Genomic DNA, 72,089 nt, shown 5'->3' with positions numbered 1-72,089 from the left:
TGTTTATGTAGCCTACTCACCCGCCAGGACAAGAAGTGAAAGTTTAACATTTTCCGAGAGTCCTCGATAGTCCATTCTAGGTTAGCTGGCTCATTCAAACAGCTAGCACAGCCAGCTAGCCTGCTAGTTAGCTTGTCGGCTAACCTGCCAGTACGACCAGTTATGCGACCCTTTGGTTATTTAGGCACGTTCATCTTTTTCAGATATTTTTGGGTGAAGTCGGTTGCCAGAGCTGGGTCTTCGAATCGGTGTGTCGAGTTGTCCGGTAACGTTATCCTGAGAACTGCAGGATAAACAAGTCCATACTTCACTTCAGTGCAGGTTCTCAGCAGGCGTTTCACCTCACCAAAGCTAGCTCGCTTCTTAGCTACTGCCGTTATATAGTCTGCGAAGATGGAGATCCTTTTCCCATCAAGGAGCAGGGGAGACCTTTTCCCCGCTTGCTGCATCATATCGTTGCGAACGTGGAAGAAATGTACTCTGATGACAAACGGTCGTGGGGGTTCTTCTTCTCGGGGGCGGATTCGCAGGGTGCGGTGAGCTCGGTCCAGTAGCGGCTTCTCCTCCAGGCCGAGTAGCTTTTGGAGCAGCCCGGCTATGTATTCAGTTGGTCGTGGACCCTCTACTCCCTCTGGTACACCCAGCAGACGGATGTTGTTTCGCCGCATTCTGCTCTCCATATCCTCACATCGGTTGTCTAGGTATTCTACCCTAGTCACCAGGGAGCCGACGGTGGTTTCCAGCTCACGGATGCGGGTGCTGTTATCTGTGGCGCCGCGTTCCAACTCCAAGTTTGTTTTGTATTTTCTCAATAGACTCTTTTAGCTCGTCTTTGACTGCCAGCATCTCCGATCTGAGAGAGTTTGAAAGGGAGTCTATTTTAGCAAAGATATCGGTCTTAAGAGAGCCCATCATGGCTTGTAGTAGTCCAGCAGTTAGGATCCCGGTTTCGTCACCGGCCTCCGGGACGTCTGGTGATGGGCCTCCTTTTCGTGTATACAGCATTATAAGTTATATTTCCGCACTGATATCACAGATATTTCATCAATTTCGGGTTGAATGACTGTTCAAACACCAACTTAACACATGTGTGTTCAATTTGATAAGAGTATAATATGCAAGTTTAGTCACACACTCAGGAGCGGTGGGGAAGCGTGTCTTACATCCTCCTCCTCCCTACATTCAAATCTTAGTCCTAATTGCCAACTTATACTGGAGGCAGAAGGCTAATGTTAGAATAGGAAAGGAGAAATCAAGAGACTTCCCGGTGGAGAAGGGTGTAAGACAAGGATGCATCTTGTCCCCTGTACTCTTTAATATGTACAGTGAATCACTGATGAAAAAAGGTCTGAGAGGAGGGAAAGGAGTAAAACTTGGCGAAGAGAACATCACCAATATAAGATATGCGGATGACACTGCTATAGTCTGTAACTGTCAAGAAGATCTACAGGACATGATGAATAAGCTGAATGTCGAATGCAAAAACTATGGAATGTCGCTAAACACAAAGAAAACTAAAGTAATGATCATTGAAAAAACACCAGGAACTGTTTGTAAAATACAGGTGGATGGAGAAAAACTTGAACAAGTGAAGGAGTACATGTACCTTGGAAGCTGGATCAGTGAAGGTGGAAGAGCTAACATGGACATTAAGAGAAGAACCAGAATTGCAAAGGGCGCATTCTGGAACCATAAAGAATTATTGAGAAGAAACATAAGTTGGAAAACGAAGACCAGGATTTTGGAAACGTATGTTATGTCAGTCTTTTCATACGGAGCAGAAGCATGGACGCTGAATGAAGAGGCAAAGAGGATGATAGACTCTTTTGAAATGTGGACACTGAGGAAGATGCTGAAGATAACATGGAAGGATAAGATCAAGAATGAGGAGGTACTGAGAAGAGCGGATATGCAAGGAGGACAGCTGCTGGAGAGGTTGAAAAAGAGAAAGATGGAGTTGTGCGGGCATGTTCTGAGAGGATCCAGCGGGGAGATGTTCAAGAAGGTGGTGATGGGGAAGGTGGATGGAAAGAGAGGAAGTGGAAGACCAAGAAGAGGCTGGGTAGACGACGTCTGTGATTGGAGTGGAGTGAGAGGCGGAGTCACGGAGTTGGAGAGAAGAAGTGGGGACAGAATGGGTTGGAGAGTGATAGGCAACCTTCGGAACGAAGAAGCCACCTAATGATGATGATGATGTCTCCCCAGTTGTGCCATCATCTGCTCTCTGTGAAAGTTTTCTAAACTTTTTTATTGATAAAATCTCCGCTCTCAGACCAGTTCTCACTACAGCCTTCCCAGCCCCCCCCCCCCCTTCTCCGCTACACTCCCTGCCTGCTGTTTTTGAGCAGTTCGAGCCTGTCTCTCCCTCCTCTCTCTCTGACATAATCAATCAATCAATCAAGCACTTACGGCCCACAAACTGCCCCTCAGATAGCCTTCCCTCTCGCCTTCTAAAAGAAGTGCTCGATTCAGTCTTGCCCACTATTCTATTGCTGGTAAATTCCTCTCTCAGCTCTGGCTGTGTCCCAACCGCCTTTAAAGCCCAACCTCCAGGTTAAACCCTACTCTGCAATTATGGGTAGTTTACATCATTGGTATCTAATTTAATTATAATTTTCTTTCCATTTGACGCCGGAAATTTCACTCAGAAATGGTTAAAAAGGTCCATGCACGAATAACATGGACGAGCAAATCTAAAAGCTTATCAGACGCTAGCACGGCCGTGACGTCACTTCAGGAAACGTATGCCTTATGCCCGTCCGGGTCATAGTACTACTCGATATATGGCGCTGGCTAACGTTAGCATTATGTCTACTGTCGTGAACCATTTGAGATCGGGGCATGTAGAGGAGTTTGGGGAAATCATGTGCAGGTCCTCTTCTCAGACCTGTGTGGCAAAGCACTGCACACGCATCATGCAAGCTACACGTCGCTGCATGTTGATCAATGGTGGCCCACTCGGTGCATCACAGTGGGCTACTATTGTGCTAACAACAACTGCGGTGTCCGGCTTGTCGGCCGGCATGAGTGCTCGATTTGGGGTGGTTCTCTCCTCTTTGTGTGCCCCCGTTCTCGCGGGTGTCCTGCCGGGGAGTTTGTGGACGCGACAACAGCGGCGGCCGTAGGGTGTTTGAGCCTGTAGCGTTAGTTAGCTCATAGCTATCGTGTACCACTAGCGTTACGGCGGGCTCGAGCACCCTACGGCTGCCGCCGTTGTCGCGTCCATGGGCTCCCCGGCAGGGTACCCGTGGGGACGGGGGTGTACAGAGAGGAGAGAACCATTTTGTGTCGGGCGTTCTTGCCGGCCAGCGAGCCGGACGTCGGGATATGTTGTTAGCAGAATAGCTACCAAGCTAAGCTATGTTAGCTTCTAACGGTGTATACACAATATGTACAACGACACAATGATTTACATTATTACAAATATGGTAACGTGGTTGTGGCTTTTACAAATAGTGGTTAGCTTTAGAGATGGATGGCTATGATCACGGAGCAATAGTGTTAGGTGAAACAGATACATTTTCATTCGGCTAGTAGTAGCAAGGCTCTCTGCCTGCAGTGCCTGCCACTAGCTGTGTGTGACTCTCAGAGCCCCCTGGTGAGCCCCCTGGTGCCCTGCACCTGTTGTGACGACATAATTTCGATTACACGCGCACGTTATGAACCATTGATTAAAATATCCACGTGCGTGGTGATTGTGTTGGGCAGACAAAATGTTTGATAAAAACGCTAAAACTGGGTCAATTTCAATACTTTTTTTTTCCTTCTTCATGAAAGTCACCGTTGGCCTAGTCCACATTGTTCATTGAACAAAAATACAACATGAAGGTTGGCCTTTAAACATGCTGTGGTTCAACCCCTGATAAAAAAGAAAAACCTTGATCCCTCTATTTTATCAAACTTCAGGCCTATTTCCCAATTACCCTTCCTGTCAAAAGTCCTGGAGCGAGCAGTTTACCTCCAGTTAAAACTGTTTTTAGATGTTTATCAAATCCACGAAAAGTTTCAGTCTGGCTTTAAACTGCGCCATAGCACCGAAACAGCCCTCCTGAGAGTTCAAAATGATCTCATTTTAGCTGCCGATTCTGGAAATCCCGCCATTCTCGTGCTTTTAGACCTCACAGCCGCCTTCGACACTATAGACCACACTATCCTACTGTCGCTCCTGGAAAAACATGTTGGCATCACAGGCGTCGCCCTAAGCTGGTTTAAGTCCTACCAGACTGACCGGAGCTTCTCAGTCCAGCTTGGAGAATTCTTCTCTTCAGCGGCCCCAGGGGTCGATACTGGGCCCCATCCTCTTTTTATTATATATGTTGCCCTTAGGCTCAATCATTGCAAAGCATAACATGTCCTTCCATTGCTTTGCCGACGATGTGCAGATCTATTTACCCCTACAAGCAAAAGGCAAGGTCACATTACAACCACTGTTAGATTGCCTGGCTGATATAAAATTATGGATGAGTGCAAACTTTCTCAACTTAAACGAGCGCAAAACAGAGATAATTTTATTTAGTAATGATTCACCTGACCCTACAGCCATTGCCCTAGGCCCCCTGCGCTCAAATATCCGCTCCTCTGTCAGAAACCTCAGAGTAATCTTCGACAGAATTTTTTTATTTGATAAGCAGGTTAGTTCGGTGGTCAAAACTAGCTTTTTTCACCTCAGACTCCTAGCCAAGACCAAACCATACCTCTTCCAGAAGGATCTGGAGAGGGTGATCCATGCCTTTATCTCGACCCGGCTGGATTACTGCAATGCGTTGTATGTCGGCATTGACCAGTTGCTGCTCCGTCGCCTGCAACTGGTACAAAATGCGGCTGCCCGCCTGCTTTCCGGTACCAGGAAACGTGACCACATTACACCAGTTCTGGCTTCTCTCCACTGGCTCTCCGTCCGTTTCCGTATCGATTTAAAACTTTTACTGACTGTTTTTAAAGCACTACACGGGCTGGCTCCACTGTACCTAGCTGAGCTCCTGCATCACCACACCCCATCCAGAGCCCTAAGGTCTGCTGACCAGCTGCTGCTGGAGGTGCCTAGGACCAGGCTCAAAACCAGGGGAGATAGAGCCTTTGCTGCTGCTGCCCCTCGACTCTGGAACAGCCTCCCCCACATAAGATCTGCCCAGAGCCTAGAGGTTTTTAAATCCTTGCTCAAAACACACCTCTTCTCCCTGGCCTTTGACCAGAGCTAGCCCAGCATCTATACATGACGTCCGGTCACTCTGCACTTTTTATCTAATTTTCTTGTCTCTTTTATTGCACTTTGCCCTTGCTTTCTTATATGTACTGTACTCTACCTTTTTTGTAATTCTAGTGTATTTTTTTGCATTGTATGTGTTTTTACCATGTTGTGAAGCACTTTGGTTTGGCTGTTAGTCATTTGTAAATGTGCTATATAAATAAAACTGACTTGACTCGACTTTACTTAAATGGCTGCATAAAGAAAGCATTTGTTGACGCGCATGTTGATAAGAGTATTAAAACTTGGAACTTGAAAAAGATCTGCCTGTTCCACCCGTGGAATATTTTCGCCTAAAATATATATAGGTAAATGGAATATTGCTCCACTTCTACAAGGTCCATTTGCATATTCTTGGTATCTAGGGACATCTATGGACCTCAGGGAATGTATTCAGTGTCAGAAATATTGTGTCTATTACTAGGCTTGCTTAAATTGTGATGAAACAAAGGAGAATATGAATTATGATTTTTCTTTGCATCTTTGACAGTGAATAACACCATGCTAATAATGACCAAACATTAAAAACTACCACTGATCTCGTTCAGTATACCCTCTTGAGATCATGTGTAAAAAAAATCGAAGGAAATTAATAAAGGGAAGATGATTAAACCGAAGGTTCTGTAGATACAGTACTGAATTCTCCCATCCGGACCAATGCAATTTGAAATATTATTATAGAATATAGAATATGATGCTTATAAATTACCTTATTATAGCCAATTCGCACATTTATATATACATATATTATCTTTCAAATGCCCAAGTTCAATTTGGATTTAGTATCACCAGTACAGATAATGAAATCTACTGTAATCTACTGTACATTTTAATTTTCCCCACAGTGCAACCGTTTTGAAACTAATTTCAGATCTAATTGTTCCTACATGTTAACAATAGGGAAGAGACACTAACTGCGTTTAAAAAAAAATCTAAAACTTTACCTTTTGTGGCTTATTATCCAGAATAATAACAGTTATTGAAATAATTCATACAGAGCTCTGAACCTTGAACCCCATATAATCTTCCAGGAAGTGTAGTTCGGAAAAATTCCAACGCTGATCGACAGCTATGCATGTCCTCTACAAAATGGCCGGAAAAAGGCTACAATTCCCACGGTTCAAAATGTCCAAAATGGTCGCCCTCGTGACTAGACTTCACCAAATCGAAGTTAAATCTATCTAATGGCACTTTTAACCTATTGCTAACCTAACGTATTGATGATAATATACATTCTACATGCTTTTGTGAAGTGTTAGGTGATGTTAATACTTGAATACGTTTGATATTAAAATCGCAACTTTTATGCAACACTCTGAAAAATATTGATTTATGACCAGATGCCATTTCGGGACCGGTACCGGTCCCGTCGGGTGGAACAGGTTAGGTAGAAAAGAAAAAAAATAGATAAAAAATGCGAGTTAACTATGGACAATCATGCGCTTAATCGTGTTAAATATTTGTATCGATTGACAGCACTAATATATATATATTTATACAACGGCATGCAAATTTCTCGATTCTGATTGGCTGAAACAGTCCATTTACACGTCTTTATTGGCAACAATCCACGGTCCTGGGCTCCAGTGGCGAATCCTTGTGGAAGCCAACGGAAGCCATGCCTCCCTATAAATTCATATCAAATTATGAAATATGGAAAAAAAAAAAAAAAAAATTAAAATATAAATGTTTTTAATATAGTTTACATTCTTTTTCATCTGTGAATCTGTGTTTTTTTTTTTTTTTTTTTTTAAATGTCTCCCTCTTCTCCTTCTCACTCCCTCTAACACACTGTCAGACTGTGCTCACTACTGCAGCTAGTATAGGAGAGAGGCAGTGGGTAGGTCTCTTTCTCCAGGCTTCCAGCATTATAGAGTGAGTCCAAACTCCAAATCCGATCCTAGCCAATCAGATTCGAGCTGACTGCCACTGTGCCACACCCTAAAAGTTTAAAACGGAGCTGGGAGGAAGACATTCAGCATATTTTCCACCTGGAGGCGGGGCACTCAGAAGTTCACGTTTCCACCTGACTACCTAACGTGACATCCCAGTACAGTACTGAGGACCAGCAGAGCACACCACTGTGGATATTATGATTTAACAAATCTATCTGGCAAGAGGAGGACCACATTATTGACCAGGTAAGAACTGAGCAGCCTGACTAAGGACTAACTAACGTTATCAGGCAAGCTTGTATACCCTTTCATGACTGCAATGCAAGCCAGGGGCTGGAATACGCAGTAACTTATTCCTCCGTAGTAGCCAGGTTAATGTGCACCATCAAGCACTGCTTAAAAGCTAGCGGTGGGTCCAAAATATATCGGATATAAATGTCAAAGGTACCCAGCGTTCCATTAGGGTTTCACACACAGATGCGGCGGGGTTTGAAAGCTTGGCGTTGCTAATAAACATTTTAAATCATTTTTATAAACGAGTAAAACTGAGGCTGAAATGACTGCTTCCGCATTTTACAGTAGGAGCGCTCTGATGGCTGGGCGCGCGGCGCAACAGACACGTGAATTAATGAATGAATGAATGAATGAAAACTTTATTTAACAGATTGCAGAATGGGTACAATACAGTAATACACACAATTGTTAAGGGGATGCAGACCAGAGAAATACGTTTGTCTTGTCACGTTTGTCTAATAGACAGTCATATTCTCTCCCGGTGTTCTGCGGAATCCTACTCCCTCCTCGAAAACAACACCGGCCGTATGTATATTTCTCTCCCACCCACCCACCCCCTCCTAATGTACAGTCCCCTCCCCATCATATGTATATACTCTGTCAGGATCTAGGGGTAACAGTACTGTATATTTGATGTCATGATGTCTTGTATGTCATAAATGTCACTATGAATTGAAAATGGGGGACCCTGATGTAAACAAGACAAACGTCTTTCTCTAGATAGATAGATAGATACTTTATTAATCCCCTTGGGGAAATTCAGGGTATCTCGCAGCTCACATAGTATACAGACATTGACCATTCCCATACAGTAGTTACACGTTATGTCTGCATCATGAATTAAAATAAGTACATGATAAAATTCAATTAAATCATACCCATCAATATTAAAATTAAAATTAAAATAGTAGCGTGATTAGATAAAAGCAGGTGTATAAAAACAGGTGTAAAAACAGATGTAAAAACAGGTGTAAAAACAGGTGTAACTATAATACGCTGTTGTACAGTCTGATGGCTGTGGGGACAAAGGACCTCCTTATAGGACCTCTGGTCTGCATCCCCTTATACAATTGTGTGTATTGAGCCGTACTGTATTGTACCCATTCTGCAATCTGTTAAGAAAGTTTGACTGGCCGCCGAGCCATACTGTAGTGTACATGGTGACTACTTGACTAAAAAAAAAAAAAAATATTAATAAAAATATTTAATAAATTTGTTTTAATATTTTTTTTTGGCTTCCCCTGTTATTTTACCCACGCGACGCCACTGCTGGGCTCAGGACCCGCCCACAACCGAATCACATATCACTCCACCGGCTCACTCCGGGAGAATGTTGATAGCGCCAGAATGTTGATAGCGCCAGAATGTTGATAGCGCCATAACGACTAAATATGAAGCGATTCTGTCAAGGGGAATGTGTTAGTCCTTTAAACAATGTTGGATGATGTAATTGATGGGTCTTGATTCAATCTAGAACAAAAGAAAAATCGCGGATTGATTGATTTAAATTTCTACTTCCTTCCCACTGACTGCAGCGTTCACTCTCACACTGTCCGACGCTGGCGTACCCACAAACACACACACACACACACACGCACACACACCTGTCTGCAACAGCGGGGGAGTCAGACTGAGAGAGAAGCAGCGCTGTTTTAAGTGAGCATGGTCTATTGAATTGATTGATTGGTTGATTGATTGCTAATTTTATTACTGTACCCCTGGTTTCCAACTGGTTAAGTTTAGGCTAAAAGAAATAAATAAAAAAATAGGGCGAAGAAAACGTTTTTTTTCCTATAGGGCAAAGAAAACTTTTTAATTTGTTTTACCTACTTTATATAGAAGCATCTAAGAATGAAGTTCTATGGAAAGTAGGTCTGCATTCCCTTAACAATTGTGTGTATTGAGCCGTACTGTATTGTACCCATTCTGCATCTGGTAATAAAATGTTCAATCAATCATTCCAATAATACACAGTTGGATGTGTTAGTTGGTTGGATGCACTTCAAGCTGCTTCCACATGAGGCAACTTCTCTCAATCATTCCAATAATACACAGTTGGATGTGTTAGTTTGGTTGGATGCACTTCAAGCTGCTTCCACATGGAGGCAACTTGTCTTTTTTGTAGTTGTGGGAACTACTTTTTCTGGCGGATGGTTTTTTCAATAAATCTTCGATTAATGTGTGTTTATTGTATATAAATAAGGTTGGATGAATCTGGCAGTTGTATAAAAGCTTTACACCACTTGCAGTCGTGATTTGTGAACAATAAACCATGCCTAGGGGGGTCTAACGACCACCCCTAGGCATGGTTTATTGTTCACAAACCACTCCTGCGCGTGATGTAATGCTTAAATATAAAACGGAATAATTTCTCTTGTCATGGAATTAACACATTATGCATACTTTTCACAATAAATTAAATAAGAATTTGTTCTTACTTGCTTGCCTGGGTAAATAAAGGTTAAATAAATGTTTAAAAAAAAAAATATATATTAGGGCTGTCAAAATTAAAGCTTTAACTTTGGAGATTAGTTTAAATTATTTAAAGCATTAAAATAAATTAATCTAGATTAATCTATGGAGTGAAAAATCTTCAATTTTAGCGCCACGGCTATAAGAAAGAGGTCTAGCTGAGTCAATGTTGATGGTTTTGTTGAACATTTGTATTTCACAGGAGAGAAACTGTATTCAAAGAAACCTATTAAAATAGTCTTTGAATCGAAATATACTTTCTTTGTGTTGATTTTACATTAATTCCATGATTTTACTCAAGTAAATATCTGTTACAAGCTTCGGTCTTAAGTAGAAAAATGCTATTTTTTATCTAGATTAATTACATAAAATTGTGAGATTAATTAGTTCATTTTTTTTTATCTATTGACAGCACTAATATATATATATATATAATTTATTTTGAAAACCGATACCGATCATACATTTTAATGGCAATATCGGCCAATAATATCGGACATCCCTACAAATGAATGAATGAGTGACATAACATTGCCGGTCCCAGAGGCTAAACTAAAAAGCGATGGTTAGGATGATTGGCAGGATCACCATGTGTGACTGTATCTCCAGGTGTTGTCCCTGTATCATCATCACAGCCTTCCAGCCACTAGGAGCAGAAAGGAAGGATCAAGGGCCACAGAGAACAGTGGCTCCTGCCGGTCAACATAATGAGAGGGCGTCGTCTTCTGTCCATAGTGGAAATCATGGTGACCGAATAATGGTTTATTAACTTTAGTACAGGGGAGGAGAGAAGAGAAGAGTGGAGACGAGAAGAGAAAAGAAGGGAGAAGAGAAGAGGAGAGTGGAGGAGAGAAGAGGAGTGGAGAAGAGAGGAGAAGAGAAGGGAGGAGTGGAGAGGAGTGGAGAAGAGAAGGGAGGAGTGGAGAGGAGAGGAGTGGAGAAGAGAGGAGAGAAGTGTGGAGAGAAGAGGAGAGAGGTGTGGAGAGGAGAAGAGGAGAGAAGAGAGTAGAGGAGTGGAGGAGAGAATAGAGGAGTAGAGAGAAGAGGGTGAGGAGAGGAGAGGAGTGAAGAGGAGAACAGATAGATAGAAAACTTTAGTTGTTACTCTCAACGAGAAGTTCATTGGTTTTACACTCTTTTACAAAACCCTCCTGGGTCTGAATTTCTAACAAAATCATTTCTGAAGGTTCATTGAAAATGGCGGCTTCATTTTGATACCGTTCCACAAATAGAAATAAAATTCTATATCTGCAATACAATATGATGGAACCTGCAATCGAATTACAGGTTATTCGTAACCAAGTAGTAGACAATCACAAATCTGAAACAAATTCCATTTCGCCCACCTCTTCTATATAGGCTCTCTCAAGATCAAGTCTGCCAACACCGTACAGACATTCAAGACCTTGCTTAAAACCCACCTTTTCGCTCTGGATGATCACTGAGTTACTTTGTGTTGTGTGTCTGAGGTGTTCTTATGTTCTCTGTCTGTCCGTCCGTCTGCCTGGTTCCGTTTTCTTTGTCCTGTCTTATTCGTATTATTTTTTCCCGGGCTGCGCCCGGACCGATGTAAAAATTGGCTTGGGGGGGGGGGGGGGGGGGGGGGGGGAATTATAAATCAATGCAAATATCATATCATATCATAGGCTAGGTACTTAAATTAGTATATATGGGGATGTTTGATTGTAGTTTCAGATCATGGAATAAGGCCGCCTGTAGCTGTTCCTGTTTGATGAACGACCAACAAACTTATCCGAGACTTGATTCATTTAAAGAATCAGTAGTTCAGTCAGATCGCTGCAGAAAACAAATACAAGGAAAGTTAAACCACAAACTGAGCCTCGTACTTTACAAAAAATAACTTTAATTGTAGCAACATTATATTCTGAACACAAGAAAAGGAAATGTAAATAATGAAAGATCTATGATGATGACACCAGAGGCATAGTCACCGTCAGAATCTGTGTGAGAGAGAGAGGAGAGAGATAATGTAAACGGAGAGAGAGAGAGGGGAGGGAGGGACAGACAGACAGACAGACAGACAGACAGACAGACAGACAGACAGACAGACAGACAGACAGACAGACAGACAGACAGACAGACAGACAGACAGACAGACAGACAGACAGACAGACAGACATGGTAAATGTCACTTTAAAAAATAGAATCTTTAGAAACACTTTAAAAGAAGGAGGTACTGTATAGTTTAGATACATTAAGAGTTAACATTGTAAATTGTATATTGCATAGTAGTGTATATATGAACCAGTTTATCAGGAACCTAGCATGTCTTTTTTTTTTACCATGCATATATTGTGTCTTATCTATTTTATTCTCTATTTAATTTTTTCGTTGCCTATTTTATTCTATTTTATTATTGTATTTTGCACAATCAATGCGGGCATGACCACCCGCATTTCACTGTATGCCCTGGTATGTATGTGACAAATAAACCTCTTGATTCTTGATTCTTCTTCTTGATTCTAATTAAACAGTGTATTTATGTGAATATGTTGCTTCTACATGTTATCCATCTGTCTACTATGTGAACTCATCTTCTGTGTGTGTGTGTGTGTGTGTGTGTGTGTGTGTGTGTGTGTGTGTGTGTGTGTGTGTGTGTGTGTGTGTGTGTGTGTGTGTGTGTGTGCATGCTGTGTGTGTGTGCGTGTGTGTGTGTGTGTGTGTGTGTGTGCGTGTGTGTGTTACCTGTGTGTTAGTGTTGTACTGGGCCATGCTGTCCTCCTGGTGGACGAGGAAGGGATGGCAAATGTCCAGGTCGTAGAGACATGGACGGGCCGTCAGAACAAGGCGGTCCTCTCCTACATCCAGAACCAGGGAACGACACGACAACTGGAGTGGAGAGGAGAGGATAAAAGAGGAGAGGAGAAGAGAGGAGAGAGGAGAAGAGAGGAGAAGAGAAGAGAGAAAAGGAGAAGAGTGGAGAGGATAAAAGAGGAGAGGAGAAGAGAGTAGAGAGGAGAAGAGTGGGGAGGAGAGGAGAGGGGAAGAGAAAAGGAGAGGAGAAGAGAGGAGGAGAGAAGAGAGGAGTGGAGAGGAGAAGAGTGGAGAGAAGAGAGGAGAGGAGAGAACAGGTGAGGAGAGGAGAGGAGGGAGGAAGAGGAAGGAAGAGGAGTGGAGAGAAGAGGTGAGGAGAGAAGATGTGAGGTGAGGAGAGGAGTGGAGAGGAGAAGAGAGGAGAGAAGATGTGAGGTGAGGAGTGGAGAGGAGAAGAGAGGAGAGAAGAGGACAGGTGAGGAGTGGAGAGAAGAGGTGAGGTGAGGTGAAAAGAAGAGAGGAGGGAAGAGGAGAGAAGGTGAGGCGAGGGCCCTTTTCGGGCGGGGGGGGCCCCTTTTTATGCTTTTTGGGGGGTTTGGGTGATCAAATATTGAATATTGAACTATAATAATCAGTGCAGGAGCTCACTTATCCTTGAAAGACACTTTTATCACTGACTTAAAAGGCCCATACATCTCCATAAATGTTCAGGGGGGAGGGAATAAGTGCTTACCCTACAGACCCCAAGAAGTGCTGTATATTCTGTATTGTTTAATATAAATGCATTTTTTATTCCAATCCCGATTTGTATTTGAGATTCCCAAATCCCATCGGACTTGACTTCTTCGTGTCCCTCAATGAGTGTAATACCAGCATTCAACTGTATGCGCCACAGCGGTTTCTATCATCATCATCATCATCATCATCACCACGCTATGCATAAAATATATAGGTCCGCGGAGAGGCACGCTGAGGAGGCCGTGCAAACTGCAATGGAATATGGGGCATCTCTCTCTCTTTACCTAATATTTTTATTCTATCCCGACATTTTTCAGTTGGAAGGGCAGTCTATATGCGTAACAAAAAAAAAAAGATAAAAATCAAAAGGGGCACTTTTTTGATGAAGCTCAAAAAGGCAGGTGCTCAAGCACCCCTTGGCCTCTATGTGTGAACGTGCCTGACGGTAAGAGTGTGTGTGTGCGCTCTCGCGCATATCTATTGTTGACTATACTCGTGTGTCTGTGTCAATTGTTCCTCTATTAATCCCACATTGAGGTGTCAGCATGAGAGGGGGGGTACAGGCAGAAGAGGTACCAATACTGCAGTAACTATATGTATTTATACAATGGCATGCACATTTCTTGATTCTGATTGGCTGAAACAGTCAAGTTAGCCGTTGTTATTTCTCATAACACACGCTCGTGATCCCAGAACCCGCCCACAACCAAATTACAATCACTCCGCCATTCGAGTTTTTAGGAATGAAACCAAGATGGCGGACAATAATCTTTATGAATGGGTGTATTGATAGCGTCATAACGACTCATTCAAAAACTATTCTGTCACATGGAATGTGTTAGTTGCTTACACAATGTTGGATTATGTAATTGGATGGTCATGACTCATTGTGCAACAAAATATAAATCGCGCAAAGTGTGTTGTTAGATGCCATTCGTCAAAAGGACACTCATTTCACTGTTAATAAAATGTTCAAGCAATCAATCAATCAATCAATCCAATAACACACGCTCACTTCACTGTTAGACGGCATGCTTTGAAGCAGCTCGGAGGTGCAGTGTTTCAAAGCATGCCATCTAAGAATGAAGTGAGCGTGTGTTATTGGATTGATTGATTGATTGATTGAAAATTGTATTCATGTCTGCCTTGTTTCGAACTGGTTATGCTTAGGCCCTCTTTCGAAGTCGGTTATCCTTAGAGTTCATCTTTAGAGCAGGGCGATAGACCACCAGCCCTGATTCCAAACTCTAAGCATAACCGACTTCGAAAGAGGGCCTAATCATAACCAGTTCGAAACAAGGCGGACATTAATAAAATTTTCAATCAATTAATCAATCAATCCAATAACACACGCTCACTTCATTCTTAGATGGCATGCTTTAAAACAGCGCACCTCCGAGCTGCTTCTATAGAAAGTAATATAGGGAGGCAACTTCTCTTCTTTCTTTTTTTTACCTACTTTTTCTGCAGATGGTTTTGTGAATAAATCTCCATTATGCTTCAATTAATGTGTGTTTATTGTATAGCAATAAGGTTGGATGAATTCGGCAATTGTATAAAGATGTAGCACTGTCTATCTGTAATAACATTTTCAATCAATCAATCCAATAACACACGCTCACTTCATTCTTAGATGGCATGCTTTGAAACAGCGCACCTCCGAGCTGCTTCTACACACGAAGGCAACTTCTCTTCTTTTTTTGGACCTACTTTTTCTGCGGATGGTTGTCAATAAATCTTCAATTAATGTGTGTTTATTGTATAGCAATAAGGTTGGATGAATGCACTAATTGTATAAAATACATTATACCACTTGCAGTCGTGCGTTATGAGAATTAGATCATGCCTAGGGGGGTCTAACGACCACCCCTAGGCATGATCTAATTCTCATAGCGCACTCCTGCACGTGATGTAATGCTTAAATAATACTGTACATGTGTTTGTCTGTGTGTGTGTGTGTGTGTGTGTGTGTGTGTGTGTGTGTGTGTGTGTGTGTGTGTGTGTGTGCACGCATCTCACCACCCCAGGCAGTTGTATCTCTGCTATGAGGTACTCTGGATCACCAGCAGGGGGCTCCACCAGCAAACTAAACTCCGGTCTGGAGGAGAAGAGAGATAAGAGGGATGGAGTTACGGATGGAAAATAGAACGGGAGGCAGAATGAAAAGGTGTAGAAATGGGTAAGAAGGGATAGGAGGAGGACAGATAAAAGGGCAGAGAGATGGAGAGACAGAGAGAGATGGAGAGAGAGACAGACAGACAGAGAGAGAAAGGATCTAACATGTGACAAATGGAAAATGTGTGACTCCGTCAATCATCAAATAAATATCTCTGATCTTCATCTTACTTTGTTTATATATATACATTTATATATATTTAAATGTACATTTAGTCCTTTAGCTCAGTGGTTCCCAAAGTGGGGGTCGCGACCCCAGTGGTTCCCCTAAGGGGGTCGCGAGCCACTGCGGGGGGGTTGCGAGATGATTTCCAAAAAAAGAAAAGAAATAAGTTCATTGTTTTATTTTTTTTAATAAAGTCAGGCCACTGAACTTAGAAGCAGGCCAGTCCAGTGTTTCTAGTTGCAGCGGCACGATAGTTAGATAACCTAGGTGAGGAACAACCAGGAGATCACTGCAACTCACAGAAGTTGGAGAACAATCTCTCTCTCTCGCTCACACACACACAAAGGGAGCCGCATGTGATTGATGGAGGCGGGACCCTTACAAAAAACTAAAAATCCATCTAAATCAGTGTTGTTGCTAATCATTGATACATGTTAGCCTGTAATAACCCCCCCCCCCCCCCCCCCCCCCCCAGAAGAATCTACTTTGCATTTGATATATTGCAAATATATGCCATCACAAACACTGGCATTTAAAGTGTACAAATAAAAAAATCCCTGCACCAGAATGCAGGAAATTAAGTCTTTGTAACTAAAAATGTCCTGGTGGGGGACCCCCGGACCCCCCGCTTAAAAAGTGGCCTGACTGGAGCTATATTTCGCACTATATTTCCTGGCCTGAATGATTTCCCCAGTCTGGCCCTGGTTAAAAGCCTCCAATGCTTATCAGTGTGTGTGTGTTTGAACGTTTGCATGTTTCAACCATACATTTTTTTCCATTTATAAATTTCTTTTTTTAACTTAAATTTTTTTTAACCCCCTATAATAGTGGGGGTCGCGAGTCTCTAACACCGTTATTTCGGGGGTCGCGGCCTGAAAACTTTGGGAACCCCTGCTTTAGCTGACGCTTTTATCCAAAACGACTTACAAGTTCTGCACAACAAGTCAGCAGGAAGGGTACAACTCAGCTGGATAAGTAACTGATCAGTGCTGAACTCGAGTGTTACACCCTCTTGAGTGCATACTAGTATAAACATATTAGCATAGTAGTATAGATATATTAGCATAGTAGGTAGTAATATAGGCACCGTAGAGCAAAGTGCATAATAGTAAAAGACTTTTTTTTTTTTTACACAGCCCAGGGTTCCCACAGACATTACAAAATTAAGTACTTTCCTAAGCACTATTTTTCATTTTAAAGCGGCATTTAAAATGTGCCAAATTCACTTTTAAATGCGTTTTCTTTATTTTGGAAAAAAATCTGATCCAATATTCATGGCTTAAAACCAATGTCCGACAATTAGTTACACTATAGATAAAAACAATTTTATCATGGATGAACAAAACTTTCAATGGGAATGGTTGATTTGAATTCCAATTACTTTTTAAGCACCTTGTTAAAAAAATTGCTGTTTTCAAGGAATTCCAGGCCTGGACTTTTTTTGGTAAAAAATCAAGCACTTTAAGCACTTCAAGGACCTTGTGCGAACCCTGGTACACAGACATCACAGTTGTTTTGTACACAGCCATCACTGTTGTTTTGTACACAGACATCACAGTTGTTTTGTACACAGACATCACAGTTGTTTTGTACACAGCCATCACTGTTGTTTTGTACACAGACATCACAGTTGTTTTGTACACAGACATCACAGTTGTTTTGTACACAGACATCACAGTTGTTTCGTACACAGACATCACAGTTGTTTTGTACACAGCCATCACTGTTGTTTTGTACACAGACATCACTGTTGTTTTGTACACAGCCATCACTGTTGTTTTGTACACAGACATCACTGTTGTTTTGTACACAGACATCACTGTTGTTTTGTACACAGACATCACTGTTGTTTTGAAATAGAATCTTCCTTTTGGGCTCAAGCCAAAGAAAACAACATTTTCACTTAATTCTTTCATTTCAATACAATTCCAATACAAGATGCTGCAACAGCTGAAGATGTCAAACCAGTGGGGTGTCATGGAACCAGTGGGGTGTCATGGAACCAGTGGGGTGTCATGGAACCTGTGGGGTGTCATGGAACCAGTGGGGTGTCATGGAACCAGTGGGGTGTCATGGAACCTGTGGGGTGTCATGGAACCAGTGGGGTGTCATGGAACCTGTGGGGTGTCATGGAACCAGTGGGGTGTCATGGAACCAGTGGGGTGTCATGGAACCAGTGGGGTGTCATGGGGTGGAACCAGTGGGGTGTCATGGAACCAGTGGGGTGTCATGGAACCAGTGGGGTGTCATGGAACCAGTGGGGTGTCATGGAACCAGTGGGGTGTCATGGAAACAGTGGGGTGTCATGGGATGTAACCAGTGGGGTGTCATGGAACCAGTGGGGTGTCATGGGATGTAACCAGTGGGGTGTCATGGGATGTAACCAGTGGGGTGTCATGGAACCAGTGGGGTGTCATGGGATGTAACCAGTGGGGTGTCATGGGATGTAACCAGTGGGGTGTCATGGGATGTAACCAGTGGGGTGTCATGGGATGTAACCAGTGGGGTGTCATGGGATGGACAACGGTGTTCACACAGGCGACCATGCAAGGCGCCAATAAATGTGATCCGATTGGTTGTCTTCCTGATATAACACTGGCTGAAGGGAGCCAGGAGAGGAGCTTACCTTCTGGAAGGAGCAGCAGGGAGCTCTCTGGGAGGAGGAGGAAGAAGAGGAAGAGGACGAGGAGGAAGAAGAGGAAGAGGACGAGGAGGAGGAAGAGGAAGAGGACAAGGAAGAGGAAGAAGAGGAGGACAGAGGAAGAGGAGGAGGAAGAGGAGGACAGAGGAAGAGGAGGAGGAAGAGGAGGAAAGAGGAGGAGGAGGAGGAGGAGGACAGAGGGAGACATTTAAACAAGTCAATATTAATGCATTTGAAAACCTTAACGCACAAAGTAAACTGATGGAGAGAATAGTCCACTCACAAATACAGGATTACTTTGACTGGAACGGCTTGAACACAAGTTTTCAACATGCTTACAAACCTAACCATTCAACTTGTTCCGCCCTTACAGTAATGACAGATGACTGGCTCAATAACTCAAAGATGACTGGTGCAGTATTACTTGATTTTAGTGCTGCATTCGATGTCATAGACCACAATCTGCTCATCGGTAGACTAGAATGCTATGGGTTTTGTCCAACAGCCATCATATTTATGAAGAGTTATCTCACAAGTAGGACACAAAGGGTTTATTACACTGGCAGCTGGTCTCACTCTAAGGTGTTACGACTGCGGGGTCCCGCAAGGGAGCTGCCTAGGACCACTCCTATACGCCATCTTCACAAACGACTTACCATCAGTTCTGTGTAAAGCAACTGTACAAATGTATGCCGATGATTCCACATTGTACTATGCTGCAAAAACTGTCAGTGAACTGGACAATGTTTTATCAGCTGAGTTAAATATGGTGTTTGATTGGATAAAACGGAATAAGTTGGTACTAAACACCTCGAAAACCAAATCAATTATCATGGGTTCGAGTCATAAACTGTCATCTATACCAATAATGAGTTTGAACTTGTCTGAGGAACCCATAGAACAGGTAAATAAAGTAAAATTACTGGGCATAATAATTTATAGCCAGCTGTCATGGGCAGAACACATTGATACCATACTAGTGAAGAAGATGGGGAGTGGTATCTCCATGGTGAGGAAATGTCTTCCTTATGTCCCTACATACATTGTGGGACAGGTGGCGAAATCTTTTATTTTATGTCACCTGGATTATTGTGCACCAGTATGGTCCTCTGCATCCAAAGGTCAACTAAAGAAATTGCAAACTGCCCAGAACAGAGCTGGTTAGTCTTACATTGTTCCATGAGAACAAACACCATCACTATGCACCGTCGACTCTCATGGTTAACGGTAGAGAATAGGCTGGTTTTCAACACGGTTACATTTTTCAGGAACACTGTCTTTTCGTCTCAACCTGTTTTCTTATACAAACTAATTGTCAGATGCAGTCAGGTTCATTCTTATTTTACTAGGTCAGCCGATGATGGACAGATTATGTTACACCACGTCCAAAATCAAATGCTTTAAAGAGGACGGTTGTTTATCGTGCCATCAATCCTTGGAATAACTGCCCACTGAACATAAGTAAATTGAATAGCAAAGTGTCTTTCAAATACCACCCGAGAATGCACTACTTAAATATGTGAGCAAAATATTCTGGTGTTTATAATGATGTCTACAATGTTTTACCGTTTTTAGATTATCATTGTTAATTAAGTGAATTGTCATTATGTATCTCATGTATTGTTATGTTTTGTGTTTTGCGTCGTCTCTCCGTGTGGACCCCAGGAAGACTAGCTCGCCACTTAGGTGGCAGCTAATGGGGATCCTTTTAACCCTTTCACTGCCACGCGGCAGAAGGTTAACCCTTTACTATCACACAACCGACGGCGACGCTCCATCATTAGCATCATTAGCTCCGCATTCCGCGGAGCTAATGATGCTAATGATGGAGCATCGCCGTCGGTTGTGTGATAGTAAAGGGGCTAACCTTCTGTATCGTCACAGTGAAAGGGTTAACCGGCTGTTGTGTGGCAGTGAAAGGGTTAAACAATAAACAACAATAAACAAAGAAAAGGAGAGAAAAAAAATAACCCCCGCAATTAATCATACTACCTTATTTCACAATACAGCAACGTTTCCGGATGCACTCTTTGGATTAAAGTTGTATAAATGACACAGTGTGAAGGCATGTATCCAGCAGAAGGTGCTGGCTGGCTGTCAGAAGACTGACTCACTGAGGCTGCAGCTCCTGGATGACCGGCTTGCTCTTGGTGCGGATGTTCTGCTCGATCACAGATCCAAAGAACTTCCTGTTCTTCAGAACCTTGCAGTCTGCACGCACGCACACACACACACGCACGCACACACACACACACACACACGCACACGCACACACGCACACACACACACACACACTATATAAAGGGCTTCAGGGTGCATATTGAGTACTGCTGCTGTAGCAGGTTAATCTCATGATACACACACACAGACAGACACCTCACGGCTTACCGCGTTTTGAAAAAACATTGCAGTGTCAAAACCCACTAATATCACGTTCAGACGGTAGGCGCCGACGGTATACGTTTAGAATCATGAACTTCGGAAAATGCCGTCAGAAATGTCAACTGGAATTGCTGTCAAATTATTTTTACTACGACGGTAGCTAACTCTAGCTAGCTTGCTATGGCAGTGGCACTATAATAGATTGCCAACGTTAGCATAGCTACATAGCTAGCTAGTATAAATATTGTTGAGATTCAGGCAACATTCATTAGCTGGCGATCTAGCTAACGTTAGCTCGCTGTACTTTCCACATAGTGGAAATAACCCAATCATCAGTAACGTTAATGTAATTGATCAAATCTGGAGCTGTAACATTACCTAGCTATATCCAACAGCTAGCTAGTACCGGTGATATGTTGCCAATTGATTTCATCGACTAGCTCTTCGGTCATTCATTACCAAATCTAGCCAAGTTGGCTGTATTTTCCACCCTTTGCATTGGTTAAATGAAATAATTTTTACTACGAAGGTAGTTAACTCTAGCTAGCTTGCTATGGCAGTGCACTATAATAGATTGCTAACGTTAGCATAGCTACATAGCTAGCTAGTATAAATATTGTTGAGATTCAGGCAACATTCATTAGCTGGCGATCTAGCGAACGTTAGCTCGCTGTACTTTCCACATAGTGGAAATAACCCAATCATCAGTAACGTTAATGTAATTGATCAAATCTGGAGCTGTAACATTACCTAGCTATATCCAACAGCTAGCTAGTACCGGTGATATGTTGCCAATTGATTTCATCGACTAGCTCTTCGGCCATTCATTACCAAATCTAGCCAAGTTGGCTGTATTTTCCACCCTTTGCATTGGTTAAATGAAATCATTTTTACTACGAAGGTAGTTAACTCTAGCTAGCTTGCTATGGCAGTGCACTATAATAGATTGCTAACGTTAGCATAGCTACATAGCTAGCTAGTATAAATATTGTTGAGATTCAGGCAACATTCATTAGCTGGCGATCTAGCTAACGTTAGCTCGCTGTACTTTCCACATAGTGGAAATAACCCAATCATCAGTAACGTTAATGTAATTGATCAAATCTGGAGCTGTAACATTACCTAGCTATATCCAACAGCTAGCTAGTACCGGTGATATGTTGCCAATTGATTTCATCGACTAGCTCTTCGGTCATTCATTACCAAATCTAGCCAAGTTGGCTGTATTTTCCACCCTTTGCATTGGTTAAATGAAATAATTTTTACTACGAAGGTAGTTAACTCTAGCTAGCTTGCTATGGCAGTGCACTATAATAGATTGAACATCTTCCATAACGTGCGCAGAGAGTCATATGTCATTTTAATTTTGCATTGATAATTATGCTAACTAGACGCAGGGCAAACCATTGACCATTTAACAAAACATAGGCCTATTGCCCTTTTGACATGTAGCCTGCTGCCTACATATTCATAATCATGAAAGATGAATTGTTTAAATGTATGTTAAATCTGTGCAAGTAGATTACATTAACAAAACGTATTGCCCTTTTGACATGTAGCCTACATATTCATAATCATGAACGTTTATTTAGAAGTCTTTTTTATTCTGTACTTAGTTTGAAAGTGGTCAGACAGTTCCCTCTGTGTGTAGTCTTCACACATTCATAAATAACACTCACAGAAAAGCTGATTGTGCACTGTAATAAAAGACGTTTTTAAAAATAATAATAATAATAATAATAATAATAATAATAATAATAATAATAATAATAATAATAATAATAATAATAATAATAATAATAATAATAATAATAATAATAATGATAATGATAATGATAATAATAATAAATTAATTATCAAAATGTCATACCGGCACATGCCTAGACACAAGCACGTGTGTAGCCTACAGCTACTAGGGCTGGGAAGAACAGACATTGAAAAAGAAGATCGATATTGAATTGTTTCATTTGAATAAAATAGATTCTTAACCCTTTCACTACCACACTACATAAGGTTAACCCTTGCAGCATGGTAGTGAAAGGGTTAACCGTCTGTAGTGAAAGGTTTGGCTGCATTGTTAACACCTTGGCAGTCAGGTACTAGGTGTCACAAACTGTGGTTAACCGCCTGTAGTGTGGTAGTGAAAGGGTTAACCCTCTGTAGTGAGGTAGTGAAAGGGTTAAGGCCCGGTCACATAATATGCACATGGAGACGAGTCAGGACAGGCAGGAATGTGCAACCCGCATTTTTGCACATTACTGCCCAATTGCACAGCCCTGCTAAATATCCCATCGTAATATTGTTATTTTTATTCTAAATAGTGTATATACTTGACCACACCTTGCAGTTGTACAGCCCTGGCCTATTTTTTATTTTAACTTTATAATTATACTATATTCTATTGTGCTTCTATTTCATTTAGTTTATATCCCACTTTTATTTTATTCCACCTTTTTTATTTTACAGTTGTACAGCCCTGGCCTATTTTTATTTCATAATTCTATTCTATTGTGCTTCTATTTTTTATTTAGTTTATATTCAATTTAATTTTATTCTACCTCTTTTATTTTATTCTACCGTAATTGTCTGTCTGTCGCACCGATAACTAACTAATCTAATTCCTTGTGTGTGAAAACTACTTGGCAAATAAAGACCTTTCTGACTCTCATTCTGATGAGTTTCCTTTGTGCAAAACATGCTGAGACGGCAAACTTGTGCAACGAGACCTCATGACTTCCAGTTGACCTGGAAGATGGTGACACTGCGGTGATGACGAGGCGCTCAAGCAGATCTAATGTACTCCCACACCAAGCCTACAGCAAGACATGTGCAGGAAGGGCCTGAGGCAGCAAACTGGTGTCTGGGTGTGTGATTTGTATGTAGGGCTGTACCGAATAGTTCAAAGCTTCTTAGCTTTGTTCATAATGTTGACATTCAAATTCTAAATCAACATTCGAATGTTCTATTTTTAATTAAAAAAAAATTATAATAAATGTATATAAATATTTGTTATGTGTCTATTCATTCTGGTTAAACCAATGGGGTCTTTCTTCACAGTTGCAGATAAAATTTAGGCTACAATAATATTATACTATTATAGTATATGACTCGTCATAAAAATTTAAATAAAACATTTATCATAAATGATGCAGCCTATCTGCATCCGCTTGGTGCTCCGTCAAGACGTCACCATCACTTTCGTACCAACTGTGATTATTTATGTTGACGAAACTGACTAGTTATATTCATTAAAGAAAGTTGATTTGATAAAAAAAATAAAAAGACTAATTTAATCAGATTAATCACTTTATTCAAATTGAGGATTTTGTTTGAGGATATTTAAAAAATATATAATTTTCTTTGGATTACTTCATAAAATATGACGACAGACATTCGAAGTTTCATTCAAATAATTCAATAGAAGCTTCGAATGTTAAAAAATGACATTCGGTACAGCCATATTTGTATGCAACACGTATGCTAGAGAAGAGGGGGCATGTCTGTAAGAGTATTTTCTGTATTTATTTTTTTAAACAGCTTCATATAAAAGGGTAAAAATAACGACCACATCAGCAAAGGCAACTTCCGAACTAGAGTGGATCACGTTAAGAGATGGTGGAGAAATGACTCATCTCTTTCATCATCATCTGTTTAACCTTCTGTAGTGTGGTAGTGAAAGGGTTAACCCTTTGTCATGTGGCAGTGAAAGGGTTAACCGTCCGTATTGTTGCAGTGTTTGTTTGTTAACAATTTGGTGGTGTGGTAGTGAAAGGGTTAACCATTTGGTAGTGTGGTAGTGAAAGGGTTAACCATTTGGTAGTGTGGTAGTGAAAGGGTTAATACTTTGGTAGTGTGGTCGTGAAAGGGTTAACCATTTGGTAGTGTGGTAGTGAAAGGGTTAACATTTGGTAGTGTGGTAGCAGGCCATGTGAGCGGATCGGAGCGTGAGCGGCGCGGGGCGCGGAGCGGCAGGTTTTGACGTGAGCGAGGAGTGGGTTTTAAAATGAGTCGGCGCGACGTCCGGAGCGAGAGTTCTCCTCCGCTCCAATCCACTCCAGGCCGCTCACAGTGGTTTAACACTGTTGATGTAATATATACATGCAGTACAATGCCAAAGCAACAGATGGCGATGTACAAACATGAAGGCCATTTTCAACCAATGAGAAGGGTTCAGGCTTCGTCACTGTAGAGACGCCCACCATAGATATCTATGACGCCCACACTCACCACTGTTAGAAAAAGTATCGACGCCATTGTTGTTGACGTTAGCTTACATGCTAACGTTAATGGCAGCGACCATAGCATTGTGGCTCGGCTAGCCTATCATCGCTTAGTAGAGCTAGTGAATGGATAAACAACGTTATTTAACATTGCAGAATGGCTACAATTACAATGCGGCTCAATACAAACAATTGTTAAGGGGCCCAGGGGGTGTAGACTGTTGTAGTTTGAGCTCATTTACACCATGCTCCAAAAAAGAAAAAGAAAAACTGGCGAGCGATCAAGCGCGGGGAGCGGGGAGCGCTCGATTCAAGGTGAGTGGGGAGCGAGCGGAGAGCGACTTGGGGGTGGGGTCAACATGAGCGATTAGCGGAGCGGACCAAGCTTTAAAGAGCGAAGAGCGGATTTCTCGGCCGCGCCGATCCGCTCACGTGGCCTGTGTGGTAGTGAAAGGGTTAACATTTGGTAGTGTGGTAGTGAAAGGGTTAACCATTTGGTAGTGCGGTAGTGAAAGGGTTAACCATTTGGTAGTGTGGTAGTGAAAGGGTTAACATTTGGTAGTGTGGTAGTGAAAGGGTTAACACTTTGGTAGCGTGGTCGTGAAAGGGTTAACCATTTGGTAGTGTGGTAGTGAAAGGGTTAACACTTTGGTAGTGTGGTAGTGAAAGGGTTAACACTTTGGTAGCGTGGTTGTGAAAGGGTTAACCATTTGGTAGTGTGGTAGTGAAAGGGTTAACACTTTGGTAGCGTGGTCGTGAAAGGGTTAACACTTTGGTAGCGTGGTCGTGAAAGGGTTAACCATTTGGTAGTGTGGTAGTGAAAGGGTTACCATTTGGTAGTGTGGTCGTGAAAGGGTTAACCATTTGGTAGTGTGGTAGTGAAAGGGTTACCATTTGGTAGTGTGGTCGTGAAAGGGTTAACATTTGGTAGTGTGGTAGTGAAAGGGTTAACCATTTGGTAGTGTGGTAGTGAAAGGGTTACCATTTGGTAGTGTGGTAGTGAAAGGGTTAACATTTGGTAGTGTGGTAGTGAAAGGGTTAACCATTTGGTAGTGTGGTAGTGAAAGGGTTACCATTTGGTAGTGTGGTAGTGAAAGGGTTAACCATTTGGTAGTGTGGTAGTGAAAGGGTTAACATTTGGTAGTGTGGTAGTGAAAGGGTTAACATTTGGTAGCACCTTGTTAAAAGACGGGCTGTTTACAAGGAATTCCAGGCCTTGACTTTTTTTTTGGTAAAAAACCAAGCACTTTAAGCACTTCAAGGACCTTGTGCGAACCCTGTAATAATCTTACTGTATATTCCATTTTATTCCTGTTAATTCCCATGGAAACACCCAGCCCTGACAGTTACACAGACACCTACCTCTGCTGAGCTCCAGACTGTACTTGTTCTCAAGCCCCTCGAGAGACACCAGCAGGAGGAACTGCAGGAAGAGAGGATCATCCTGCAAAACACACACACTGTGTAATAAACAGATAGCTGAACCAGGACCATCCTGCAAAACACACACACTGTGTAATAAACAGATAGCTGAACCAGGACCATCCTGCAAAACACACACACTGTGTAATAAACAGATAGCTGAACCAGGACCATCCTGCAAAACACACACACTGTGTAATAAACAGATAGCTGAACCAGGACCATCCTGCAAAACACACACACTGTGTAATAAACAGATAGCTGAACCAGGACCATCCTGCAAAACACACACACTGTGTAATAAACAGATAGCTGAACCAGGACCATCCTGCAAAACACACACACTGTGTAATAAACAGATAGCTGAACCAGGACCATCCTGCAAAACACACACACTGTGTAATAAACAGATAGCTGAACCAGGACCATCCTGCAAAACACACACACTGTGTAATAAACAGATAGCTGAACCAGGACCATCCTAGCTGAACCAGGATCATCCTGCAAAACACACACACTGTGTAATAAACAGATAGCTGAACCAGGACCATCCTGCAAAACACACACACTGTGTAATAAACAGATAGCTCCAACCCTTTTATCCAAAGCTAAGGGTAAGTTATACTATTGTTTGTCAAACAGAGTGATACACTCTTGAGTGCACACAGTAGTATAGACATATTAGCATACTGTAGTAGGTAGTAGTATAGGTATTATGGGTGGGGGGGGGGAATCGACACGTAGTAGTATCGTGATACTTTGCGTGGCGATACTGTATCGATACAGGGACGCCAAGTATCGATATTTAATTATTCATAATTATTATTATAATTTTTTTTGTATAAGGAAGTTGCATTGTTAATTTCAATACCTGTAATAGTACAGTAGTCCACACACACACATGTGCATTCAGTTAAGTTGGAATATGACTGTAATACAAACAGTTCAGTTTGTCAGGTACATGCAACACAGATTACATCTGTCTGCTTGAGAAAATACCATGTTCTGCAATAAAAATGATTGAAGTGAGATGAACAGACTGAACTTTATTTTATTAGATAAAACATGTTGACAAAGTTTTACTTTGCAGTTGAAAAAAGGTAATAAATGAAATTTGATAAAAAAAATATATAATTATAGTTTTTCCGCAATACTCAGCGTATCGCGATATATTTAGCATGATAGGTAGTAGTATACGCACAGTAGATTACTTAGTAGTACTGCTGACAGACACAGAAACCTGTGGAAGTTAATTAAAATAAAATACTTGGCGTTGACCAATTTGAAAGATATTCCACAATACACACCTGGCACTTCTGGAAGAAGCTTTGATTGATGACCACATCATAGACAGTACATCCCTGGGAACCTGAGAGAGAGAGAGAGAGAGAGAGAGAGAGAGAGAGAGAGAGAGAGAGAGAGAGAGAGAGAGAGAGAGAGAGAGAGAGAGAGAGAGAGAGAGAGAGAGAGAGAGAGAGAGAGAGAGAGATAATAGAGAGATAATAGAGATAGAGAGAGAGAGAGATGTGCTCATTTTATGCCTGTCTTTTTTCTGTTGTGAAGCACTTTGAGCTGCAGTTTCTGTATGAAAGGTGATACAAATAAAGTTTATTATTATTATTATTACTGGAGAGACAGATGGCTAAAAAACCTTTGACCTTCACCAGCACCATCGACCTTCACCAGCACCATCGACCTTTGACCTTCAACCTATCCAGCGGGTTTGAGCCAAGCTGGAGTAACGTTTCTGTTGCACTAGCTACATCCTGGGATCCTGAGAGACCCCTGCCACCCACACCACAAACGGTTTGAGCTCATGCCGTCTGGCAGACGGTACCACAGTCTCAGGTCCACATCCACATCCACGACCGGGCGATGTATTGGTGCGGGGGGGGGGGGCGGGATATTTGGATAAACGTGGTCATCTCACTGTTGGATGTTTCTCCAAGTATCTTAGCGTGCGCAGCTGGTGCTAATGCTACAATGTTGGGGCGCCGTTTCCCATGTACCCCGCTGGGGCTGTCATTACTCTTCCCTCCTCTTAACCATTCATGCTGACGGTCAATCGGTGTCTAATGTTGGTGGTTTAGCGGAGGCTTATTTACCCTTTACATGGGTGGATGGGCTGACGACAGGGCTCAGGGCAGGTGTGCATTTTGTGAATCTATGAATTGAAAATGGGGGACCCTGATGTAGAAAATGGGGGACCCTGATGTAGACAGGACTAACGTTTTCTCTGGTCTGCATCCCCTTAACAATTGTGTGTATTGGGCTAGCCCATTCTGCAATATGTTAATAGAGTTTTCGTTCATTCATTCATTTATCCCTTCACGGGTGCACACCGCAGTGGAGGTTGTTGCATGGCTACTAGTGGAGCAGTGCTTCACTAGTAATAGACTTGTCAGCAGCCGCCACTGGTGTTCCGTGCTTAGTGGAGCAGGTGGCATTGGTCCTTTGCCCTGACATGATGGAACGGTATCCCGCCCGGCCAACGCCAAGAGGCGAGTCGGCCCGGCAGGTGGCTGGTGGGCTGATGAAGCTTATACCGCCGCGGTACAGAATTTAGCAGCAACTAACAACATTGTTCAATTGGCTGCTTTTCTGTCCACAATGGTGTCGGGTGGTGGGGCCTTAGGACCAGCCGACGTCAAAACCATTGCGCAAGGTTTTGAGGTTATTCAGCTTTTGACCCAGCCGCAAGCTATAACCGCAGGGAGGGCTAGGATGCTGTCAACGGTTGTTCACAGGCATCTTGGTTGGAGCAATCTCCCCTTGAGGAGGGGAGGGGTCTCCTCCTCAGGGATCCCCTCTCCGCGGGTGGACCTTGGTCTGTCCACGGAGGCGCGGGCGGTATTTGACCTGGGCTCCATGCCGCCCCACACCGCGCAGCCAGAGGTGAGAACACGGCCTCGCCAGCGGCTGCGGCGAGGCCCCCGGCCAGCGGCCATGTTTCCCCCACCTGAGATACCCTGGACACAAAGAAAACTGGTGATCACAAGGCAGACAGCCTCGGCGGCCCGAGGGATCGGCTATATTAGATGGGCACGCCCTAAAAAAACGTTGCCATCTAGCTGTGTCTAGCACGCTCTCCGGTTACTCCCCCCCGCTACGCTACGGGACTCAGGGCTCCGATTTGTCCCCTTTGGCTGCGGGCCGCGTTCTTCCAGTGAAGCGCAAGCGGCCCCACATTTCGCTTCTCATGGAGACGGGCTGACACCCAGTTGCTAGCTAGGCCTGGGTCTGTCTATGAGAATGCTGTGCTGTCAAGCGGCTCCCACACAACATGTCCTGTGTCTGTGTTTGGTGAGCCTGGTGTTGTATCTGTCGACGGAGCAGGGTTCCCTGTATCTAAAACATTTAGTCAGAGGGGGAACTCTAGGCCCAGGAGGTCGCAGCGTGGGTTACCCCCAGCCCTGCCCTCGCCAGGCCGGGTATTACGTTAGTGCCTCCCCCGTCTGGACTTCCGATCCCGCGGTGGTCAGTCAGGCATGCGTAATTTGGGTGGTAGTAATATCACTACAGGGCTACGGTGTGTAGAGACCCACCCTATCGGGCAGTGTGGGACCACACACCATGCATGTCCAGCTGCAGAGCAGGCTGTCCTCAGCAAGCTAAGCCGGGAAGATGCTCAGCGGGGGAGCCTATGTCACCCCCCGTATCAGACCGCCCCTTCTGTCGGGGTCCCCTCCTTGGGTGCGATTGCCTCGTTGGGTGCGATATCCCGGCTCCGCGGGACACCCTGCTCGCGTGGTTGGCGAGACCACCTATCTACGATTCCTAGCGGACCAGCGGCAGTTGGCGGCGGGGGCAGTTTGGCATTTTTACCACATATGGCTGCAGTAGTAGCCATATGTCGGTGTGGATGGAGAGAACGCTGAGGGCGGCGCTTGTGTTACAGTTTACACACCCCCGCCCTCCGTTTTTGGGTTTGGTACAGACTCTATTATCAGAGTCCGCGGCAGTGACAGCCCTGGCCGAGGAGATTCGTTCTCCGTCGTCGTGGTCCCATGGGGGAACGCGATGAGCGGCGTTTCCTCCAGATATTCTCTGGTGCCAGAGAAATCGGGGGGGGGGGGGGGGGGGGGGGGGTGTCAGACCCATACTGGACCTGTCCCATGGAAGGTTCAGAATGTTGACCGTCACCTACCTGTTAAGCGCTGTCAGGTGGGGGACTGGCTCACCTCCATAGACCTGAAGGATGCGTATTCGCATCCCGATCTTCCCTCCTAGGACATACCTACGCTTCCTTTTCAGGGCTTAGCGTACGAGTACCAGAGGCTGCCGTTCGGCTACTTTCTGGCTCCTCGCATCTTCACCAAGTGCGTGAAGACAGCGCTGGGGCCTCTGCGTCGTCAGGGGATACGAATTGTATTCTACCCTGGACGACGTTCTGGTCCTCGGCCAGTCAGAGAAGATCGCCAGGTCTCATACCAGGCAGGTGGTGGAATTCCTCACCAGCCTGGGTTTTGCTGTAGACTGGAAGTAGAGTACTCCTCTTCCCAGTCAACGGGTGGAGTACTTGGGCTTATTTCTAAGCTCAAGGTCTATATGGGCATCCCTCTCAGAGCAGGGGATACGAATTTTATTCTACCCTGGACGACGTTCTGGTCCTCGGCCGGTCAGAGAAGATCGCCAGGTCTCATACCAGGCAGGTGGTGGAATTCCTCACCAGCCTGGGTTTTGCTGTAGACTGGAAGTAGAGTACTCCTCTTCCCAGTCAACGGGTGGAGTACTTGGGCTTATTTCTAAACTCAACGTATATATGGGCATCCCTCTCAGAGCAGGCATCCCTCTCGGGAGGTTCCGTCCTGGCAGGACGGTTACGGCGCTGACCGTGATACGCCTGCGCGGTATTATGGCATCTGCTCAAGCTGTGGTCCCTCTTGGCCTCCTCTTCATGAGGAGGATACAGACAGAGGTAGGTTTTTCGGTGTGAAAATAGACCCTGTGAGAGTCAAGTGGAAGCTGCTGAAGGTTCCCATGTCAGTATTGGGGGACCTCGCCCTCCGGGGGGGGCCTGGGGCCCTCACCAGCGGGGTCCCCATGGGCAGCAGGCTGTCACACATCACGGTCTTCACCGACGCCTCCCTCACGGGATGGGGGGGACGTTGTCGGGCCAACGCAGTAGGGGGCAGCTGGCAGGACCATGCTGCCCGGTCTGCACTACATTTCAATGTGTTGGAATTGAAGGCAGTCCGTCTGGTCCTCAAACGGCTCGGCCACCTTGTGGTGGGCAAGCATGTTTTGATCAGGATGGACAACACGACGTCAACATCGTATATCAACAGACAGGGAGGAGTACGCTCCCCCGTCTGCACCGGGCGGCGGTCGAGCTCTGGCTATGGGCGTCTCTCAGTCTGCGCAGCCTGAGGGCTCTCCACATCCCCGGCAGGGAGAATGTGGGTGCAGATGTGACCCCGACGAGTGGGGACTACATACAGACATAGTCAGACAGGTCTGGGACAGATTCGGGGAGGCCACGGTGGACCTGTTTGCGACAGTCCCACCAGTGCCCCTTGTGGTTCTCGTCAGTCGGAAGGACAACCCCTCTCTGGGGGTGGATGCCTTCTCGATGTATCCGTGGCCGCCCGGGATTCTGTACGCGTCCCCCCCCCCATACGCCTGGTAGCTCAGCTGTTGGAGCGGGTACGTCGGGAGCGCAGGACTTTTATCCTGATCGCGCCGGACCGGGGCACGGCTGTGTGGTTCCCGGTCCTGATTCAGCTCTTGGTGGCCCCGCCATGGCCTGTTCCGTGGTCACCGCGGGCCCTCTCTCAGGCACACGGGATGCTGTTTCTGCGTCCTGTTCTGGGGCAGCCATTGATGGTTTGGCTGCTGAAAGAGTGAATCTGGAGGGGATGTGTCTGAACCCTACTGTGGTTAACACCATCCGGAACGCGCGCGCTCCGTCCACTACCGTGGTTTACGCTGGGAAGTGGCGTATGTTTTCAGGAGTGGTGTGAGGTTGGGGGCCTGGACCCAGTGTCTTGCCCCCTGGACTCAGTTCTTTCCTTCCTCCAGTCTATCCTGAATAGGCTGTCGGCCTCGACAGTGAGGGTGTATGCCGCGGCTATATCCTCTTGTCATGTGGGCTTTGGGGGCGGTATGCTGTTCAGCCACCCTCTCATGAAACGTTTCCTGCTTGGCGCTCTCAAACCTGTGGAACGTTCTCTGTCTCCGAGTTGGGACCTCCAACTGGTCCTGAGCCGGTTGTCGGAGGCCCCGTTTGAGCCTCTTGAGCAGGCGCCATTGGATCGGCTGTCTTTTAAGATCGCGTTCCTTTTGGCCATCACCTCCGCTAAGCACGTGGGTGAGCTGTGTGCTCTCTCGGTGCGGCCTGAGTGCCTGTCTATTCGGGCCGATAGCGGTGCGACTCTGAGGCCTAATCCGATCTTCGTGCCAAAGAATATCCGGAGCTCTTTTTGCTCCAGGGATATTGTGATTCAGGCGTTTCATCCTCCTCCTCATGCTAGGGAGTCGAGCCTTGCACTGTCGTGTCCTGTCCGTGCACTGAGGGTTTACCTTAGTCGCACGCAGGATCTCAGGGCTTCCGATCAACTGTTTGTTTGTTGCGGTGGCCCTCGCGCGGGTAAGACGCTGTCACATTGGTTGTGTGAGGGCATTGCCCTTTGCTACACATTGGCTGGACAGGTTCCCCCCGGGGGCGTCAGGGCGGCGTGTAGCTTTATGCCAAGCAAGCAGTGCAAAAATTTACCGTAGTGGCATGCAGTAATGCGCCTTTCATTTTCGCGGAAATAGGCTGTCTATTGCCATTCTCTTTGACAAACTCTAACCTTAACCAGCTCCTTAACAACGCCTAAACTTAACCGTTCTAACCTTAACCAACTCCGAAACAATGCCTAACCTTAACCTTAACCTTAACCATGCCTAACCTTAACCATAGAAATTATATTGCCATTCTCTTTGACAAACTCTAACCTTAACCAGCTCCTTAACAGCGCCTAACCAACTCCGAAACAATGCCTAACCTTAATCGGCGAAAGAATACACGTTAAAAAAAAATCACGTTAAAAAATATTTTCGATGGGATTCGAACTCGCCAGCAAACAAGCCATAGGATCCACAGGCATGTGTCCTTGCCAATTGAGCTATTTGTTGGATACTGAATAAGGGGCGGTGACTTATATATATTGAGCTCCGCTCGTGTCGCATGCGCGGGCACCTCGCGCGAGCACGCCGGCGCACGCACGCACCTGAGCGAGCACGCCGCCGCCGGTGCACGCACGGTAGCATTTGTCTGAAAAGAAGGGCGCTTTACCGCACTAGCGTGCGGTGACGAATGCGGAAGCATTTTTGCACTGCTTGCTTGGCATTAACGTACAGGCGTCAGGGCGCACTCCACTCGTGGTGTGGCGGCCTCTGCTGCCCTGTTGGGGGGGGCCTCGGTGGAGGACATCTGTGCTGCGGCCTCCTGGGCCTCCCCGAGTCCTTTCGTTAGGTGTTTACTTCATGGACATGACTGGGGGTTGTGTCTCCCAGGCGGTCCTGAGTTCCAGGACCTCTCCTGCATCCCGCCGTCAGGTGGGCTAGCAGGAGTGTGTGGGTGTGGACCGCGGGGTGCTGTTTCACACGTGGTCCCGCTTGCGCTGTGCGTTCGGGGGTGCCTGGTTCCCCTTTTTTCGCACTTTGGTTGAAGTTGACTGCCTCCCCCCCTTCGTTAGGACGGCCGGGTGGACGGGACTCCCCTCCTCCCTGGCTGGGGCTTACGGGCCCTCAGGGGGTGCATTTGACGTGGCCACGCGTCCATTCTGCCCTTTATCTCAGTAGGCAGAGCGAGACGCAAAGCCAGATGATATATAACGTAAGGTTATCCCATAACACTAGTTATATGAATACTGGCTGAGCGTCTCGCTCTTCAGCGCCCTGAGGTCCCTTGGATGTTTTCCGCGTATGAAATTCGAACTTGGAAGGGTGAGGCGTGACCACTTCCGGCGTAATATAGAGGCACGCATGGGAGTGGCGTGGTCACGTGCAAGTGGGTGCATTTGTTTTGTTTCCCAGAGCACACTAGGTGCTGGAGATAATGATATATCTCAGTAGGCAGAGCGAGACACTCAGCCAGTATTCATATAACTAGGGTTATAGGATAACCTTACGTTATAGTTTATTGTCATAGCTTATAGTTAATATAGATAGAATCGGAATGTATGTACAATAGAAGAATCTGAATTTGGATGTGGATGAGGAATGCAAGTTGTTCGTGGACAGACAGTGACCATACACTCAGAGGGGGTAATAGTTTGGTATTTATATATCGTATTAGCGTACACTCTGCGCTCAAGTGGAACACATCCCATAGCCAGTCTAATACTGAATACATTTCTTCACATGTACACACCCATCCGCAGGGCCGCCTGGGAGAAATGCGAGGCCCTGTGCGAGATTTAAACGCGAGCCCCCCCCCACCCCCAAAAGGTAAAAATTAAATAAAATATATATATATATATATATATATATATATATATATATATATATATATATTATTTTTTTTTTTTTTTATACAGTCAACATATTCTTAAATAATAGCGCTGCCCGAGGCTGGGCATGATACAGTCAACATATAGCAAGAGAGAGAGCGAGAGAGAGCTCCCGTTCTACAGTCAATATACAGTGTACAGAGAGAGAGACACATTGGAAAGAAATTGAAATGCTATTTGGCCCTAAACAGAGAGTACACAGTGGCAGAATACCTGAGCACTGTGACTGAAGATCCTTGACTAGGTACAGACTCAGCGAGCACAGCCTAGCCATCGAGAAAGGCCGCCATAGGCAGACTGTGTGTGTTAGAAAGAGAGAGAGAGCATGTGTGTTTGTCGTGTGTGTGTGTGTTAGAGAGAGAGCATGTATGAGAGAGATAAGCAAAGATCACCCCCTAAAGGATATTCAACTTTTAATGAAAGAACAAAACAGAAGGAAAAGATAACTTCACAAAGGCAACATGAATATACATAGATCCAAAAGGACAAAGATCAACACTTAAATCCAAAGAGAAGAGGGTCTATATACCAGAGAAAACAAAGCAGCAAGGAGCCAATGGCCGACAGCCCTCACCCAACCCACCCAACCCCACCCCACCCATCCAACCTCCTCCAATGTACAGTTTCTACGCCAAATGTATATACACTCCTTTTCTGGACACTTTTGTATCACAAACAGTACTGTATTTGCAAATCTGATATGTCATAAATGTATAGATGTAGCAGTACTGTCTAGTGTCTATCTGTATGTCATGTATGTCATATATGTTATGATGAATTGAAAATGGGGGACCCTGATGTAAACAAGACGAAAGTCTTTCTCTGGTCTGCATCCCCTTAACAATTGTATGTATTGAGCTGTACTGTACTGTACCCATTCTGCAATCTGTTAATAAACTTTTCAATCAATCAATCAATCAATCTAGCCAGGTAGGCTACTGACACCAGGCCACACACAGCTTTGGCCAACGGCCCAACGCTACCCAAGCTACACAAACGACCAAGACAATGAATTCACACACAGCACATGTCGTATCTCCAAATGTTGTGAAGTAACATATGTTTTGCCTGGAAAAAAACATCGTTATTAACAAAACATTCGGGAGGGGAAGGAAGGAAGAGTGGGGTAATGTCATGACATTTTCATTAATCTTACCTGCACCAAGGAACGCAGGGCGAAAGGCCGCAACACAGGTCTCCACGTTGACGAAAGGCCTCTCGCTGGCGGGACAAAAATAAGCTATGGCCAGAGCCTTGTCATGGTGCAGGCCCGACTACATCTTCTGTCAAAGATGATGTCGTAGTCAGAGTGCCAGAACCCCCTGCTATTCTCACGGCTAATGTCAATGGTCGTAGCACAAGCTAACAGCTAACTAGTCTCTAGGCTAACTGATAGCATCAAACGAACGTTCCCAGCCGAGCGCAGCCGGCAGCTAACGTCGTAGCTAAACAGCTAACTGGCTAACAGTTAGCTCAACCAGGCTATCGCTAACCTTTAGCTAACGCAGAAGCAAGCTATGCGGCTACATACAGGTGCTGACACCAGGCCACACACCGTTAGCTACTAGTAGTACTACAACAGCTAGTCGGCCAGTTTGGCTCCAGAGAGAGAGAGAGAGAGAGAGAAAAGAGATATCCACGGCGGGAATAGAATAGAGTTAATAGAATAGGTTAAAAACTCACCAAACGTCCAAGAGGATGGAGACAACCGCGTGGAGTTGACGAAGTTCATCTGCCAAACGACCATCCTCTTCATCTTGGCTGCATGCGCTGTCTCTAGGTTAGCTAACGCTAGTTAGCCTTTAGCTAAGCTAGCTACTAGCCGACATCATCATGGCTATATCCCGACTGCACCATGACAAGGCTCCGGCCATTTGTCCCGCCAGCGAGAGGCCTTTCGTCAACGTTCCTTGGTGACCGACCGACTGATAATGACCGACCTCTTCGTCTTGGCTGGCATAACTAAGCATAATAGTCAAAAGCTGCACGCGCGAAATAGTCAAACGCAGCTGACGCACGCCGGCGTACTACACATGATGTAAGTAACCACTCCCTTCGTTGAAACCAATAGTAGAGCCCCAGAGCTCCAATAGTGAGTATGTCTGCAGACCCAGGAACAAGTCAGACACATTCTACAAACGTGTCTAATGTGAAATATATAAGCATATAAGCAAAACTAGATTTTAGGTCTGTGATGAAAAAGGGCCTCGCGGGAAGGGGGGCCTCGCAAAAAAAAAAAAAAAATAAAAAAAATAATAAAAAATAATAATAAATAATAAAAAAAAAAAAAAAAAAAAAAAAAATTGCGAGGCCCCCCTTCCCGCGAGGCCCTGTGCGACCGCACTGCTCGCACACCCCCTGAGGCGGCCCTGCCCATCCGCCTGGCCACACCCGCATCCGCTCCTCTACATAAGCAGGGGTGTGGCCATACTAACAGCTCCTTCCCTAATTTCACCACCGATAAGTGTCTGTATACACCACTTGAGTTTAGTGCCGAAATAGTTGTTGGAACGGAGCTATGTGGACATTGTATCTTTTTTTTTTTTGAAAATTTGAAAAATTAGGAGAAAAAGTAGATCAAAAACAAAAAAACAGTACCTTCACGCCCAGGCGGCTGGAGCCATCCTGCACCTTACCCAGCTGCAGGCGATAGCCGCCAGGAAGGGGCGCGCCCTGGCCACTCTGTCCCAGCGCCACCTTTGGCTGGAGCAGGCGCGGGTGCCGAAACAGAAGAGGATTCCCCTGCTCACGGCCCCCCTCTCCGATGCTGGGCTCTTCGGGTCGGCCATGCAGCAGATTACGGCTGCCTGCAGAGAGATGGAGGAGGAGCGCCCTGTGCTCCAACCCCATTTCCCCCGACCCAATGCCACCGGTGATGGCCGACGGAAACAACGCCGGTAGAGGCCCGCGACCGTTGCCACCGCCACCACCGCCGCTGGGCCTTTGTCCAAGAAGGCCAGGAGTGGAGGGAGTGCCTCGTCCGCCGCAGCCAGCCGCACCACGCCCGGAGGTGACGGTAGGGATCGACGTCCCTCCGGGCCGGCTCCCCGTGGGGGCAAGCACCGTGCTGCACGCGCCGCTAGTGACTCTCCCCTGTTTACCCGTTCCCTTCCCCAACATATGATTTTTGTTACTAAATAAAAGGCCCATCCTGGTGAGGGACTGTTTTTTGTTACAAACTGTGTTTTTATTCACTGTTATATATTGGGGATACGGTGTATAAAGTTTAAACAGTCACCTAGCTGTGGGGTTGTGTGTTGTTTAAGTGAGTAGGACAGTTTTCTTATAAATCGTTCTGGTCGCTATGTATATGTGTGCTTGGCAAGGCCTGTGGCTAGCACTCGGTCGAAATACTTGTCTTCCCTCATCATGAAGAAGTCTGTGTTCTTCTTATAGTGGTACATTTTACCGTTTGTCTGAGGGGGTTGTGTGTATTCTGTTACATTGGAAACATGGCATCGAGTCCACAACTTGGTTAGAGTGTTAGCCTACAGAAGTGCTCGTATATGTAGCTTGTACCGAGGTCTTGACCCTCTCTTAAAGGCCAACTTGCAGGTTGTATTTTTGTTCAATAAACAATGTGACTAGGCCAACGCTGACTTTCATGAAGAGGGGAAAATAATTATCGAAATTGACCCAGTTTTAGCGTTTTTATCAAACATTTTGTCGACCAAACCACAAGCTCCACGCACATGCATATTTTAATCCATGGATCAATAACGTGCGTGTGTCATCTTAATGCTGACGTCACATCAGGTGCAGGGCAGTGAGGGGCTCTGAGAGTCACACACAGCTAGTGGCAGGAAGTAGAGAGCCTTGCTACTACTAGCCGAGGAGTGATGAATGAAAATGTATCTGTTTCACTAACACTATTGCTCTGTGATCATAGCCATTCATCTCTAAAGCGAACCACTATTTGTAAAAGCCACAACCACGTTACCATATTTGTAATAATGTAAATCATTGTGTCGTTGTACATATTGTGTATATAACGTTAGTAGCTAGCTAAGTTAGCTAACATAGCTTAGCTTAGCTTGGTAATCAGAATTCTCGAAACTCATAACAATGCCCGATTTAAAATGGTTCTCTCCTCTTTGTATACCTTTGTCCTCACAAGTATTCTGCCAGGGAACTTATGGACACGACAATAGTAGTAGTTATAAGGTGTTTGAGCGTGTAATGTTAGTTAGCTCATAGCTATCGTGACTGATGCACCGAGTGGGGCTGCGTCTATTCGAATCCCAACCGGTTCATGCTTATCAACATCGAATCCCAACCGGTTCATGCTTATCAACATGCCGTGACGCATAGCATGCTAGCCGGCATGAATGCCCGATTTAAAATGGTTCTCTCCTCTTTGTATACATTTGTCATCACAAGTATTCTGCCAAGGAACTTATGGACACGACAATAGTAGTAGTTATAAGGTGTTTGAGCTTGTAATGTTAGTTAGCTCATAGCTATCGTGACTAATGCACCGAGTGGGGCTAAAGGGGCTACTATCATATCAACATGCCGGGATGTGTAGCTTGCTAGCCGGCATGATGTGTGTGCAGTGCTTTGCCCCACAGGTCTGAGAAGAGGACCTGCACATTTTACTCGTTCCCCAAACTCTTTTGCATGGCCCGATTTAAAATGGTTCACGACAGTAGACATAATGCTAACGTTAGCAGGAGCCATATAGCCATATAGCAATAAGCCAGTAGTACTATGACCCGGACGGGCATAAGGCATACGTTTCCTGAAGTGACGTCACGGCCGTGCTAGCGTCTGATAAGCTTTTTGATTCGCTCCGTGCATGTTATTCGTGCGTGGACCTTTTTAACCCTTTCTGAGTGGCATTTCCGGCGTCAAATGGAAATAAATAAATAATTAAATTAGATACCAATGATGTAAACTACCCATAATTGCAGAGTAGGGTTTAACCTGCAAGTTGGCCTTTAAACGTACGTGTTTTTTCTTAAAACATAAAACACGGGTGACGTGTTCGCACATGAGCCTACAGCCTTGTATATAAAACCTGTTCGCAGACGAGTTATCGTCTGTGGCTGGCGTGCATTGGTTTAGCTTATCCTTGTGGATATACGCTTTTCATATAGCATGCTGGCTATGCGGGTATCATCGCTGCTGGTTGTTTTTCATCGTATCCGGGGTGTGGGGTCATGAGGGGGTGAACTGATAAACCCCTCCTCCCCTCTTTTCTGATTGGTCAGGGGGTTGGGCCTTCCGTCCTTTGGGCTTCCTGTCGCACTGTTTGGTCAGCGCGTCACATGGTAGGGAGAGGGGGGGGGGGTTCCCTGGTCCCACGCCTTTTTTGGCCAGGTGGGTCACGGAATTCCCCCCGCCATAGAGTACGGCACTGGGCGCGTTTCTATTGGTTGTGAGACTTCCGTGAGTTATTTTCCGGCTCCATGTTGTGGACCTCTGTTGTTGTCAAGATGGGTTTTGCGGTGCGTGGAACTTAAACAAACGTTTTCTGCTCTGCGCTCTGTTGCATATGTCTTGAGCTTTTGGTCACGTAGCTCAATGTTACATATATCTTTTCAAATTGTTACTCACGTGGGAAGTCTCTCTGGGGGTTCCCTGTCTCCTCTCTTTTATACAGAGCAGGTTTGACAGGGGTGTTTTTCCCTCAGACGCGTCATATGGGACCCATATCTGTGTCTCTTGGCCGGCTTCCTGCCGCTCTCCCAGGCGGCTTGGAGGGAACGTTATCTGGGTTCTTGTTAGAATTACCATTGATATGTTTTGGGTCTCGACGTGTACATAGTGCTGGCCCTGGGTGCTTCTGTGTGGAATCACGCGTGGGCTTGCGTGCCTTGGTTGCTCATTTCATTGTAACAGCGTTTTCATGGGGCAACTGGGATGGAGTTTGTCTCTTCTGAGCGCCTGTGTACTGGGTTGGTCTCGATGAATTCTCGTTCATCTCTGGGGGGAGATAACGGAATAGATCAGAACATTGGCGGAGGGGTCTCACGCTTTTGGGGTGGGCCACCGGGCGCGGTGCTTTTATGTTCTGACCGTCTTGGTGGCGCCCTCTGTGATGTTTTAGATCGACACGCGTACCTACCCCCCTCTTAGGACTGGGGATGGTGGCGTGATTAGGACACAGGACTGGTTCTGGTCGCGCCGGACCAGGTCAGTTAACCCGTTGTCCGCCGGGGCACAGATCTGCTGTTCTGGTACCCTTGTGCTTTTTCGGGGGGAAAATGCCGGGTTGGCCCGGGCGTTGATGTTATGGAGGTGTTCGTGGTTATATCACTGCGTGTTATCCTTCACTATTGCTTGGTCCATATTGTGTTGTACCTTGCGCTGTGCTAAAGGAGCCTGGTCCTTCTCCATTCTTTTTTTCGCCCCTCTCTTCTCCTGCTTGGCGGGGCTGGGAGGGGGCTGTCGAGGTGGGTTTCGTGCCCCTCTGGCATCCCTGTATACGTCCCGGTCCGCCGGGCCCAGGTCCGGACTCGTTCTCGTCGACCTGTTGGCCTGGGTTAACCCCTTCTTGAGAACTGAGACACTCGTACTGCTGTATAGCCGGTGTATACCCGCAGTTGTGTTTGAGTTTTTTCTTGGGGGGGTTATAGGAACAACCGCCTCCTGTTAGGTGGTGGTTGGTTTCCAGGTGTGTTGGTAGCGGAGTCGACTCTCGGGTTAGGCCGGGCTTGACCCAGTCTGCCTGCGAGTGTGCCCCCGCACCTTTCACCAATCATGTCAGCCTTCTCTGCCTCGGCCCCTCTAGAGGGTGTTTTTTTTTGTGGAGGCTGCGACATGGTGCACAGCATACCGAACGCCCCTTCCCCTTTTCAGCAGACCCCTTAGGCGCCTGTCTAGTCCACAGTGCTCCAGGCGCAGGTCGAGTCCTTCTGGCCTGTTGCCTGGATTGAGGGATCAACCTCTTTGGGGGTTGTCTCCCCGGCGTGCTGCCTGGTCCCCCTGTGGGGGTCTAGCCTCTTGAGGGCTTCAGGGCGGTGTGCTGTAGGGGGGAAGGGCCTGCTCTTGGATGGGCCCTGTCCGATACGCTGGCGATGTGGTGGTGTCACTAGTGACCGCCTGGTGGGGTCTCGATGCTGCGGCGTCGTTGGCCTCACCAGGCCCCCTTTTTCCGGGGGGTCGTGACCCTTCCTGGGGCTGGGTCCTCCTTCGCGCTCCGCTGCTACGGCCTTGCCACGGGGTTGGGTTCTTGACCTTGACCCCGTGATATTAGGGGTTGTAACAGGGTTTTTTTTTTTTTTTTCGTTCGTTCCCTAGTGGCATGTGGGTTGCGCGCCTGTGTAGTCGTGGGTTCTTCTGTGGGAAGGTAAGTCCCATGGTCTGCTCACCCTGTGCGTTGAGTTGCTAAACCCTCTTCGCACAGTCGGATCCGATTCCCTCCCGTCCTCCACTAGGGGGGTCCGGGGGCTCGGGTCCTCCCCGGTTCTGATGGTTGTGGGGTGCCACAGCGGGTACATTTGTCGAGCTTCCGCTCTGCTCAGCTCCTGTGTTCCACTTGAGCGCAGAGCGTAAGCTAATACGATATATAACATACAGTTATCCTATAACCATAGTTATATGAGTATAGCGAGCGCTCTGCGCTGGACTCAGTGAGGACCCCGTGGTCAACGCCTTCGGTGGTGAAAGACTTGGGAAGGAGCTGTTAGTATGGCCACACCCCTGCTTATGTAGAGGAGCGGATGGGGGTGTGGCCAGGCGGATGGGTGTGTACATGTGAAGACATTTATTCAGTATTAGACTGGCTATGGGATGTGTTCCACTTGAGCGCAGAGCGCTCGCTATACTCATAACTATGGTTATAGGTAGAGCTGCCGCGGTATTGATTATTTCCTTACCGCACAAATTTGCTAAATATTTCCTACCGCCGCGGTTATTACCGCATGCAGACAAAAAATTAAAAAAAAAAGTTTGAATGCATTTTTTTTTTTAGTAGTAGTCTACTCTTTATAGCATATAGCCTGCCTCTAGTCTAAATGTCTATGTTTAGAGGATGACTTTGCAGCATGAATATTGTTTGGGATTCGGCAAGCACGCATTAGTTATTGAAAGTGAAACACGGATTCGAAGTTTACCCTCTGGTCGTGCGCCGTTCACTCGGTGACGCGGGCAGGGGTGGTTACCCCTAACCCCCCCGACCCTTTCTTATTATTATTACTATAAAGTTACTACTTTATAATAAAGGCATTCGTTTTGTGGCATTAACATTATATAGTTATACGTTCAATAACATCAGCGTATTTACCGGACAATAGCAAGGCAAGCAATACTCTATTCATATCTCAGTTCCTTTCTTTGCTCAGAGCGTGCTGAGTTGTCCCATTCTGCGGTCTGTTAATAAAGTTTTCAATCAGACAAGTGTATAGAACGAAGGGCTTTTATTATAACATTCGTTGCAGACAGTAAAATCATTATGTCTTGTTTAGTACTCCTTAGGAGCGATCGTAGTCCACTCCGGCGGAGAGTTAAAGCTAACGTTATTAGCCGTGTTGTGATGATCTGACATACAGGAATTAAAAACCTAATACGCGCTTGCCGATTGGTGGTGACGCTACAACGTGTGACGCGTCTCTCTTCTGACCAATCAGTGGTCTGCAATGTTTCACGTGACTTTTCTGGTACCCAATAGGGTCGCTTGGAACCTCGATAGATGAGTAGGGTATATCTGCAGAGCCGCAAGCCCAACGAGAGGCGGGTAATTTATTATTATTATTATAAAAAACAGCGGTGACGCGGTATTCAGCCTACTCTGCGGTGGCCGTGATGTAACAGCGATACCGCGGTAATGCGGTAATCGCGGCAGCTCTAGTTATAGGATAACCGTATGTTTTGCATTGCAGTTTGGCATCGAGTCACACCATCAAGAGACCACGCCCCAGATGCCCGTTTCTCCAGACAAGATCAAAAGGTTTTGCTAGGGCTGGGCGATATGGCCTAAAAATAAAATCTCAGATTTTTTCACACCACATCCGATTTACGATTTTAATCGATTTTTTTCTCTTAAAAACTAGAAACGCCAAGGAAATCATTCAAATAAGCTTTGTTTTAATTTGACACAAAAAAAAATTATCAAACCAAGATGAATTTCCCTATTCGGATTGAAGTGCAAACCTAACTTTCACCAATCTTCACTTAAAAAAAAAAAATATATATATATATAAGATTACTCTTGATCAAACAAAGATTAATGTCCCTATTGGGATTAATAGTGCAATAACTTGCTTTTTCACCAAACTTCACTTAAAACAAATAAAGGGTGCCTCTTGATCATCAAACAAGAATGAATTTAATAAAGTGCAAATCTAACTTTCACCAAACTTCACTTTGTCAAATAAAAGGTGACCCTTTTTTTTTTATCATCCTAAATCATTAATTCGAATTAATCGATCAGATCGATGAATCGCCCAGCCCTAGGTTTTGCCTTCCTCTACTCACTGTGGTCGACCTCTGTGTGCGGCTCTCCGAGGCTCATGGCCACCCTGTAGCTGGTGGGGTCCTCTGATTGGAGCAGCTCCACAAGCTCCTCCTTGGAGATGTCCTGAGGGGGCGGGACAGAGGCTGATTGGCAGATGTTGATGAAGACTTTCTGCTTGTCCGACAGCGACAGAGTCTTCACACACAGGCCTGGGAGAAAGACACACACACACACACAACATAAGATAAGATTACACAAAAACAAGCATTAAGTCTCCTAAATGTTTGTGTGTGTGTGTTAGGGCTGAGCCCAAACATTCAAACCTTTGTTCGCTATGTTGGCATTAAATCTTAATTAATGGGTTCGAACCTCCGCTTTTTTATTTCTTTTCATTTTTCAATTTTCATTGTAAATTTTTATTTTACACAAAATATATATATCAGAATGTGATATATATCAGAATATCACAGTACTATGTTATGTTGTGTTTACAATAATTCGAAAGTCACGCGCGAACACAGACACAACAACACAGTCTAGTCGATGATATCAGGAAATTAATCAATCATGCAAAAAAGAGAGTTGAGTGACTCACACTCACCCGTCTTATTTCATAATACAATGTTTCCGAATGGACGTTTGGATTAAACCAAGTGTATGCAGTGATGCTGGACTTTCCCAGCGGAACACAAGTTACTTAACGTTACACAGGTATGTTATGCACCTTTAGCTGGCTAACGTTAAGATAGCAGGAGCTGTGTGTGTGTGAATGAATGAATGAAAACTTTATTTAACAGATTGCAGAATGGGTACAATACAGTACGGCTCAATACACACAATTGTTAAGGGGATGCAGACCAGAGAAAGACTTTCGTCTTGTTTACATCAGGGTCCTTCATTCTCAATTCATAGTGAGTGTGTGTATGTGTGTGTGCGCGCGTGTGTGTGTTAGGGGTGTAACGATGCGACCTCACGATTAATTTCGATTACGATTATTCAGGCAACGATTCAATGCATCATGAAATCTCTTCATTTGACCACGATTCGATTCGATTAATTTTCTATTAATTTTCTATCAGTTAATTCCCCCAAAAAATTTTAATACACAAATGTGGCTGGGGGAACTGATTCACTCAGCATGAATGGACTATAGGTCAATAAAAACAATACACACAAAAAACAGTAAAAATTTTTATAAAATGTATTTAGATTATAATCGATTCTAACATTTTCAAATCGATGCAGTTGAATCGTCACATTAGAATCGATGCATTTCGATGAATCGATGCATCGTTACACCCCTAGTGTGTGTGTGTTCTGTGGCAGGAGAAGAGTGAGTGAGGGAGACAGACCAGGTTGTGGACGAATAACTATGGAGTCTGGATTTTCATTCTGAATCTTTCCCATCGTCTGAAAACACAAGAAGATGGTCGGTTAAATTCTATTAGAGCTTGTAAAGTCTTTGCACTCATTTATAAAAACTAAAGTCCAGACACAATGAGGTTCAGACACAATGAAGTTCAAACACAATGAGGTTCAAACTTCAAACACAATGAAGTCCAGACACAATCAAGTTCAAACACAATGAGGTCCAGACACAATCAAGTTCAAACACAATGAGGTCCAGACACAATCAAGTTCAAACACAATGAGGTTCAGACACAATGAAGTCCAGACACAATGAGGTTCAGACACAATTAGAGGCAACAGTGGCTCAGGAGGTAGACCAGTCGTCTGGTTATCCGGAGGTTCCCGGTTCGATTCCCACTCCTCCCGGGCAGCGTGTCAAAGTATCCTTGAGCAAGACACCTAACCCCTAATTGCTCCCAATGAGCAGGTCGGCACCTTGCATGGTTGCCTCCGCCGTCGGTGTGCGAGTGAATGGGTGAATGTGAGGAACAAATTGTAAAGTGCTTTGGATAACGACCGCTCTACCTCCGAAGCCACTGCCGCTCCGTGTAATATTAAAGCATTACATCACGCGCAGGAGTGGGTTGTGAGAATTAGACCATGCCTAGGGGTGGTCGTTAGACCCCCCCTAGGCATGGTCTAATTCTCACAACCCACGACTGCACGTGGTGTAGTGGCTTTTATACAACTGGCACATTGATCCAACCTTATTGATATACAATAAACACACATTAATTGAAGATTTATTGAAAAAACCATCCGCCAGAAGAAGTAGTTCCCAAAAAAAATAAAGAGAAGTTGCCTCCATGTGGAAGCAGCTCGGAAGTGCATCCAACTGTTCTCAGTAAGACATCCAACAAACTAAGACATCCAACTGTCTCTCAACTAAGACATCCAACAAACTAAGACATCCAACTGTCTTTCAACTAGGCATCCAACAAACTAAGACATCCAACTGTCTCTCAACTAAGACATCCAACAAACTAAGACATCCAACTATCTTTCAACTAGGCATCCAACAAACTACACATCCAACTTTTCTTTAGTTTTGAACCTACTTTCTATAGAACTTCATTCTTAGATGCTTCTATAGAAAGTAGGTAAAACAAATTTAAAAAAGTTTTCTTTGCCCTATAGGGGAAAAAAAGTTCTCTTTGCCCTATATAGGGGGGGGGGGGTTCTTTGCCCTATACGATTTTTTTTATTTTTTTTTTTATTTTAAATCTACTTTCTATAGAAGCAGCTAGGAGGTGCGCTGTTTTAAGTGAGCGTGGGTTATTGAATTGATTGATTGATTGATTGCTAATTTTATTACTGTCTGCCTTGTTTCCAACTGGTTAAGTTTAGGCCCTCTTTCGAAGTCGCTCTCTTTCGAAGTTGGTTAAGGTTAGAGTTTGGAATCAGGGCTGGTGGTTTATCGCCCTGCTCTAAGACAAACTCTAACCTTAACCAACTTCGAAAGAGAGCGACTTCGAAAGAGTGCCTAAACTTACAGTTGGAAACAAGGCAGACAGTAATAAAATTAGCAATTAATCAATCAATTCACGCAATTTTTATTTTGTTCCACAATGACTCATGACCCATCAATTACATCATCCAACATTGTTTAAGAAACGAACACATTCGCCGTGACAGAATCGTTTTTCATTTAGTCCTTATGACCCTATCACCATATCCTTTCGTAACGTTTACTGTCCGCCGTGTCCGCCATCTTGCTTTCACTTCTAAAAACGTGCACGGCGGAGTGATAGTAATGCGGTTGTGGGCGGGTCCTGGGACCAAGAGCGTGGGGTTATTACAAATACCCACGTGTAAGCAGGGCCGTATTAACGACGGGGCCGTTTGGGTGAGGGGCCTCCAATTTTTTTTTATTTTTTTTTTCTATTTTTACTTTTTTTTTATTATTATTTTGGAGATCGATGTCATACTGTGACACTGAAATGAAAAAATATTTCATCAACTAAAATATTTAGTCAACAAAAGTATTTCATCAACTAAAATATACAGTACGTCACACCCCGGTGCCTCTCCCTGCCGTCTGCAAGTGGCTTATGTTGAGTTACGACCCCCCAGTAAGCTAACCATGGATAAATCCAAAAAAAGGAAAGTCTGGGGAAAATAGAGGGTTTAATTCAGCGTGGACAGATTAATTTGCTTTCATGACTAACGATGCAGGCTTACCTGTAGCTAGCCCCTTACGTGACTGCGATGTGCAAGCCAGGGGCTTTTGTATGTAGCTACCAGGCTCGTTTGGACCACCAAGCACTGCTTCTGAGCTCGGGGTGGGTCAAAAATATATCAGATATGAATTTCAAAGGTACCCAGCGTACAATTAGGGTTTCACACAGCGACGCGCTGGGGTCTGAAAGCTCGGAGTTGCTAATAAACATTTTAAATCATTGTTATAAAACGAGTGGTACTCACAGAGCGAGCCGTGTATTTCCGCCGTTGGTGTCACAGGCAGCGCATGCGCACCAGGCAGCCAAATACGGAAATACACGGCTCGCTCTGTGAGTACCATGCGTATTTGGCTGCCTGGTGCGCATGTGCTGTGACACCAACGGCGGAAATACACGGCTCGCTCTGTGAGTACCACTCGTTTTATAACAATGATTTTAAATGTTTATTAGCAACTCCGAGCTTTCAGACCCCAGCGCGTCGCTGTGTGAAACCCTAATTGTACGCTGGGTACCTTTGAAATTCATATCTGATATATTTTTGACCCACCCCGAGCTCAGAAGCAGTGCTTGGTGGTCCAAACGAGCCTGGTAGCTACATAGCTGAGAGTGACTGCGGATACAAAAGCCCCTGGCTTGCACATCGCAGTCACGTAAGGGGCTAACCTGTAGCCTATGCCTGATATGTGGTGCGAAATTTGCGAACAACGATTAGTCATTTTGATTACTGTAGTTTGCCTGGTATGTAGCCTTGGTTAGTGGCTGCCCCACCAATGTTTTACATATAAAAACGCCACTGTGCGTGCGTGCGTGCACGTGTATGTGTGTGTGTGGGGGCCTCCACAAGAGTCTGGCCCAGGGGCCTCTGAATTCTTAATCTGGCCTTGCGTGTAAATTGACTGTTTCAGCCAATCAGAATCGAGAAATTTGCATGCCGTTGTATAATACGTAAAAGGCACTGCTGAACTATAGAAGCAACCAACCTGTAACAGCAACTGTTGGTACAACTCCTCCTGCTGCTGCTGATCCAGCTCTGAGTTGAGAAGAGATGAGTCTGTTGCCATGGCTACTGACAGAGATCAACCAATCAATCAATCAATCAATCAATCAATCAATGCCGACATCAACCAACCATCAAATAAATAGCCTAAATGAAAACATTACAGGGGAACACCACGTAAGAATCCCAATATGTTATTTCCGTAGCCTAGGAAAGTTCGTTCGATATTTCACGTGAAAACTTCCGTTGAGACAGCCAGGTGAGTTTAAAACAAGCCCCTCGCCATATTTGTGATTAACGTTGTTGTGTGATTGTCGTGCGTCTGTGTTTACCACCTTGTCACGTTAACAATCATGTGGTTTGATTAAAAACTTTATTAACATATTGCAGAATGGGTACAATACAGTACGGCTCAATACACACAATTGTTAAGGGGATGCAGACCTGAGAAAGACTTTCGTCTTGTTTACATCAGGGTCCCCCATTTTCAATTCATCAGGACATATATGACATACATGACATACAGATAGTCAGTACTGCTACATCTATACATTTATGACATACCAGATTTGCAAATACAGTACTGTTTGTGATACAGAAGGAGTCAAGAAAAGGGAGTATATACATTTGACGTAGAAACTGTACATTGGAGGAGGTTGGGTGGGGGGGGTTGGGTACGTTGGGATATTGACAACCATACTGGGTAATTTACATTGGAGGTGGTTGGGGGGGGGGGGCACACTGTATAAACAAGCAAAACTGTACATTGAGGGGGGGGGGGAGACACTGTACAAACAAACAAAATTGTACATTGGACTATTGACAAAACCATACTAGGTAAATGACTGTACATTGGAGGGGGTTGGGTTAGGATATTTACAGACCTGAGAAAGACTTTCGTCTTGTTTACATCAAGGTCCCCCATTTTCAATTCATCATGACATTTATGACATACATGCCATACAGTACTGTTACATCCAGACATTTATGACATACAAGATATCTGGAGAAGTGGAAATATGTTACTAAATAATTCTGTTTCTGACATAACTTTCAAAGGTATTGCTTCTTTGTGACAATAGCTGACCCCAAGTCACAGTGATTAATTATTGGGCACGAGTAAACACAGAGCAGACAACCCCCCCAACGAATGACATGGATTGTTCTGTGGTTGTATTGAATACATACTGGTTACTATGGACGTTGCTATGAGAGTTAGCTCAGCTAACGTTAGCCTAGCCAAGTGAACAGCTCTCTTCGTTATGAGGCTTGCTAACGCCATGCGTCCTAGGTAGGTAGGTAGGTATTTATTTAGACAACTACGGAACAGAAACGTTGTTTGTTTACCTGTTTGCACGCTGCTGCCTAACTGCCGACAGATGTTGTTGTACTCCCGTTGTTGATAATCAACTTCCTGGTTTCTCCTGACGTCACCGTTTGCGTTTTCAAAATAAAGGTTTGATTGATTGATTGAAAAGTTTATTAACAGATTGCAGAATGGGTACAGTACAGTACAGCGCTGCTCAATACATACAATTGTTAAGGGGATGCAGACCAGAGAAAGACTTTCGTCTTGTTTACATCAGGGCCCCCCATTTTCAATTCATCATAACATATATCAAGTTTCAAGTTTCTTTAATAGTTGTCATACAGAAGTACAGAATACTTGTATACAAAATGTGTCTTACTGTTACGCTCCAGAGACTGTGCTAGACAAGATAAGTATGAAATAAAATAGTATAGCATGTAAAATAGAAGTAAAAATAGAGGTCACAGTGTTCAGTATAGACATATGTACAATGTTCGATGCAGAATAGAAGTAACTGAGTTACCATACAATATACAATATACTATGCAATGTACTAATATACAATACTATATAGTGCAAAGCAGAAATGGGATGAGGTACAATTTAGGTACAATTTACAGTAAGGTGTACGAGTTGTAGTGCAAATCCTTTACCAGTAAATATAAAGTGTGTTTAGGTGATCTAAAGTGTGGAGAGTGGGTGCTGCATTGTGTTGTTTGTTTAAAGTGAGTGTGTGCGTGTGGATGTGTGTGCTGTGTGTATTTGATGGTTGTTGCATAGTGTTTATTGTTCGTTGAGCAGCCTGTGACATAATTATGACATAACTAGGGTGACCAAACGTCCTCTTTTGCCCGGACATGTCCTCTTTTCACGCCCTGTCCGGGGCGTCCGGGGGGGGTTTATAAATTCATGGAAATGTCCGGGGTTTCATTGTTTTTCATTTTCAGTTTCAGTTTCACAGCCCTTTACGAGCATCTGAAGGCTCGGGACTGCATTTTTCGCAGAACATATAAATTAACGAATTAAAGCGATATTCGTTGCCGTTCGAATGCCATCTGAATCGCCCAAATCCGGTTCTCGAGTTACATGCCGATATGTCAGGCGTGCAACTTTTTACGCGGCGCGCCAGATTATCACCCCAGGACTCCCGGAGAAGCATGCAGCTGCAGAGCCGCAGAGCCAGCGGCGCTCTCAGGGCCGCGCACTGACGGCCGCGCTGTGAGGGCCGCTCAGCAGCGCCACCCACCCAATGGCTGAATTGCCAATGGCTAAATTGGAGTATTGCACTGTGCGGGCACAGCTGCGAGATCCGCCAGGGCCAGACTCGAGGGAGTAAATTAACTATACTTTTGCTCACACAATATCTTGAATGAATGCGTTTATTTATTTTGAACATAAATTGAAAATAAATAATAAAAAAAACAAGTAATAAACAGATTAAAAAACAAACAAGCAGGAGTATAGAATGAAGTGTAAACGTATGTATTCCTACCCCCTTGATTGATTGATTGATTGATTGATTGATTGATTGATTGATTGATTGATTGATTGATTGAAAACTTTATTAACAGATTGCAGAATGGGTACAATACAGTACGACTCAATACACACAATTGTTAAGGGGATGCAGACCAGAGAAAGACTTTCATCTTGTTTAGATCAGGGTCCCCCATTTTCAATTCATCATAACATATGACATACATGACATACAGATAGACAGTATTCAGTATACCTTCACACTCTTATCTTATGCAACTCATATTCACTCCACAAACTGAAATATACATACATTGTTGAATGAACAGCCTTTTTCTTGAAGTTAGACTCTCCTCTAAATTGTAACCCCCCTCTCTATAACAGAATTTTTGGATGTTACCCGGGAGTGAATTGTTTCGTGCTTTAAACATGATTTGTGCAGTCTTAAATTCAGCCAGGTCCCAGAGTTTCATGGCATGTGATTTAAAAAATAGTGTGTTTGTGTGTTCCAGATATCCTACCTTATTGATAATCAAATCAAAATCAAATGTATTTGTAAGGCCGGACAACACACGTTAATGTCCCTTCAGGCCCATGTCCCTTCAGGCTATGGATTTGCGGTGTTTTCCAGCTTATACAAAAAATATATATATTATTTTGGAATATTGCAACTATACTACACAAAAACGTGAGTACACAAGTTCAACTCATGTTCAGCCCTATGTTACTCATTAGCACAAAAAATGTGAGTACACAAGTTCACGTTCAACTCAAGTTCAGACCTATATATGCTACTCTATTTCATTAGCACTAAAAGTGATTTTCCTTTTTTGCATTAGTAACTTCAGAATGTTATCTTTCAAAAGAGACCAGGCTTATGCATGTGCTATAAGCATAATGTATAAAGATAAGCTTTGCAAAAAAAAGTATGCAGTCCTCAAGTTCAAGTATAAAAAGAAATTTCCGCTTTTTTGGGTGCATGTTTCCAAGCATATGTTAAAACAATAAAGGTATCTTTGAGTAAACTTTGAGTAGAGATTCAAGATTCAAGAGGTTTATTCATCACATACAGTACAGTACACAAGACATAGTGAAATGAAGGTGGCCAAAGTATCATTAAGTATCTCGAGGCTGGGGCCAGCATGTCCTCTTTTTTGGAAATCAAAATATGGTCACCTTAAGTCATACATGACATACAGATAGACAGTACTGCTACATCTATACATTTATGACATATCAGATTTGCAAATACAGTACTGTTTGTGATACAAAAAGTGTCCAGAAAAAGAGTGTATATACATTTAACGTAGAAACTGTACATTGAGGGAGGTTGGGTGGGTGGGGTGGGGTTGGGTGGGAAGGGTGGGGGCTGTACATTGGAGGTGGGGGGGGGGGGGGGGGGGGTTGGGTAGGGGGGGGGGCACTGTACACTGTACATTGGAATACTGACAAAGCCATACTTGGTAATTTACTGTACAACTGGGTTAGGACATTTGTAGGGGCCAGTTTCGAATTGCAGTCTCCCGTAGGTGTTCTTTGAGAGTCTTTTTGAAAGTGGGTAGTGATTCACATTCCGTTACAGCTTTGGGTAGGGCGTTCCACATTGATGTGGCATAATTGCGAAACGTGTTTAGTCCCTTGTTTGAGCCGAATCTGGGTTTAACATGATTTGTGGAGCTCCCTCTGGTGTTGTGATCGTGGTATTCACTGACCTTTGGGAAGTATTTTGACATGTACATGGGTACCTTGGTCGCGTAGTGTATCTTGTAGACCAGGCCCATTGCAAGTTGCTGTACTCTGTCGTCTACTCTAAGCCATCCTAGGTTGTCAAAGTGGGCAGGGGTGAGGTGGGTTCTAGGAGTCAGGTCAATCACTAGTCTGACTAGCTTGTTTTGAGATGTTTGTAATTAGTTTTTTAGTGCCTTTGAGGTGCTTTGGTACCATGAGGTGCAAGCATAGTCGTAGTACCCTTGAATGAGTGCTCCTGCCAGAGTCTTCAGGGTATTCTTGTTTACCAGAGAGGAGATCCGGTACAAGAATCGAGTTCGTTGGTTGACTTTTTTTATTACATTGGATGCCATTTTGTCACAGGAAAGATTAGCCTCTAGGATGTAACCCAGGTAGGTAATTTCATCTTTCCTTGTGACAATATTGTCACCCACTGTAACCGAGAAGCCGTCGGTCTTGCTGAGTTTGTTATTTGAACCGAAGAGAATGGACTCTGTTTTGCCCATGTGTAATGATAGTTTGTTGTCGGCGAGCCATATGCAGATTTTGCCTAGTTCCAAGCTGAGGGCTTTTTCAACCTGTAACTTGTTCTTGTCAGAGACCAGCAGGGCTGAGTCGTCCGCAAACAGGAACAAGTTGCAGTCACAAGCTGACGACATGTCATTTGCATAAATTAGGAATAGTAGCGGTCCTATTATGCTTCCTTGTGGAACACCACAGCTCACTGGGAGGGGGGGGGGGGGGATATAGGGTACCATTTACCTCCACCATCTGTTCTCTCCCCTCCAGGTAGGATTGCATCCAGCTCACTGATAAGACTATCAAAACCAATTGCTTTTAGCTTGTCAATCAGAATGGAGTGATTGACAGTGTTGAAGGCCTTTTGTAGGTCCAGCATGACCATGCCGCAGTATTTGCCTGCGTCATGGTCATGTCACATGACGTGCTGTGAAGACCCGCCCTACTCTGCCTCTGATTCGCAGACTGTGGGTGGGGGAATGTGATTGGACCAAAGCAGAGTCACTCACAGACAGTGGCTCCAGTCACTAATAGTTGCGATAGCCGCGGGACAGATTCTTGTGTATTTAAAAGTGCTGCCAATGTAGCCTTCAGGTGATCGCCATGGATAGAATCAGACATGCTTTGTTTACGCTTCTAGGCTACTGGCGCATGCCTGTGATGTAAGCAGTACGCGCGACGAGAGCCTTGAGAACCCTTTCGTCATAGTTTTATGCGGTTTGACAGTTTAGATGATAGCGCAAAGGTTTATCGTTTCTAGGAATTCCACCCAGGAAGGTGGTCTCACTTTTTTGCGGTTTCTCCCCGTAAAAACGCTGTTGCCGTATAAACAAAAGGCACATCCAAAAAAATATTTTTGCGGATTCACCTGCTAGCGTTTCCGTCTAAACAGGGCCTAAATGAAGCCATGTGATCATGTAGGCCAGCCTTTATTGTGAATCCTAACGAACATGTGAATAAAAAATCGTTACATCTCCACGTTTTCCAATTCAATGTCTGTGATAATAATAATAATAATACAACTTACATACATGAGGTGAGGAGGACCTTTAAGAAAGTGAATATCAGGAAGGCAGCAGGACCGGACGGTATCCCCGGCCGCGTCCTAAAAGTCTGTGCCGACCAACTGGCCCCGTTATTCACTGACATATTTAACCTGTCCTTGGAACAGGCTGTCATCCCCACCTGTCTGAAGAAGTCCACTATCATCCCTGTACCCAAAAAATCCAAGCCTGCTTGCCTCAACGACTACCGCCCTGTAACTCTCACCTCTATAGCCATGAAGTGCTTTGAGAAGCTAGTAAAGGGCTAATTCTGCTCCTCCCTCCCCATCAACCTGGACCCCCTGCAATTTGCATACCGCCCCAACAGGTCCACGGAGGACGCCCTAGCCCATGTGCTGCACACAGCAGCATCACACCTGGACAAGAGGCAGGGGAACTATGTGAGAATGCTGTTCATCGACTACAGCTCAGCATTCAATACCATAGTCCCCTCCAAACTCATAGCCAAGCTCAGGGACCTGGGCTTGAACTATGACCTCTGCCAGTGGGTCTTGGACTTCCTGACGGGCAGACCCCAGGTGGTGAGAGCAGGCAACTGCACCTCCTCATCCATCACCCTCAACATAGGGGCCCCCCAGGGCTGTGTTCTGAGCCCCCTCCTCTACTCCCTGTACACACATGACTGTGTGGCACAGCGGAACAACAACACAATCATCAAATTTGCTGACGACACAGTAGTGGTGGGCCTGATCTCTGCAAATGACGAGAGGGCCTACCTGGAAGAGGTCAAGGTCCTGGCGGGATGGTGTCAAGAGAACAGCCTCTCCCTGAACGTCAGCAAAACAAAGGAGATCGGGGGTCAGGGACTACAGCCCCCTCAGCATCGACGGGGCACCGGTTGAGAGAGTGAACAGTTTTAAGTACCTCAGAGTCCACATATCCGAGGACTTGACATGGACCACACACATTGACAGTGTTGTGAAGAAGGCACGGCAATGCCTCTACTTCCTCAGGCGCCTAAGGAAGTTCCAAGTCAGTCAGAAGATCCTTAAGAACTTCTACTCATGTACAATAGAGAGCATCCTGACTGGCAATATCACCTCCTGGTTTGGGAATAGCACCGCACAAGACCGTAGCAGACTACAGAGAGTGGCCCGTTCAGCCGAGCGCACAATTGGAGGGGGGCTTCCAACTCTCCAGAACATTTACAACAAGCGGTGCATGGGTAAGACTAAGAGAATTATCAAAGACTCCAGCCACCCGGGGGGGCAGGTGGCGCACGGAGATTACGTTCGTCACCAACACCGGGAGACACTAGGATTCGCCTGTTCGAATCCAGCTCCCGGCGTTGCTATCAGCTTGGCTGGCCTCTCACACTGATACAATTGGCTGTATCAGGGGGTGGGAAAGCTGAAGGGTGGGTCCTGGGCGTTGTGGACAGCGACCCCTACAGTTCGGTCGGGGCGCCTGCTCAGCGAGGGTTGGAACTGAGGAGAGATAGTGTGGCCTCCCACATGCTACACTCTCCCCGGTGAGAACCTGCGCGGCCAGGTTGGCCTGCCCCAGGCTGAACATGCGTCGGAGGAAAGCATGCGACAGTCTCCGGTCTCCCGGACCAACAGTAGGGGAAAGTACGCAACAACCAGGAAGGGTGGGATGGGAGAAAATTTGGGAAAAAGGAGGGGAAGAAAGATTAAAAAAAAAAAAAAAAAAAAAAAAAAAAGACTCCAGCCACCCAAACAACTGCCTCTTTGAACTGCTGCGGTCAGGCAAGCGATACCGGAGTCTCATGGCAAGCACAGAAAGACTCAGAAGAAGCTTCTATCCCCAGGCCATCAGGTTGCTCAACGAACAATAACACTATGCAACAACCATCAAATGCACTCACAGCACACACATCCACACGCACACACTCACTTTAAACAAACAACTCACTGCAGCACCCACTCTACACACTTTAGAACACCTAAACACACTTTATATTTATTGGCAAAGAATTTGCACTACAACCCATACCTCAGTACACCTTACTGTAAATTGTACTTAAATTGTACCTCATCCCATTTCTGCTTTGCACTATATAGTAGATTGTATATTAGTATATTGTATAGTATATTGTATGGTAACTCAGTTACTTCTACTCTGCATTGAACATTGTACATATGTACATACTGAACACTTGTGTCTACGTACGTGACTTCTATTTTTTACTTGCTATACTTATTTTATTTTATACTTATCTTTTTTGTCTAGCACAGTCTCTGGAGCGTAACAGAAAGAAGCATTTTGTATAAAAGTATTCTGTACTTCTGTATGACAACTAATAAAGAAACTTGAAACTTGATACATACATACATTACATAATACATAAGAATTGCAGCTCTCCGAGCCATGAATGAACCCCAATCTCCTGTCTAGAGCCTTCGTTTCCTCTCCGACAGCTCTCCTCCCTGATCTTCAGTCCGGTACTACTTCCCTCCCAAACCCCTCTCTCCCGGGGACCAGCTGCCCAGCCAGCCACTGTTTAGTTTGTTACATCCTTGTCGCCAGATTCTGCTGCGTGGGTAAACAGACACGTCACTTGTTTAATGCGCATTCAAATCACTTTGGAGTGACCAATACCAGTTTGTTAATACGCATTTCCTTCCTTTGGGTGGTAACAGACAGTGGTAGGGGTTACTGAGCACACCTAATATCCAGTGTCCCCCACCCTGGAAAACACAAGGATTTGACAATCCTTGAAAACTGGTAGTATTTTGGGAATAGATTAGAACCGTGGCCGATCTGTTGAAAGACACCAAAGATTTATGTTACACTTCAGAAATGATTACACCAAAATATACATGTTACACTTCATAAATGATTACACCAAATATTCATGTTACACTTCAGAAATGATTACACCAAATATTCATGTTACACAATATTCAAAGAGTCTCAAGAACCCCTTCGATAAAAGATACCTGTGTTATTTCCTGCACACTTCCCTGGTAGAACGCCTACGGATTCGACCAGGTGTCCAGCCACACGTTCCCTCTGTCGGACCGGGTCAAAAAAAAGTGCATATTAAAAGTTACATTAACACATTAGTAATACCTCTCTAAAGTTACATTAACACATTAGTAATACCTCTCTAAAGTTACATTAACACATTAGTAATACCTCTCTAAAGTTACATTAACACATTAGTAATACCTCTCTAAAGTTACATTAACACATTAGTAATACCTCTCTAAAGTTACATTAACACATTAGTAATACCTCTCTAAAGTTACATTAACACATTAGTAATACCTCTCTAAAGTTACATTAACACATTAGTAATACCTCTCTAAAGTTACATTAACACATTAGTAATACCTCTCTAAAGTTACATTAACACATTAGTAATACCTCTCCAAAGGTTAAACGTTTTCACAATATATATATATATATACATATATATTAGGGCTGTCTCCGACTAAGGATTTGTATAGTCGACTTTGATTACTACCCCCCCCCCCCCCCCCCCCCCCCCCGAATGCAAAATAAAAAAATCTATATATTATAATCTTAAAAAAAAAATTTAATCATTCAATTTTTTTGGATCATTCCACGGCTGTGGGCGGTGCTTAATGTCTGAAGGAGTCGACTGAAGGCTTCTTGTCCTCTGCAAAAGCATGCAATTGGTTCCCTGATGGATACATCTTGATATTTGTCTAGTGTGTTCATTAGACGGGTGAAATCCTCTTTGAGTGCCTCTGTGCCCGTTTTCTTAGGCAGTTGGCCTGGCTGATATGTGCGCCATTAGAAGTAGCCACACTTCTAGACCTCTTTGATTTTGGAAAGAATAATAATTAAAAAAAAAGTTTATACTTTAAAAAAAAAAATTGCATTCGACTAAGAGGTTGGCAGTCGACTACGGCTCCTTTCGATCGATTAGTCGACTATTCGACTAGTTGAGGTCAGCCCTAATATACATTTTCTCTGCTCTGAGATTTGAAGTTTAACAAGATTCAAATGAGCATATCTTCTTCAAATATATTATGAGCCACAAACTGCTGGACACAGTCACACATGTTTCAAGTGGACACACAGTACCGACGCAGAAACACGGTTAACACTTACCGGCTGACTTGTACAAGAACAGCAAGAAGACGATGTTGAACATTAAAGAGATGAACAGGACAATGGACATGGCTACCCCTAGGAGAGACCGGAGACATTTCATCAGTCACACCCAACATTGTCACGTCGCCAACTACAGATTACAGATCTATGTAAATGGACTGCATTTATAAAGCGCTTTTACAATTTGTTCCTCACATTCACCCATTCACTCACACACCCGACGGCGGAGGCGACCATGCACGGTGCCAACCTGCTCATCGGGAGCAATCAGGGGTTAAGGGTGTTGCTCAAGAACACGTCCGACACATTGGAGGAGCGGGAATCAAACCGGGAACCTTCCGATTACCAGGTGACCACTCTACCTCCTGAGCCACTGTCGCCCCTCGTGTTAATAAAAAAAATATATATATATATTTTAGATGCAAAGCACCTCAAAGAGTAAACATCACAACTCAATCACTAACTCATGGTTAGCTAGCCTGGGAAGCCTAACCCTAACCTATCAAATATCTTAATGATTGATTGATTGATTGATTGAAAACTTTATTAACAGATTGCAGAAAGGGTACAATACAGTACGGCTCAATACACACAATTGTTAACACATTGGCGGCCACTTGGATGCGTCTAAAATCACTGTAGACGGCCAGCATATGTAAACAGACTTGCACAGTCCGTGGGGCTGTTTGTAGAGCTAAATCTATACTTTATAGTATTGCAATCTGTCCATTCTCATAAACCGTCCCTTCAAAATGGCTTAAAGAAATAATTTTTTCATCAATACGTTCCCATTTTATAGCGTCGTGAATATGAACTATATACAGCAATGTTCTGGGGTATTTCCTGGAAGGCGAGATATAGGATGCTAAGCTAATAACGTTAAATCAAATGGCGTTTCGGCTATACACAAGCTAGAGCTTGAGAGAAAATGGTGGTTTTTCAATGTATGTGATGTATAGATTGGGGAAAGATGGTAGCATCTAACGGTGCCAGGTCAGAGAGGGCAGAAATGTGTTTGGCTTAGCAGAGGTTGGTTCAGAGCGAGGGAACACCACACTGAGCAGGGTGTTTTGTTTTGCTGAAGACATAACACTGATAGCGAGAGCGAGGGAGAGGGGTTCATCTTAATGAAACAGTAGAAAACTGCATTTTAATGTGTGAAAGGTTAGCAGTTGTCATGACAACGCGGCACCTGACAACCAGAAAGGGGTGGGCTATCATAGTTATGATGAAGATCCTATAAAGCTGACAGTGGTTCCGGGTAGGGCAGACTAAAATCTGACTGAGACTAGGAGGGAAGGAAACCAGGAGAGACTCTTCCTCCTCCACCACGGAGGGGGGGGGGGGGAAGGGAGAATGCCACATCATCATTACAGTAGCTTCGGCTACCACGAGGATGGTCAGGCTAACGACCAGGCCTGACCACTATTGGACATAACAGCAAAAGGACGATAATCTGAACACACCGAAAGATCATTAGAATAGACTCTTCAAGGACGATACAATTTGATAACATCTGATAACATCTGATTATGAGGTTCTGTTTATAGCAATAAAACAACGCTTCTCCTCATAAGGTATTTCACGGTGTCGGAGTGTCGAATTCTTACGCAAGTGGAGAATTATTATGGTTTATGGATTGCACTAACGGGGGGGAGATAAGGATCTTATCTACCAGTATCGGAGACGTCAGGACCATTAAAAGTACACAACGCAGAGGAATTGGATGGAGGGCCAAACAGACGAAGACGTGATACTGGCCAGTTTGATCAGAATCTTACAGTTGATGCCGTTGGGACCCGGATTTGCAAGAGATTAAAACAACGGGAACAGTTGGTTGTTGATGACAGCCGGATTTGCAAGAGATAAGAACAACGGATAAAGACTTTTTCAATAATGGGGCGACAGTGGACAACAGTCATCAATGTGTGGGAGAATCATGATCGAAGCAAGGCCGGCCAGCCCTGGGAGAGAGCGTCGAGTCGAGCGGTCATGAGGCGAACCAGCGCTGTAGGGGAAACAGCGCTCCGATCAAAAATGTGAGTTCACTGTGCACACGGTTGTTTTGATCTTTTAAGCCAAATAAAAACGAACAGATAGTGAATCCGTAAACGTAAACATTTCTAGTTCGACAGAGAGAATGCCAGCTGTAATAATATGAGCAGAGAGCCATGGTGAAAATCGAGGGTGTTATCTACAGAGAATGAAAAGCAAACGAGGCAGGCTGCACAGTTTTGGTTTAAGGAGGGTAAATGTGAGATGAGGGGGCGCTTGAATCAGATCGAAAAATTGTTGATGGCGGGACTGTTTTCATAACAGAAGGAAAGTCGAAAGGAGATTGTACCAGTGTGTATTATGTCCGATCAGGCAAGAGTATTAGTCTGAGAAAGCGTCCCCTGATAATGGATAGGAAAGAGAGGAAAAACAGCGGTGTTTTCAGGCCTTGGAAGGAAGGGCAGCGGCCGTTTGTTGAGAGAGTAGCCATTTGCACCGAGTCAAAATGGCCGCAGAGCCACGAGGGGTTTAGAATCAGGAAGTGACACGTCACCTACAATCCTCTAGACTGAGTTTTGGCCGCCATCTAGGGGGGCAGTGGGATAATACAGGCAAATGGAGGAGTAGGTCGCCACCTAGTGGCGGAGGGGGGGGGGGTATTCCATTACCCATAGGGGAATATTTAGAGTTTAAGTTAATTAAGGAGTTTAATTTTTTCAAGATTACCAACTGCTTGTGTGTATACACGGTGGTGTATGTAGAACTTTGTAAAGGAACTCAAAGTGTGGTATAGAGCGACGGTGACAGCTCCAGGGCGACGGTAGACAGCCCCGTAGGGTATAGAGCGACGGTGACAGCTCCAGGGCGACGGTAGACAGCCCCGTAGGGTATAGAGCGACGGTGACAGCTCCAGGGCGACGGTAGACAGCCCCGTAGGGTATAGAGCGACGGACAGCTCTGTTGTATGTTAGATGATAGTACGAGTACATGTGAGTTAGGGGCAGGGAACCAACCTGCTCTGTTGTATGTTAGAGCGATGCTCGGTTGTGTGTTATTATCATAATAATAATATTGATATACAGGTTAATTGAATCGTTTATTATTGAATGGGTTAAATAAGAATTGCAGAGAGAGAGGAGATGCGGTTTATTAAATAAGTTTAATTATGAAATAAGAGGGAGTTCGATCTCCAGTGGGGCCTTCTCACACCTAATAAATAGGCAGAGTCTTGAGGGGACACGTCACCAGAAAGAACTGGCGCGCGCTGGGGGTCACCCGTGGGACAAACGTAGAGCGCCGAGTGGGTATCGTTTAGCTGCTGGTGTCACGCCGGAAGACAACAAAACAGGGAACAGCCCTGTAGGATTAGATATGGGTGTTGAGAAGGTGGGGGACTAATAGAGAACAAATAGCGCCATGGGCTGTAGGACACTCACACCGTCCAACAGTCTGAAAGGGCGTGGCCATGGCAGGGGCTTGCAGAGGGAAAAAATATATAGAGAACGAGCTGCAGGCCCAAAGCCACGGTAGACTAATAGAAAACACAGGGTCGAGTGTACAGAAAAACTGCCGGCGTGGTGTTTCTGCTTTCAGAGTCTGGAGAGGGCCGACGGCGGTGGAGATGAGCCTCAACCAAGATGACCGACGAGGCGGAGTCCAGCGGTCGCAGGCGGTGTTGCCCAGGGGAGAACGAGGCGGACATCGGAGGGGCCTTCCCGGCGGAGACGCTGTTTAGAGAGCGTTTTGAAACAACAGAGCACGGGCGGTGAATCATGGACAAGCAGGGACTTCCTTTCAGAGTCAATCAGGAGATCGAGAGACGAGACAACAGCGAGAAGTCCTGTGTTCATTGATTAGGAGTATGAGATATAAATGGAGGATTCATATATAAGATATATGTATAGAAGGATATATATATATATAGAAGGTAGATAAGAGGGAGAACAGTAGAACAACAGGATATAATTATTGGGAGCAGACAGGGGGGCTCCAATGGTTATGAGTCGTTGGATGTTGTTGGTTTTGGTGGTCGGTTTCGGTTCCCTTTGTGCACGAAGGGGGGCGCAAACAGACATCAGGCAGCAGGATCACTGGGTTGACCGTGGGCCGTCTTCGTTTCTTGTGCACGAGAGACGAGGTTGGTTTGCTTCAACCACAGGCTATTTTTGGCATAATTAATAAAAAAAACAAATAATGATTTATGATTCTGAAGGGGTGATAAGAATCAAGGGGGGATTGAGAGAAAATGGTGGTTTTTCAATGTATGTGATGTATAGATTGGGGAAAGATGGTAGCATCTAACGGTGCCAGGTCAGAGAGGGCAGAAATGTGTTTGGCTTAGCAGAGGTTGGTTCAGAGCGAGGGAACACCACACTGAGCAGGGTGTTTTGTTTTGCTAAAGACATAACACTGATAGCGAGAGCGAGGGAGAGGGGTTCATCTTAATGAAACAGTAGAAAACTGCATTTTAATGTGTGAAAGGTTAGCAGTTGTCATGACAACGCGGCACCTGACAACCAGAAAGGGGTGGGCTATCATAGTTATGATGAAGATCCTATAAAGCTGACAGTGGTTCCGGGTAGGGCAGACTAAAATCTGACTGAGACTAGGAGGGAAGGAAACCAGGAGAGACTCTTCCTCCTCCACCACGGAGGGGGGGGGGGAAGGGAGAATGCCACATCATCATTACAGTAGCTTCGGCTACCACGAGGATGGTCAGGCTAACGACCAGGCCTGACCACTATTGGACATAACAGCAAAAGGACGATAATCTGAACACACCGAAAGATCATTAGAATAGACTCTTCAAGGACGATACAATTTGATAACATCTGATAACATCTGATTATGAGGTTCTGTTTATAGCAATAAAACAACGCTTCTCCTCATAAGGTATTTCACGGTGTCGGAGTGTCGAATTCTTACGCAAGTGGAGAATTATTATGGTTTATGGATTGCACTAATGGGGGGGAGATAAGGATCTTATCTACCAGTATCGGAGACGTCAGGACCATTAAAAGTACACAACGCAGAGGAATTGGATGGAGGGCCAAACAGACGAAGACGTGATACTGGCCAGTTTGATCAGAATCTTACAAGCTGAAACTCAAAATGCTTATTATCGGTATCATGGTCCACCATGAATGCATGAAAGGGGGGGGGGGGGGGGGGCGGGGGGGATGTCGTTTCTGATGATTGATTACTAATAACGGCATTAGCCTCATTAGCCTCATTCACTGATCGGCTGGTCGGCTATCAAAGCAAGGCCCGATCGGGCTGTAATTTACGTGAAAAAGCTCTTACCATGGGCCGGTTGGATCCCAAAAAGGTTTTCCCAGTTATCGATCGCCATCTGGTAGATCGTTTTGTCCATTGGCTGATGCTATATTCCATTACTGCATGCTGAATTCAGCGTCCCAAAAAGTATTCCAAGCTACATGCTACAGGCATAGCTTCAGGCTAACAAAAAAGTCCACCTGCAACAGGGAACACTGCATTATCGAGACAGCGCCCCTACGAGGATCTGGCCGGTAATGCACTTTTCCGAATCCCAAGAGTAAGGTAAATCTGCAGTGCCGCTTGGTCACATTGAGTAGCATATTACAATGGAATAAAATCCAAAACAACCTTACAAGCGTTGGATCCGAAACACGTATATATGTGGTTGGCCACAAATGTGTTAATGCGTGGCAGTGCATAGCCGTATCCCGGAACCAGCGTGGCAAAGAAAGAGTTAAGGAGAGGAGAGGAAAGGATGAGATTAATGGTAGGTGATTCTAATGAGTCAAAAAGACACCTACCTCCTCCACTTTCTGTAAAATGATGTTCTGTAGGAGAAAAAACAAAAATGCATTCATTATTATACCAGTTCAGACACTAACTTCCCCAGTCCCAATATGTGGTCAGATGCATTCTAAGGTTTAACGATAATATACAAAAACCAGTTAAATTCAGTTATTTTTTGTCTTGCACAAATGTATTTAGCTTGATAATAATAGACCTCTCAAGTGTTGTTGTAATTTAGAAAAACAAGAACACCACAACACAATAGCAACAACAACCACAACAACAACACCAACAAGAACAACAACAACCACAACAAAAACTTATTATCATTATCATACTGGCCATCGCGTCTCGCTCTTCGCCATTATGAGATATCTCTTATCTCCTAGCACCTACTGTGCTCACGAACAAACAATTGCACTCACATGCACGTGACCAGGCCACGCCCCCGTGGTCTACTATATGACGCCGGACATGGTCACACTCTACCTTCCTCTTTTTTGTTTCCAACACGGACATAGCAGTGCATTCCGTGAACTAGCTGTTATGAAACGCAGGGAGAAATTACACAATGTTGGGTTTTCGCCGGAGGTTCACCAGCCCCTGGAATCTTCTCGGCACATACTAACAGCGCATCTGTTAGCAGTCGAGCTATGTTGCGCACAGGTAGGCCTGCGTTGTCAGGCATTGATACTAGCATGAGTAATACTGCTCGTTGTCCCGTGAGACAGCCGTGTGATGTATTGGCGCGAGGGGCAGGATATTTGGGAAAACATGGTCGTCATGACTCTGTTTTGGGTGTTTTCCCAACTATCCTAGTGCGCGCGGCTAATGCTAATGCTACAATGCTGGGTCTCCGTTATTTGTTCCCCGCCGAGGGCTGTCTTTACTAAAAGGTCTTCCCTCCTCTTAACCATTCATGCTGACGGTCAATCGGTGTCTAATGTTGGGGGTTTAACGGGGGCTTGTTTACCATTTTCATGGGTGGATGGGCTGAGGCTCAGGGCTGGTGTGCTTTTTGTGAATCTACGAATTGTGTGCGGGACTGGTGTTTTTCTCTGGTCTGCATCCCCTTAACAATTGTGTGTATGGGCTAACCCATTCTGCAGTGTGTTCGTGGAGTTTTTGTTCATTTATTCATTTACCCCTTCATGGGTGCACACCACAGTGGAGGTTGCTGCATGCCTACTAGTGAGGCAGTGCTTCACTAGTAGTAGTCTTTTGTCTGCAGCCACCACTGGTGCTCCGTGCTTGTGAAGCAGGTCCTTTGCCTCTGACATGGTGGAACGGTGTCCCGCCCGGCCAACGCCATGAGGCGAGTCGGCCCGGCAGGTGGCTGGTGGGCTGTTAAAGCCTATACCGCCGCGGTATAGAATTAGCAGCGACTGGCAACATTGTTCGAATTGCTGTTTTTTCTGTCAAAAATGGTGTCGGGTGGTGGGGCCTTAGGGCCAGCCGACGTCAAAACATCGCGCAAGGTTTTGAGGTTATTAGCTTTTGACCTAGCCGCAAGCCATAACCGCAGGGAGGGCTAGGATGCTGCCAACGCTTGTTCACAGACATCTTTGGTTGGATCAGTCTCCCCTTGAGGAGGAGAGAAGGGTTTTCCCTCCTCAGGGCTCCCCTCTCCGCAGAGGGACTTTGGTCTTTCCGCAGGAGCGCGGGCGGTTTTTGACCTAGGCCCCACACCGCATCACACTGTGCAGCCAGAGGTGAGGGTGCGGCCTCGCCAGCGGCTGTGGCGAGGCCCCCGACCAGCGGCCATGTTTCCCCCGCCTGAGGTATCCTGGACACAAAAACAACAGGTGATCACAAGGCTGACAGCCTTGGCGGCAGAGGGATCGGCTACATTAGATGAGCACGCCCTAAAAAACGTCGCTGTCTAGCTGTGTCTAGCTCACTCTCCGGTCACTCCCCCCCCCGATACCAGCGGGATACGGGCTCTGATTTGTTTCCTTTGGCTGCGGGCCGCGTGCTTTCAGTGAAGCACAAGCGGCCCCACGTTTCGCTTCTCATGGGGACAGGTGCTGACACCCAGTTGCTGGCTAGGCCTGGGTTTGTCCATGAGAATGCTGTGCTGTCAAACGGCTCCCACGCCACACGTTCTGCGTCTGTGTTTGGTGAGCCTGGTGTTGTGTCTGTCAACGACGAAGGTTGTCAGCGGGGGAACTCGAGGCCCAGGGGGTCGCAGCGTGAGTTCCCCCAGCCCCGCCCTCGCCAGGCCGGGTATCACGTTAGTGCCTCCCACGGCCGGAAGACCGGCGGTGGTCAGTCAGGCGCGTGTGATTTGGGTGGTAGTAATATCACTGCAGGGCTACGGTGTGTAGGAACCCACCCTATCGGGCAGTGTGGGGACTAGTGATGTGACGATTCATCGATTTGCATCGGTGCGCCGGCATACACGTTCACGATGCAAGTGCACCGGTGGAATAAGTCCGCGTCGGCAAAATGTCAGGCTGAACTCGCGATGCATCTTGTTGTAGCGTCTTTGCATCGGTCAAAAACCGATGCATTGATATAATTTCCTCTCATCCACTTGTCAGCAGTGCACTGTGACTGCACACACACACACAGCAGATACTATTGCTTTGCTACTACATAAGGCGAGAGCCGCGTCACAGTTATCAACAAACAGTGGAAGTCGAGGAGACATGAATAGAATTGCTCAACATGCTAACGCTAGTAGCCTCTGGCTAACGCCAGTTAGCCGTTCAGCTAACGCTAAACTAGTGTCTAACTAAAGTGACTCTGCAACACCAGTAACATTAGTGAGGAGGGGGGGGGGGGGGTATATTGAAGGCGCTTGACAACAGGGGTTCAAAGATAACTTCACATTTATTGGTTATTAATTTCTTAATTATATCGCTTCATGCAATCCATCCAGCCTGGCTCCATGTTGTTGACATAATGCTACGGTCGGAAAGTATAGACGGCGCATCCTAGTGACCTAGTCTAGTGTGTGACATCATCAACTGTCGACGGCCGCTCAGACGGGGAGGGTCTCTCTCTCTCTCTCTCTCTCTCTCTCTCTCTCTCTCTCTCTCTCTCTCTCTCTCTCTCTCTCTCTCTCTCTCTCTCTCTCTCTCTCTCTCTCTCTCTCTCTCTCTCTCTCTCTCTCTCTCTCTCTCTCTCTCTCTCTTGTGTTTTTAGCTAAAGTGGATAGAAAAGACAGTTTATGCAAAAGTCTTCTTAGGCACCCAAGAGTTTTTATATAAATTGTCTTACAGTAGATTCTTTTATTTTTAATAATAATATAAGCTACATATAAGGAATACAACCAAATCCTCTGTCATACCATAAAATTGTATTATTTATTATTATTATTATTTTGCATCGTGTTGAATCGCATCGTATCGCCCCGAATCGCATTATGTTGAATCAAATCGTATCGAATCGTATCGTATCTCAACAGGGGGTGAATCATATCGCATCGCATCGCCCGGTGCTTCAAATGTATCGTTAATGTATCGTATCGAGATGCACATCGCATCGGCCTCAGTGAGGAGATGCACATCCCTAGTGGGGACCACACGCCTTGCATGTCCAGCTGCAGAACAGATCCTCAGCGGTCCATGCCGGGGAGATGTTCAGTGGGGGAGCTTATGTCACCCAGTGTGATGTCAGTTTCCCCCGTATCAAACCGGCCCTTTCTGTCGGGGTCCCCCCTTGGGTGCGATTGCCTCGTTGGTAGTGTCAGGGTGCGATATCCCAGCTCCGTGAGACGCCCTGCTTGCACGGTTGGCGAGTCCAGGGTTGACAACGCACAGCGGGTTGTCCATACTGGACCTGTCCCATGAACGTTTCAAAATGTTGACCGTCTCCCACCTGTTAGATGCTGTCAGGTGGGGGACTTGTTCACGTCCATAGACCTGTAGGATGTGTATTCGCATCCCGATCTTCCATCCTAGGGCTTACCTACACTTCCTTTGCAGGGCTTAGCGTACGGGTACCAGAGGCTGCCGTTCGGCTACTCTCTGGCTCCCCGCATTTTCACCAAGTGCGTGGTGACTGCGCTGGGGCCTCTATTGATTGATTGATTGAAAAGTTTATTAACAGATTGCAGAATGGGTACACTACAGTACAGCTCAAAACATACAATTGTTAAGGGGATGCAGACCAGAGAAAGACTTTCGTCTTGTTTACATCAGGGTCCCCCCTATGTCGGGTTACGAATTGTATTCTACCCTGGACGACGTTCTGGTCCTTGGCCGGTCAGGGTAGATCGCCAGGTCTCATACCAGGCAGGTGGTGTCTCACCAGCCTGGGTTTTAATGTAGACTGGAAGTGGAGTACTCCTCTTCCCAGTCAATGGGTGGAGTACTTGGGCTTTTTTCTAAGCTCAAGGTCTATATGGGCATCCCTCTCAGAGCGGCGGAGAGTGGATGGTTCTCGGCGCGCTCGGGAGGTTCCGTCCTAGGCCGGTTACGGCGCTGTCCGTGATTCGCCTGCTGCTGTGGTCCCTCTTGGCCTCCTCTTCATGAGGAGGATAGAGAGGTGTTTTTTTCCAGTATGGAAATGGACCCGGTGAGGGACATGTGGAAGCGGCTGAAGGTTCCCATGTCAGTACTGGGGGACCTCATCCTCTGGGGAGGGCCTGGTGCCCTCACCAGCGGGGTCCCCGTGAGAAGCGGGCTGTCACGTGTCACAGTCTTCACCGACGCCTCCCTCATGGGATGGGGGGGGGCGTGTCGGGCCAATGCAGTAGGGGGCAGCTCCATGCTGCCCGGTCTGCGCTACATTCAATGTGTTGGAATTGAAGGCTGTCCTTCTGGTCCTCAAACGGCTCTGCCACCTTGTGGTGGGCAGGCATGTTTTGGTCAGGACGGACAACACAACGTCAGCGTCGTATATTGTCAGACAGGGAGGAGTGTGCTCCCCCAGTCTGCACCGGGCGGCGGCCGGGCTCTGGGCGTTCTCCATCTGCGCTGCCTGAGGGCTCTCCACATCCCCGGCAGGGTGAATGTGGGTGCAGGTGTGATGTCGCGGGGTGGTCCTCACCTTGACGAGTGGGGACTACGGCCAGACATAGTCGGGCAGGTCTGGGACCGATTCCGTGGCCGTCCGGGATTCTGTACGCATTCCCCCCCTTACGCCTGATAGCTCAGCTGTTGGGGCAGGTAAGTCGGGAGCGCAGGACTTGGCCGGGGCTCAGCTGTGTGGTCCCCGGCCCTGATTCAGCTCTTGGTGGCCCCGCCGTGGCCTGTTCCGTGGTCACTGCGGGCCCTCTCTCAGGCACGCGGAACTCTGTTCTGCCTCCTGTTCTGGGGCAGCCTCTAGGCTTGGCTGCTGATAGTGTGAATCTGGTGGGGATGCGTCTTGACTATTCTGTAGTTAACGCTATCCGGTACGCGCACGCTCCTACCTCTACCGCGGCTTATGCTGGGGAGTGGCGTATGGTCGAGTGTGGGGGCAGAACATTGTTCAGCCACCCTCTCGTGGAACATTCCTGCTTGACGTTCGGCGTCTCAAGCCTGTGGAACGTTCTCCGTCTCCGAGTGGGACCTCCAATTGGTCCTGGGCCGGTTGTCAGAGGCCCCGTTTGAGCCTCTTGAGCGAGCAAGCGCCATTGTATCGGCTGTCTTTTAAGATCGCGTTCCTTTTGGCCATCACCTCCGCTAAGCACGTGGGTGAGCTGTGTGCTCTCTCGGTGCGGCCTGAGTGCCTGTCTATTCGGCCGATAGCGGTGCGACTCTGAGGCCTAATCCAGTCTTCGTGCCAAAGAATATCCGGAGCTCTTTTCACTCCAGGGATATTGTGGTTCAGGCGTTCGTCCGCCTCCTCACGCTAGTGAGTTGGAGGCGGGCCTTCACCTGTCGTGTCCTGTCCGTGCGCTGGGGGTTTACCTCAGGACTCGGGCTCTCGGGGCTTCCGTTCAACTGTTTGTTTGTTACGGTGGCCCTTGCGCGGGTGAGGCGCTGTCCAAGCAGCACCTGTCACATTGGCTGTGCGGGGGCGTTGCCTTTTGCTGCACATTGGCTGGACAGGTCCCCCCTTGGGCTGCTGCCCTGTTAGGGGGGGCTCGGTAGAGGACATCTGTGCTGCGGCCTCCTGGTCCTCCCCGGGTCCCTTCGTTAAGTTTTACCTCGTAGACATGACTGGGGTTCTGTCTCCCAGGCGGTTCTGAGGTCTGGGACCTCTCCTGCGTCCCGCCATTTGGTGGGCTAGCAGGGGTGTGTAGGTGTGTGCCACGGGGTGATGTGTCACACGTGGTCCCGCCTGTGCTGTGCGTTTTCAGGGGTCTCTGGTTCCCCCTTTTTTCGCACTTTGGTGGAGTTGACTGCCTCCCCCCCTTCGTTAGGACGGGCGGGTGGACGGGACTCCCCTCCTCCCTGGTTGGGGCTTACGGGCCCTCAGGGGGTACACTTGTCGGGCCACGCGTCTGCTCTGCCCCATATCTCATAATGGCGAAGAGTGAGACGCGATGGCCAGTATTTGATTTTGATTTTAAATCTTTATTTCGAACATGCAATGAATACAAACAAACAATAACAAAAGCAAAACAACTCAATCTACATGTTCGAAAAGGAGTAGGAAGTAGTTAGTATGATAATATAACGAAATGTTATCCTATAACCTAGTTATATGAATACTGGCTGAGTGTCTCGCTCTTAGCGCCCTGAGGTCCCTTGGTTGGGTTTTCAGTGTTGGAAACTTTTTTCTGAGGAAGGTAGAGTGTGACCATGTCCGGCACCATATAGTAGACCGTGGGGGCGTGGCCTGGTCACGTGCATGTGAGTGTAATTGTTTGTTCGTGAGCACAGTAGGTGCTAGGAGATAAGAGATATCTCATAATGGCGAAGAGCGAGACGCTCAGCCAGTATTCATATAACTAGGTTATAGGATAACCTTTCGTTTTCCTTTCCCGTTTATCTGTCAGTTTGTAGTATATTACTACAAAGTAAAGTACCTACAGAGGTAAGGTAATGTTTTACAGGAGGATTACACGTTTTGCTAACTAACCAGAGCCACGTTTTGTTAAACCTTTATTCCATTCACACCTAGGAGCTGCCCAGTACAACCACAGTCTGATACTGTTGACCACTAGGAGCTGCCCAGTACAACCACAGTCTTACACTGTTGACCACTAGGAGCTGCCCAGTACAACCACAGTCTGACACTGTTGGCCAGTAGGAGCTGCCCAGTACAACCACAGTCTTACACTGTTGACCACTAGGAGCTGCCCAGTACAACCACACTCTGACACTGTTGACCACTAGGAGCTGCCCAGTACAACCGCAGTCTGACACTGTTG

General features: G+C 45.5%; 1 protein-coding gene across 1 annotated transcript; it reads right to left on the bottom strand.

Annotated features, from left to right (window-relative positions):
* Nucleotides 1-11,750: 11,750 nt before the first annotated feature.
* On the bottom strand, nucleotides 11,751-50,334 carry LOC311240028 (PIH1 domain-containing protein 1-like). Its single transcript, XM_084328524.1, has 11 exons — nucleotides 50,258-50,334; nucleotides 48,894-48,976; nucleotides 45,676-45,733; nucleotides 44,344-44,532; nucleotides 27,733-27,794; nucleotides 26,366-26,447; nucleotides 20,516-20,612; nucleotides 18,387-18,413; nucleotides 15,439-15,517; nucleotides 12,613-12,756; nucleotides 11,751-11,867 (listed from the first exon to the last, which is right to left on the bottom strand). The coding sequence occupies exons 2-11, from the start codon at nucleotides 48,972-48,974 to the stop codon at nucleotides 11,829-11,831; spliced, it is 858 nt and encodes a 285-aa protein (XP_084184650.1). The 5' UTR covers nucleotides 48,975-48,976; nucleotides 50,258-50,334; the 3' UTR covers nucleotides 11,751-11,828.
* Nucleotides 50,335-72,089: the final 21,755 nt, after the last annotated feature.

The sequence above is a fragment of the Notolepis coatsorum genome (genome assembly GCF_963971535.1).
Source record: "Notolepis coatsorum genome assembly, chromosome: 14".
NCBI classification, from domain to species: Eukaryota; Metazoa; Chordata; class Actinopteri; order Aulopiformes; family Paralepididae; genus Notolepis; species Notolepis coatsorum.
Note: the sequence above shows the minus strand (reverse complement) of the source record. Positions and strands in the feature narration are given on the sequence as shown.

Coding starts and splice junctions, on each gene's coding strand:
- LOC311240028 (XM_084328524.1), bottom strand. CDS start 48,974: ATGGCAACAGACTCATCTCTTCTCAACTCAGAGCTGGATCAGCAGCAG. Junction 45,734..48,893: donor ACCAACAGTTGCTGTTACAG/GTTGGTTGCTTC, acceptor TTGTGTTTTCAG/ACGATGGGAAAGATTCAGAA. Junction 18,414..20,515: donor ATCCAGGAGCTGCAGCCTCA/GTGAGTCAGTCT, acceptor TCCTCCTCCCAG/AGAGCTCCCTGCTGCTCCTT.